This window comes from Typopeltis vanoorti, chromosome 12 (genome assembly GCF_054136105.1).
Source record: "Typopeltis vanoorti isolate ZY-2024b chromosome 12, IOZ_Tvanoo_1.0, whole genome shotgun sequence".
Taxonomy (NCBI): Eukaryota; Metazoa; Arthropoda; class Arachnida; order Uropygi; family Thelyphonidae; genus Typopeltis; species Typopeltis vanoorti.
In genome coordinates, this window is record NC_143560.1 from 33,577,202 (window position 1) to 33,649,290 (window position 72,089).

Below are 72,089 nucleotides of genomic sequence, written 5' to 3' on the forward strand. Positions count from 1 at the left end.
GACATTACAAATTCTGTGCATGTGTGGGAAGGAAGGATAGTCCTCTTTGCCGAGTCTTCAACTGTTTTTCCACCCTAATATTCGCACCTGCGATGTCAGCATGCGTCAGCGTTTTGCTCTGATCATTTCGTATGTCAACCATTGCGCTAAGTACAAATGTTTTCCACTGGCATTTCTACTTCGGACTCTACACTCAATGTTCTTGTTGTATTAAAAACCACAATTGTTTAAATCTAAACTATTTATTCTTTCTTTTTTTCTCTTTCCCCTGATCTACCTGGGTTCAAATTGCATCAAGCGTGAGAAAGGCATTTATAAGAATTTGGTAATAAAGGTGAATGAGACTTGAATGAGATTTATTTTTCCAATTTTAAATGTTCTTTTCATTACATAGTTTATCAATGTAATGAAATTATTTTAAGCACGACAATATAGCAAACTTTAATATGTATTATGCTTAGTAAACTACTTACACGTTATTATATTTTCATGTTCAAAAAACTATAAATATAAATATATTTTAAATATTATGTATAAAATATTAATGTAACTAATATATTAGCGAAATCTAATTTAAAGTTTAAATTAAATTTTTAATATTAAAATAAAATTTGAGTTAAGCTTAATACACCTTTTAATTATTAATATTATTCTATTACAATAATTTCATGACATGATTGCAAGCCCACTGTGAGGCTTGTCGTACCGCCTTATATGTTGTTTTTACAAAAGTTGGAATATTGAAAACCTGTTACAGAAATCGTTGTACTAATTAATTACCTCGTGAATTTGACAAATTCGAATCGATTGCGAAGGGAAGATGGTCACATTTGTCTCAGTGGGCTGTTTCCAATTAGACTTTCCTCAGCCTGTTTGTTATCCCTTTCAATCACATCGGAGAGGGTCATAGTCGTTTCCGGCCGTAACAAACTAACATCAAAATGGGAAGCTCTAACTACGGTTAGAAATTTGATAGGACTGTCTGCACGCCGTCTTCTCTTGCTTGCCCTTCGCACCCGACATCGAGTACGTACACATGTTTTTCTCGTCCGTTAGTGACATTTGGCCATACTGAAGACTAAACACTTGGCGGTGGGAAAAACTTCTTTCGAGCCCTTCCCTCGTCCTATTTGTCACAAAAAAAAAAAAAAAACGTTGTACTAGCTTTCGTAACACGAACATAACAATTAAATTGACTTCTCATAGACGTATGATCATAAAAGGATGTTCCTGTGAAATTATGTTTGAAATAATCCATTGCGTCATAATCTGCAGCCAGTTGGATCAGCTTGTTACGGTGCACAGATGCAGAAGAATTTAGTTGCTATAGTCTGCATGAAAGTGTAAATATAGAGGACATTTGTGTCGCGATGAAGTTGCACAGTACGTATGAACCATGGGGCGTTCAGGATCATTCTGAGACATTTGTTTTGCACACGTTGTAACTCAAGAATATTAGTATTAGCGGTATGACTCCAGGCCGGAGAAGCGTAGGTGAGTATTAGACGAACCATCAGTTTATAGAAGAGTAGTTTGATTCTGGTGCTCACCTTACTGTTCCTGTTAATTAGCAGGTAGAGCTGGGCTATGGATTTTGATGTATTTGCACAGAGAGTCTTGATATGGGAGCTGAAAGTCAGTTTTTTGTCTAATAATACGCCAAGATATTTGATCTCAGTTAGCCATGGGATTTTTGTGTTGAATAGGAGGATATCTTCTTTAGGAAGTATTGATCTTCTAGTGAATAGGACGGCTACGCTCTTCTGGGGATTCACTTGGAGTCTCCATCTGGTGAAATATTGTTCGATTAACAGTAGGTTTTCTTGCAGTTTCTTGATGGCTAGGTGCGGCTTTAAAGATCTGGCTAATATCACTGTATCATCCGCGTAAAGGGCTTTGATTGATGACAATGGGTTGTACGGGATATCACACAAGTATATGGAAAAAATAATCGGTGCTAGTAAGGATCCTTGTGAAAATCCGGCCAAGATGCGTTTTCGTGTCGAAACTACCCCACACATCCTAACTTGCATGCACCTATCGTAGAGGTAAGCCTTGATTAGATGAATGAATCCCATTGGTATAAGTTGATATAACTTTGAGGCAATCGAGGGTCTTTTCCAGGTTTATGGATTGGCATTATGCCCGCTAGTTTCTAGTAGGAAGGAAAATATTTATAGTGAAGGATGGAGTTGATTATATTTGTCAGATGTGCAATTTGTCAGATGTGCAATGCGAGGCAGTAGCTTTATCACCTTGTTGGAGATACCGTCAGGTCCGGGGGCCTTTTTGTTCTTAAACTTCTTGATTATATCATATATTTCAGCAAGTGATGTGGGTGGAATATGTGACAGAATATTTGAGTGAACATCCGACGTGTCGATGGATCTTGTATATGTGATTGAAATCGAGATGATCGTATGAAGGTTTACATTGCATTTTTAAATGTTTTACTATTGCTTCAGCTTTATCTGCATCAGTGTGGATGAGACCTGAATCTGTTTGGAGGGGAAGAAGATGTTTATTTCTGTTTTTAATCTTTCTGATAAGATTCCATATGGAGTGGTTATCAGGAGAGATGGAGGCCAATCTTTCTTCCCAAAGTTGACCTATGGGCTGTAAGGGCATCTCTCACTGCGGAGTTGAATCTTTTTTAGGATCCGTTTGTCTTGTGGCGTCCTGGTGTTGTGGTATCTTTTCCTTGCTTTGTTTTTTCCCTGATCAGATTCATAATATCTTCTGGCAAGTGGTTGGATCTGCGGGTAGTCGCGGAGATAGAAACTGCTGCACAGGCTGCATTAATCTGTTCAGTTAGATCTTTTACGGCTGTTTCAATTTCCCCGAAATATATTGGTACAGGACCAATATATTTCGGGAGTACCTTGGAGAGCCTTTCCTAAGAAATGAACGAGTAAGGGGGGGGTTTATCTAGGTTTCCCAATTTTAACAGTATTGAACTGTGATCAGATGATAGATCATTAATCGTCATTAAACTGTATTGGAGTCTGATATGTTGTAGTATGACAATGTCCAAGACATCAGCCCGACCATAAGTGTTATGGTGGGTGGGCTCGGCGGGACCTACCACAAGCAGGTTCTTGAATCCAGCATAGTTTTCTAGTACGTGTCATTTTTTGTTGGTGGAACGGCTATTCCAGACTGGATGCTTGGCGTTCAAGTTTCCAGCCACGGTGGAGACTTAAACGTTCACTGGTATCCAATATGGCGTTCAAATCTGAGGACAGTAATATTTTTTTGCGGAGGATTATATGCTGCGAAGATTTTTAATTTGCCAGCCGAACGCATGAGAATCTCAATGCCGGTGACCTCGAGGTTGGTGGTAGGAGGGATGTTTATAGAATGATGAGTGATGTAATTTTTAATGAAAATGGCAGTGCCGCCTCCTCTGTGGGGGCAGTGTGTCTGCTCTGTACAGTTGATATCCCCTAATTTTGGGGTTGTCTGAAAGTCTTAGGTGCGTTTCGTTTAGTAAGAGGACATCCGGTTGATGTCTTTGGGCGAAGTCCTGGAGTTCTAAGATCTTACTCCTCAGGCCATTCGCATTCCATGCGATGATCTCTAGAGAGTGAGAAGTATGGCGAAGTCAAGTAAAATGCAAGGTGGATTATGAGTTTTTGGAATTGGTTTTTAACGTAGTTAAACGTAGTTCACGCATATCTTTACTCAGTGAGTTCAGTAACCAGGATCTGCAAGACTTAACAGTACACAAGTGCTTGTGGTTATTAAAACTAAACACACACAGGTAAGTGATCTGTATTTATAAAAGTGCGATTCGCTAAGCCAGCCTAACCGTCATTGCTGGCTTATTGTACCAAATAATTCACAATGTGTGAAGAAGAAGAAGATGATGCTTATATTAAAACGCTTAGCCAAAGGACGTCTGATTAGCATTCTCAAAAAGATACTAAAAAAAGTTGAGAATGATTGGCCAGGCAGTCTTAATTTCTACTCCTTGCCAACTGAAATCGAAGAGTGGGAAGACACTCCCCCAGACAGAGGAGAAACTCGATTTGGTGATTTCCCCTTCTACAGACTACGATGAAACTCGGGCTCGCAAGAAACGTAAAACCTCTGACATTGAACTTCTCATGGATTTAGGTACGGAAGAGGACAGTCCCAGTCTTGATCTCACAACCATCCCCAAAGAGAGGGTACCTCCGATTGTCCTTCGGGGGAAAAAAATAGGAAGTGGACTCAATTGAGGTCCATCATGTCTAACCTGCAGATACAGCATGTCTCGGCTAAAAATACGGATGATGGCGTTAGGATTCAGCCTGCTACTGTGACAGACTTTAGAAACTAACAAAAGAACTGGATTCAAATAATATCCAATACCATACATTCTCTCTTGACTCGAAACGAAATTTGAAGGTGGTCCTAAGGGGTCTCTCAGAGGATATAACCTCTGATGAAATAGAGGCCGACCTCCGCCTCCAGGACCTACAACCCATCAAAGTCAACAGGATGACTAGAGCGGACAAAACACCCATGCCTCTAGTTTTAATAGAGATTCGTCAAGTCTATAAAAACATCTATGACCTCAAATCAGTATGTGGTCTCCGAATCATCCCTGAGCCTTGGCATCTATGACAAAGATTCGGTCATGTCCAGAGACTCTGCAAGGCAGAATTCAAATGCCTGAAGTGTGCAAAAAGCCACCCTACCAACACATGCACAAAACCAAAAACTACTCCGGCAAAATGCTTCCACTGCGGCGGCCCTCACACTGCCAATTAAATTATAGAGGTTGTACCCAAAACTCGAAAAACAAACAGTCAGACTCTCTTCCTCCCCCTAGCAGACCTATCCTAGAGACCACAACCTCACAGACAACCAAAAACGTTCAGAAATCCATCCTCTGCAACCAGAGATCTCTAAAAGATCATCTCAACAGAACCAGACAAAGACATATGTAAATGTATGCAGACGTAGTTCGTTCAAAAAAGTCAACCCAGGATAAGATTCAACCAGCGCCACTATCAAATTTGAGCAGATCCAACCCCTCACCTTCCACCGAAAGCTTCTCGAATCAAATATTATTACGCAAGCAAGAACAGTCATAAATTAAAACCAGTTAAGAAAAATCCTTGTTCTTAAAGAACAAGTTAGGAAAACTTTAACGATTCGTTATTATAAATTTATTATATGAAAATTATAAAATGGTGTAGTTTCGATATTTTAATTTTTTTGTAAAATTTTCAAAATTCTTTATTTAAATACAATGTAAAACTTTCTAATTTTATATTTTATTATATATTAAAACAAATTTTTTATTTAATTTTTTATTAATTAGAAGATTCGCAAAGAAAATAATATAATCCAAAAATAAGTAAATATTTATCAGAAAAATAAAAAAAAAAAAGGAAAGAAACTAACGGTGTAGTCTTTCTTTGATTCCATGCATTTCTGGATGTAAAAAAACAAATCTGAGATTTAATATTTAAATTCAAAATCTTTTACACAAATATTATTTGCAAATGAATAAAACATTCTTCTTTAACGTGAACTTCATAAGAATTATTCGTTCATCTCAATAGCTGTTTATAAATATATCGACGTTCTACTTAAAAAGATGATTTTTAGTTTTTAACCTTCAATGCGGATGAAGTGACCTGGCTAAAACCTGCCGTGTCGTCTACATAAAGGGCCATAATGAACGACATAAGGTTATGTGGGATATCTGCCATGTAGATAGAGAATAGAATCGGGGCCAATAAAGATCCTTGTGGAACTCCAGTCAAAATTCGACGTTCTGTTGAGATGTATCATTCATCTTGACTTTCATCTTTCTATTTGTGAGAAATAATTTGATTAATTGTATCATCTTCAATGGTGTTGTAGCTGATAAGCTTATAGAGCAGTCCATAGCGCCAAATTTTGTCAAAAGGCTTTGCGATGTCAATGAATACAGCAGCAATATGTTGTTTCCAGTTGAATCCCGTGGTGATGTGTTCAGTCAGCCTATAAATTTGTTAGATGGTGCTATGATTTCGAAGAAAGCCAAATTGTTCTTATGGAATGATTTTTAGATTATCTAACAAATCTTGAAATTTGGAGAGGATGCTTTTTTTCAGCAATTTTTCCTAGATTTGATATCAAGCTAATGGGACGATAAATTTGAGTTAGATGTGGATCTTTGCCCGGCTTGAAAACGGGGATAATGTCAGCAATTTTTCAAGAGGGAGGAAAATATTGCATTCTGTGGATTGGATTTATAATGTTGGCAAGATGTACAATTTTTTTCTTGAGGTGTTTGATGATGTCAAATTTTCGCCTGGTGACGTAGGCGTGATCGGGATAAAGTGATTGTCATTTTTTTTGGGGGGGGGTGCGTCTAAGTTGGCGATGATTGATATTTAGGTTTTAATATGCAGGGCTGCATTGCTTTTCCAAATTCCTAGCTATAGCTTCTGCTTTTTCAGCATCAGTGTGCACTAGGCCCTGATCTAATTGGAAAGGGGGGTAAGAGATTTACGCTTGTTTCTGATATTTTTTAAGAGCTTCCTGATGGAATGATCTACATGAAACATGATAACTTGTTTTTCTATTGTTGATTTTTGAGAGCTTCTCTGACTGAGCTATTCAGTTTATTGAGGAGTTTTTTTTATCTTGAGGAGCGCGTGTGTTATATCTTTTCTTTGCTTTTTTATTCTCTCTTATTAAATTCATATCTTTTGGAAGACGATTGGGCTGGAGAATAGCTGTAGTTTTGGTGACTGCTGCTAGAACTTTATTGATTTGATTTGGGAATTTTTTTTATTGCTATATCAACTTCTCCCTTTGATCTTAAAAGGAAACAGTCCATAGTGCCAAATATATTCAGAATATATTTGCACTATATTCAGGAAGTACTTTAGATAATTTTTCCCAAGCTATGAAAGAATGGAAGGTGGTAGTGGTGGTGGTGGTGGGACTGCTGTTCTTGTTTTCCTAGATGAAGTAAAATGAGATTATGATCTGAGGATAGTTTACTTAATGTTTGGAGGCTGTACTGATGTTTAATATTCTGTAGAATTGCAATATCTAGGATGTCAGCTGTGCCAGTAGGACTGTGATGCAATGGCTCGGTGAGAGCTGTTACAACCCCGTAGTTAAATGCTGTCTAACTGAAAAGCAATGCGGCCGTTCTTATTGGTAGATTTGCTATTTCAAAATGGAGGTTTGGAATTCAGATCCCCAGCGATGATGATGGATTCCCCAAGCCAAGGATGGCATCCAAATAAAAAAATAGCAAAGTTCTTGTCAGTGAGTTGTAGCCAGCATACATTTTAAGTTTATCAGCCGTGTTGGTTTGAACTTCAATGCTAGGTTAGTGATCTGTAATCTGTAATTTATGTAGAGCAGGTATCCTTTCAGTTTAGGGTTATCTGCAGGTCTTAGATGGGTTTCATTTATTAAAATAATATTTGGGTGATATCTCTGTGAGAATTCTTGGAGTTCTAAGATCTTGCTAGTTAGGCCGTTGACATTCTAAGCTACAGTCTGTACTGAATCCGGGAGAAGTCTATTTCTGATCATTAGTGAGTGCTGTTAGAATAAAATGTGTTTCTTGAAGGAATCTTTTTGTAGAATTTATTGATGGGGTGGAATTTACTAAAGTCTTGAATCGTGTTAGCGAGAGAAGCTGTAATGACTGTAGTCTGATTTGGATGTGATTGGTCCTGATCCTGGTGAGTTACCTTCATCGGGCGAGCCACGTCGGCATAAGTCTTGTCCTGACGGTGAGTATTCACTTTCGTAACAACCTCTGCCTGCAATTGGCAATTGCGGAGATTCTGCTCTCTTGTGTTGAACTTCGAGAGACTGGGGAACCGAAGTTTCTGATACCTGAATGAGAGAGAGAGAGAGAGAGATGGACTGATTATTTGTAACTATCCTCTTGTTTTTTCGATAGTACATACATCCTCTATAATTGGCTGGGTGAAGGTCACTGCAGTTGGCACATTTGGCCGGAGTGGTTTTGGACTTGGTGCAGGTGTTAGCGGGATGGTCTTCACCACATTGTAAGCATTTGTAGTCAGCTTTACAAAGCTTTTGTGCATGACCTTATTTTTGACATCTGTGGCACTGACCCGATGAAGCTTTTTTTCCCCTCAAAGGGGAAAAAAAGCTTCATCGGGTGTGATTTGAGCCCACAGATTGATGTTAGATCGTAAATATTTTTGAAGGAGTTTTGAATCTCCACAAGAACTAGTGGCATCGGGATCAATTCACTCATATTTATTGGCTTACCTGAGAATTCACTAATGTTCTTTCCTCTGATAATACTAAGAGCAACTTCTTCGAGCTATCACAGTTTAAGCAAAATTCTTCTACACCCGTAATCATAAGCATAAAATAATGCGCATTTTCTCCTTTTTCGTATGCACCACGCTCATACCACTAGAAAGAAAATTATTATTGTTTTAAAACTATAAATTTTATAAATTTATTGTATGAAAATTATGAAAGGGTGTATTTTCGATACTTTAATTTTTTTTGTAAATTTTTAAGAAGTTTTATTTAAAATCAATATATAAGCTTTCTTATTTTATATTTTATTATATATTAGAACAAATTTATTATTTAATCATTATTAATTAGAGGATTTGCAAAAATAAATGTTGAGTAATGGTAGCTAAAATTAGCAAAAGATTCTTGATTAATCTCTTGTCATTAATATCAGAGGAAACTCACATTTGAAGCATTCAAAGTTTCAGATTTCAGTCATCTGATATTACACTTATATCGTATCCCTCATGGACATTAATCTAGGAGATCCTAAGAGAGTCTGAAGTTTGGGGTGCAACTCTAGCTCGCATCTTGGGTAACGCTAAAGAGCTAGAACGACTTGGCCATCGACACTCACTGATCGAAATCAATGGGCTCTGTTTCGTGCTGTGTCAGTATGACAATGTTCCATGCCACATTGTATTGCGTGTCCGAGAGACTGGTTTTCACCAAACAACGTTGAAGTGTTGGACCAGCCAGCTCAGAGTCCAGTCCTCAACTCCATCCAACATCTTTGGGACGAATTCTGGGTGAAAGCATGCCCAGAAGGATAGTTGCTCCTGTCATTAAGACCAAAGGTGGTTCCCGTCGGTAATAGATATACAATAAAAATGGAATTTTCGACAACAAGTGTTCAAATACTTTTGCGACATAGTATATATGGAAGTCAGGGATATTTGTATTTACATTATGCTTTTCGTTCTTTTTTTTTTTTTTTTTTTGGCTCTTTCATATATCACTGGAGTTGATCTTCACTTTAGCTGATATTAATCCTAATTTCATCTTTGCTGGTTGATAGTAGCAGAATCCATCTACCTATCTATCAGTGGTCCTAAGAAGCACTTAAGCCCCACGACCTTTCCAATTATTTTGGACTTTGCAACCGTAGCTTGAGGATAAGGTGGTTAGCCCTATGCCTCCCGGTGTGTGTCCAAAGTCTGTAGATGCGTGTGTTCATGGGGTAGGTTTGCCTGTACTTGGGGACAAAAAATCGGCTTCCGGAGGGGAAAAAAACCCTACCTTCGTATGAAACTGGCTACGTTATCCACATAAGATTGGATAACGTAGCTTTGCTTGATAGAAAGAGCTATCGTCTTTTTTTCTCTCCTCATTATCCACCCCATCTATGTAACGTATGACAAACTACTTGATCAAAATTCTTTATTTGTGAATTGTATGTCTTGAAAAAACATTTCTTTTCTGGCATCACTGGTGGATTTACTATAGGCTGACTGTTCTGCGGCCTTGGGTCTCAGAGGATTTTAAGTCATATAATTTTTGTGCTTCATAATTGTTTACTTTTATTATTTTTTCTTCATAAGTTTTCGAATTTCATAAATCTTGAGCATTACGTAAAATTGTGAAATCCCCAAAATATAATTTTTAGGTCAATGTTATGATAGTTTCTCTGTCATGCGCATGTTATTTATTTATTTGTTTATTTTCCTTTCAGATATGTATACTTTATCTCTTCTCGCCATACCAACACAAAAACGTAGCACTTCTCAAAAACTAGTCAATCCATCCATTCATTATGCTGCCATCTATTGGTGCCTACCGGTACTTTGTTATGATTTAGACATGACTAGTCACTCTACGTATTGTTACGTCACTGTTCTCGTCGCTGATGCTCTATAGCAGGGGTTCTCAACCTTTCCCAATGGCGTACCACGATATTTAATTCAAGATATTAGATGTACCAGTAAGCAAATCTGTTTTCGTACCACCAGTAGTGCGCGTACCACAGGTTGAGAATCCCTGCTCTTTCACGCGCATGTGTGTGTGTGTGTGTGTGTGCACTATATTATAATTACTTTACACCTTTAGGACATTAAATCGAGAGAAGGCAACTCCATAGATAGAAGCTGACGTCTTGACTACTTAATTCTCCATCTACACATAAAGGCATAATCCATCATCTACACAAAACGCCATCTACCGCCCATCAGTAGTACTTTTGGACTGTAAATTGGATGCGAAGTGTGACCACGATGGTAGTATGCGGGAATTATAAAGCCGATTTTACGAGAAGAAAGAAAGAAAAAAAGAAAGAAAGAAAGAAGAAGAAGAAGAAGAAGAAGAAGAGAGAGAGAGAGAGAGAGAGAGAAACAGCTACCTCCATATAAGTTCGGCTAACTCCTCGAAAGGCACAATTGCCCGTTGCTTTTCTGATTGGGATAATACGGATATGCATATTTAACATTTAAAGAAACTGCCATCTAAATTAAAATTAATTTAAATTTAAATGAACCTTCCTTCTAAAATTTAACAGAAATATGAGCATACATTGTATTTATTTACAGTTGCTGTCTAATACTCTATTTGCGCATTAGATAATGTACGCAATTTTTCTCATCATTGTCCACCCCATCTATGTAACGTATTACAAACTAGTATGGCTAAAAAATGTAGTTTAAAAAAAAAATTTTTTTATTATTTTTTTAAACTTAACGAAATAAATAAGCACTTTACGTACTATGGTAGTGTGATTAAATCCTTAGTGACAGATGAAGTTCGCGAGTATTGATCCGTGGATTAAAAATTCGATGTATCAATATGCAGTAAATGAGCACCAAATAAATAATGTCGTAATCGGTTTTAAAAAAATGGAAAAAAAAATGGATGTGACCATATAAATGTCTAAAAACTGAATATTATCGTTCAGCATAAGTTAAAATTCTTTACACATAGCATAATAAATCTTTTGAACACGAGAAATTTATGAAACACTTAAAGATTGTTCCAGATCTTCCGATATTTAAAGGAGGTAACAGAAATGAAAAAATTACAGACCAATATCAATATTATCTACATTCTCGAAAGTTATTGAAATTCTAATAAATAAAAAAAAAAGAAGAAAAATGAGAGATAGATGTTGAAAGTTTTTCTACTTGGTTATACCATAAATTAAAGATACCAAGAAATTATATTGTTGGTATAATCCTTTATCCAAGTGTAAGTAAACAAAGTGCGCGTGAAGTACTTTCACGACCAGGCAAACCAAATGAAAAAAAAAAAAATTTGAATATCTATCTCTAATCCAGAGTATTTTACTAATGAGTTGTGACTCCTTTTGACTATTTGTATATGGAAATAAAATATGACCTCTGCATTACTTGGTATCACTTCTGGGTCTAGCTACCACTGATGAGACCTCAACAAAGGTCAAAAACGATCTGGGTAGTGACCCCTTCCCATAATACCTAGCATTATACATGTCTGTAAGGATATGTGCTTTGCATTATGGGATACTAAGGCAAGTGATGTGACGTCATTAAGTTCTATATACAAGTTGCCCAGGCGTGAAGTTACTTCACATGCAAACTTTGTTTGCTTACACTCAGATGAAGGATTAAACCAAGAATATAATTTCTTGGTAGCTTTAATTTATAGTATAATCAAGTGGAAAAACTTTCAACATCTAGGACTCATCCTATTTTTAATATTGTATATGTTAATGATCTGTGTAAATACAAAGTTTTTGGCAAAATTATATCGTTCGCTAAGGATACGGCATTAGTATACATCGAAAGGACCCTTGAGGATCTAGAAAATCGGATTAATCGTGATATGTTGAAACTAAATCAGTGGTTTTAGCAATAATGGATTTAAAATTAATACCGATAAAACGAGATAGAGTACTTCGCGTTAACAGATAAGCTAGATCACAATATAACCATAAAATGGCATAAAATGCAATGTACTGAGATCCACCATCGAAGCTGTAGCTTAGTCAAAAAAAAAAAAAATAAAATAAAAACTATACCATTTTGCCATTACAAATCTCTGTCTTGTATATTATTGCGACAAATAATAATGTACATTTTTTGTATATAATGTAGACTATTTACGCTGTGGCGAGAAATTGCTAGTAGTACCCAAGGCAAACAAAGAAATTTTTCATAAATTCTTTGAATATCTAACAATAACCTCATCAATAAAATCAATAACCTCAGAACATGCTTTTAGAAAAAGATGGAAAGACTACCTCATGGGACTAAATAATGTCGAACATGTTGAACTTTATTTTAAACGGTATATTATAGATCATTGTATACGTGAGCTCTCCTAGGTACATTCATTTGAATTTGTAGTCTGTATGGTTACATACATGGTTATGTATGGTTACATCTGTATGGTATGTGTAATAGTTACATTAGCCACACACTGGACTGTTCCTTTTCCTGTTTATTATCAGGTCTTTTTCTTAATATATCAGTCTCTACATTACTGGTAAGGGGTGATATTATATTTCAAGTGATTATACTATATTATTATTATTATTATTAAGAGAGACTTCTAGGGAGTCAGGGACTCATCGACTAGTATTTTGAGTAAGGTGAATTTATTGTGACAATGGACAACTAAAACGTTCTTCACTCCCCCCCCCCCCTGGACTCTGTGTATACTTCTCCAAAGGAGATACATCTGTATACTGATACGCTATACATCATATAGCGTATCAGCTCTCCAACCGATGGATTGAGAGCTCAGATGCAGCCAAGGGAATGTACATTTGAGATTGTCTTTAGATAGGAGATGAAATTCATCGTTCAGGTTGAGATCACCGCCCTACTCATTGGAGACTTGAAAAAGGATCCATGTTTGGTCTCTTATGATAGTTTCTGGACAAGATGAAATATATTTAAAAAATCCTTAGCCGCTCATGGCAGTAATGTACTTTATGGAGTCGCAAAAATATTCATAAAGTGGAATATTGCTGCACATAATTTTATGGAAGGTAAGCATACAAATTTGCATAAAAATTAATCATAATAATTGTTCGATTCAAAGCAAAATGACTCGATAAATTTCAGTAAATATATCACATGATAAGTGTTATTCAAATCCTTTCATATTGACATTCTTAGTAAGATTTTAATTTTATTTCTTTACTTTTAAAAAGGCGACTTACTCACGATGAGGGATTGGCACAGTGTCGTCTGTGTGCGCGAACTTGTAATTCATATGCTCTTCCCAAAGAGGTTATTTTCTTTCTTTTTTTTTTTTTAAGTGAGTATCCCCTTTCAAAATCATCCTCTGTTAGCTGCAATTAACTATCACAAACCTAATAAAATAAATCGTTTTTTTTTTTTTTTTTTTTTGCGTGTTTTCTCTTCTAAAATACATTTTGAAGCAAAAAATTGTAAATGGAAGTATACAAAATTTCTTTGGATAAATATTTTTTTTAGCATCCGATGATTTTACATTAATTGAATTTGTCTACGCTATTTATATCAACTTGAATTTTAGCGAGGAGAGATAACTCTTTGAATGGTCGCCAGATGGCAACACAATTCTGTATCTATCATACCTCAACTCGTGACTATTTCAAATGTTTTTTACTCAGTGATGGGTGCAGTTAATATCACGTTGGTTGTTCTCGTATGGGCGTTATTCGGGTATTTATCATTTGAAGATGAATTTGTTAATGTAAACAAACTGTTTCATGATTTTATTACGAAATACAACAAAACTTACCATCCTGGAGAGTTGGAATATTACAAGAGGCTGTCAATATTCAAAGTAAGTGTTATTTTCTACCAAGCGACAGGTGTCCGAGTGTTACATCAGAATACTTTGTATTTTACTCTTATCTCAGTTGATTGAATTAATTGAAAATGTAGACAAATTACTGTCTATTAGAACCTGAAACATTTTTTTAAAAGAAAATCAATAGAATTTTTATTAATTCCCAACTAGAACTTTGACTATGGCATTAACCAATGAAATGATATACCAGCATTTAGATTGCTATTAATTTTAATTATGGCTTCTAGAACTATCAATTTAATTAGCAAATGACCGAATAATTAGAATTAAATTAACTGTACATTAGGTATAATTAAAATTAAGGCGTTATGCAAAAACAGAGGAATATCTGCTGTATCGAGAACCTATAGCAATGAGAGGAAACTGAAAACTTTGGGTTCAGCAACGCTTTTAAACTGGCTAAATAAAATCATGAAGGCCATAGAATTTACTAAAGAGTTGTTGTGGAGACTCATTATCGTATTTATGACATGGTATATAAAATACGGTGTATTTTTCAACAAGGTTAAAGTAAAAAACACAAGTGACAGTAGCATGACCAGTTGTTGTTTTATTGTTGATGATGATGATGTAATAATGATGACAACGATCTCATTGGTGATGTCACGTGATGATGATAACCATTAGAAATTTTTATAATGTTGAGAGTTTACTATATAGAATTGTCTTCTACTAGAATATTATATAACACAATTTTTCAGCGAGAAACTCAAGACAGTAAATAACAAATTTTTTAAAGAGAAACTCAGGACAGTAAATAACAAATTTTTCAAAAATAAACTCAGGACAGTAAATGACACAATTTTTCAAAGAGAAACTCAGGACAGTAAATAACACAATTTTTCAAAAATAAACTCAGGACAGTAAATAACACAATTTTTCAAAAATAAACTCAGGATAGTAAATAACACAATTTTTCAAAGAGAAACTCAGGACAGTAAATAACACAATTTTTCAAAGAGAAACTCAGGACAGTAAATAACACAATTTTTCAAAGAGAAACTCAGGAGACAGTAAATAACATTTTTTAAAGAGAAAATGAGGACAGTAAATAACAAATTTTTCAAAGAGAAACTTAGGACAGTAAATAACATTTTTTAAAGAGAAACTGAGGACAGTAAATAACAAATTTTTCAAAGAGAAACTCAGGACAGTAAATAACATTTTTTAAAGAGAAACTGAGGACAGTAAATAACAAATTTTTCAAAGAGAAACTCAGGACAGTAAATAACAAATTATTTAAAGAGAAACTCAGGACTGTAAATAACACAATTTTTCAAAGAGAAACTCAGGACAATAAATAACAAATTTTTCAGATAAACTCAGGACAGTACATAATTTTTTAAAGAGAAACTCAGGACAGTAAATAACACAATTTTTCAGAGAGAAACTCAGGACAGTAAGTAACAAAGTTTTCAGATAAACTCAGGACAGTAAATAACAATTTTTTAAAGAGAAACTCAGGAGAGTAAATAACATAATTTTTCAAAGAGAAACTCAGAACAGTAAAACAATTTTTTAAAGAGTAACTCAGGACAGTAAATAACACAATTTTTAAAGAGAAACTCAGGACAGTAAATACATAATTTTTAAAGAGAAAGTCAAGACAGCACTCGTGATATTTGATTCGCAGAAGATTATATCTGATAAGGAAATTACATCACAGTTTCGCATCTGCGGAATAGAAAGCTTCTCTTTCTTCCTAGTTATCTCTGATGATAATGAAATTATCGTGATTTCTATTTATCATCCCAATGAAGTCATTTCTAATTCAATAATTGTTTGTAGGAATCATATTCATTGCAATGACTCATGCTGGTTTGATTACTGAGTAGTTAGGATATATTTAATTATATTTTAAACTCTTTTAGAAAATAATTAAAACGGAACCAAAACGTTGGTTGTAATTTTATTTATGCAGTCTCTCTCTCTCTCTCTTTGTCACTCTTTCTCTCAAATTCCTACGTTATGTTCTATTATAATTTTGCATCGTAAAATTTAAATATTTGTTTTTTTTTGTTATCAGTTGACGTGCGCATATCGCCTGAGGTATCTTGTCTGTTTTCGCTGTTCCGAAGTTCATATCCGTGTTGAACGATACCACTTATCTCTCTTCACTTTGGTAGTCAGCAAAAAAAAAGGAGATTATCAAAGCAAAAATGTTCTCAGAAGTATTATGAGATTAGACTCTCTCCCTTTCTCTCTCTCTCTCGTTCTCTCTCTCTCTCTCTCTCTCTCTATCTATCTGGGCTTAAGTTTACACTCTGATTGTGACTTTTAGGAGCCACTTACTTTGAAATAAAACAGTTTCGGTGTGATAAGGATACTTTTTTCTTTGCGCGGATAATTTTATTAAAATGAACTGATTATCTTGCTCTCAAAATATCCGCTAGATGGCACTGAACACCATGAATTTCAATATTCTTCACGTTGCCTTACAATTTATAATAGCACGAGGCAACTAGATCATTATTGAAAGTGTTTGTTCTTAGAGTGTGTGTGTGTCAGCGAAATTTGTTGCATAAAAACTCCGACTTTTTGGAGAAAAACCTTTTTTATCTCCATTCCAGACTAATTAATTGAAGTTGCCTTTGAAACAATCTTGCAAAAAAAAAAAAAAAAAAAAAAATCCCAAATATTTCAGTTTTTAATGAAGAAAAATCTAACAAAGTAAAGAGGTTATAATTGGTTTTATGCTTTCTTTCTTTTCTTTCGTGTACACTCATGTAAAAAAAACATTATTTAATGTTTTGTTTGTAAAATACACTCATGAACCAAAACATTATAACCTTTGACTCATCCTTTGGCCAATACAATCGCTTTTATTCGTCTTGGCATGCTGCACTGGAACATGAAAGGTATCCTGAGGTATTCTGGTCAACTAGACAGAATAACGTGCCGAAGGTCAGCGTCCGACCGAGCGGAGCACTGGTGTCGACTGATGCGTTCCACGTGATCATACAAACGTTCGATGAGATGTGTAAATCAGGATGATTAGGCTTCCAGGGGAGAACACGGAATGCTTGGATATGCTTTTCCATGCTTGCACAAGGCGAGCATTATGACACAGGATGTTGTCTTGCCAGAAGAGTCCATATCCATCGTCACCATACCTGTCTGAAACAATCCACCAGATAAAAATTAGCGGTCCAGGTGTGCTCTCTAGAAGACTCGGTGATGTCCATGAAAACAATCCCCATACTAAGATAACGCAACTACTGGGTTGTTTCCGCTAACCGTGCAATCTGGTTGGTTGGAAGTGAGTGGATGGTCATGATGGTTTGACTCATGAATGTATTTTCATTGTTGTCTTGTTTTAGGTTCATTGCTAAACAAAGCGATAGTAATATACTCTGTTCTATTGATACAGGTACATTTATTCGATTGATTCATCGTTCATCTATCACTTGCCTCTTGGACTTCAGAACCCCGCAGAGATTCTTTTTCTTCTTCACCCATAGTCTGTGTAGAGAGTTGAGGCACTACCACGAGCGCGGGTACGCACGCACGCACGCACACACACACACACACACACACACACACACACACACACACACACACACACACACACACACACACACACACACACACACACACACACACACACACACGATATTTGTGCCTGTTAGTTCAACTCTTGTTGTTATATGATGCTGTTAACTCTGTCGTTGTTTGCAAGTAGTTACGTTCTTTCGGCAAATTAAATTCATTAAAACTCTCCACACACTTCACAATCGGATGTTTATCTCAATATTCTATTTATTCTTTCTGTATTTTCCACAGGAAACTCTGAGACGGATTGAGTATCTCAACCAACTACGTAACCACCCAGACAGTGCTTGGTATGGCATCACTCAGTTTGCTGATCTCACTCCGTGGGAGTTTCGTGAAGCTGGTAATAGATAACAACAATTATTTTTTCTTGCTTTAGTAAGTATAGAAAGTGTGATTGGTATAGTAAATCAAAGTAACCTCAGAGAAGCTTTATTTAAGCAGAATCGGAATCATTAGTACCAAAATTAAATATAGGTAGCAAACGAGAAACAGAAGAAATAGCACGTGGTTTCTGAATAACCATTGTACTCAGATCTGAAGTACCAGACCATTCATTTCATTTTTAAAATATCAAAGGACTCGTGTTAGAAGAGTAGGTTGCATGCTTCAAAGTTTCTAGTTCCTAGTCCCATTATCTCAGAAATGGGCTGACAAATTTCACTTTATTGTGTCGTGCACTGTCATAAAAAATGAGCCAAAGGGCTTGTAAATATTTCCGTTTACAATGCAGTTTGCTTCAGAGAGCATCAAAAGGATTATGAATAGTCTTGCAGGTTTACCGTTAAATCTTACAGAACAGTATGCTAAAGAGACCAGGGACGAATTCTCCATGCTTGCTATGCTTGCTGCGCAAGCGCATTAATTGAGAAAGAAGTAATATTTATTTGTTAATAAATGCATGCATTTATAAGCATTCCATTTAGGCTTTTATTTTTGTAGACAGAAGACGTCTTGAGCTTGCGCGGCAATAATTGAGCTTTGCGTTGTGTATCGAAGGCCGATGCTTGCTCGTCTAGTCAAAGCTACTTTGGCTTTGCTCCGTTGCGTGAGCTTCCAGGTCCTCGCTGCAGCACTGGGATTTCACGCGCTCGCATAGCCATTTCCGCTCCCTTCACGTCGTCTTAAACACAGGCCATACGCAGTCGAAGTAGCTCTAGCCAGTGAGTTTCAGCCAGCCTTTACAAGTGTGCGTGTTGCTTGGGAAAATTAAGTTACAACCAACTTTTTTATGACGATGTTACTGACCAATTCATAAAGAAGAACCGTAGGGCAGAATTTGTATTCAAGTAGCTAAATTGAAAAAGATAAAATACTATTTGTAAAATAAATGTTGTATTTGTATGATTAAATGTACATAAATTTCTAAATATATAGTTTTCAATGGTCAATAATTCATTATTCCGCTAATCAGACTTCAATCACACCTCTCACTCCCTGAATGATAACAAGAGCAAGCGTGAATTTCAAGACCAGCATTCGCCCTTGAAAGAGTCCATCATGTTAAGGTCACAAACGTTAACGAATGAAACAACACCATTGATATCATCACAACTCAACAAAAATGTTGAACCTTCAATGTTTTGTGTTCATTTGAAATGTGTTAAATTTCTTTGTGCAATTAGACTTATTAGCTATTGCACAAAATTTATGGAAAGCATCAGTATCATTGGATGTTTGCAGTACACCTTTCAAACAACACGTGATATTCAATATGAAATTGCCACATTGTATAACACATAGGAACAGTTTTTGATTCTATGAATTCATGGGATAAACTTCGTCGCTATTTGCAATAATGACTTCATTAGAACAAGAAAAACAAGGTATCACAAAGCGTTTCTTAGTTTAATATCATTTTTACCTTCTAATGTATATGACGAGCAGAATTAGCAGAGTTCTTAAGGTTCTTATTTGGACCATTCAAGTATTACGAGTGGGCCGAACAAGAACTTCTGTTTCGTATCAACTTATCTAACTAGCTAATACAGATAACAGAGCACGTTAGGTGTATTTGTAAATACAAAAGAAATCACGGTATGTATGTGTGTGTGTGATGGGGAGGGGGAATACTATCAAAGATATCTCACAGTTGGTGTGCTTGGTTTTAGAAGGATGAAAAAAGAAAATTTTGGATGGATTCACGCCAATTTGGACAGGGATTCGCGCCAAGAGCTAAATTATTTATACGAAGAAATCAATTTGTTGAACCAAAGCAAATATAAGTGAATAGATGAAGCTTTGAAATGCTGACAGAGACATAAATAACTTTGCTCTTGAATAAAATCAAAGATTATTATTATTATTTCCACTAAAATTAAGCATTTTGGGAACAGGTTTCCTAATCGAGGTTCCACAAATCAGAATTTGTTAGTGCTTATATAAGAATTTTACAAATCATTTAGTTTGTCAACATTATCCATAACCGTTCCAACAAAAAACTTTCAGTCAAAGAGATCAAAGCACTACATCCCCCCCCCCCCCCACACACACACACCACCACCACCACCACCACCCCGTATTCTTTCCATCTTGAACACTGTTCCATTTTTTTTTTTACCGGATCATCTCCATTCTATAGCAAGGATACAATAATTTATTATCGATTTTTGCTACTCATTCCAGTTGTCCTATTTTTCTGACTTTGTCTTTTCTTAAACCTGAACCCCTATTTTCTTCCCCATCATAGCATCCACTAACTGTTCATTTGTATCTGAAAATGCTTCTATTATCTTTCTCAATTTTTTTACAGTCCAAATCGTTTACTTCTTATATCCATCCAGCTTTGATTCCTTTGTTTAGCTGTAAAATAAATGACGTCTCAGCTTCACCAGAGTCCTGTTAGCCAGAAAATATAATTAATTTTTAGACACGATTTATCTGTCCTATCAAATTCTACCACCTCCTTACACATGCCCTTTCGTTTCGAGGATTGGACGTTGTGCAACAAATTACATAGTTAACAATTTTTGTAATAAGCGATGCGATCATCGAGCCATATTTGATGAAATTTTTACCATCAACAGACGCGTGAGGGCGCTTCTTTCATAGTTAGCGAATTTTTTTCACTGCCACCAGCTAGATGGTTAGTACATTTCATAATTAATATCGCAAATGTAATACAAAATTATATTTGTTTCTCACAATGAAAATAAAAGTTTAAAACTGTAAGTGTCTTTCTAGCTAATAAGCATGAGTGCAGCTTAGTAGCAAAAATAAAAATTATGTTCTGAAATTTTCGTATTTTTTAACATTATACTCTGACTGTATATTGTTCTGTTTACCTTTTATGTGTTTTCATATGTGTACGTGTTTTTATTTTTGTTTTCTTTCAGTAAACACAAAGATCACCAATACAGATACTACTGAAGTTTCTATACACTTCACTACCAGAAGAACTCTCAGTATTGAGAATCTTTCAGATATTGCTGGAGTTCCCAATAAGACAGACTGGTAAGATATCGTGTACACTCTGACCTTTCTTATCATTTTGTTGCTCATCTTTCTCAATATACGCCACTTCAGCAAGCCAACAAAAGGTTGGCGTAACTTTCAATGCCACCCATTGGAGGGGAAAAAAAATAAATAAATAAAATCTCCTATTCATCAAAAAGAGAAATGACTATTAAATAATATAAATAACAAGCCTGTTTTGTTTTTCCTATTCCAGACAACTAGATAAGAATGGTTAAAAGTAAATGTGTTCAATCTCGAGTCCATAATGGGTTGTTTATTATTTGCATTTACGTAAAACAACTAAATTCGCATTTCTACTATTCAGATCAGTTTCAGTAATGAACGATAAATATTAAATATTAAATACGCAAAAAAATAAGGCTTCAAATTAATTACTCATTGCAATAATGGCAGACAGATGGAGTTTATTGCTGCTGATTCAGAATAAAAACTGTTTTTTTTCACGTTCCAAAAGATTTTATCTGAATCACCAACAATAAAAAAAATAAATAAATAAACACTTGCGAGAATTTTTAATTTAGAATGTTTATAGCGCTAATTTAAAATGCTAGTAACACTAAAGCAGCCACTAAAAATATAATTTGATGCTGTGAAAGGTGGCGCCATCTCTTAAACGATACTAAAAACAGACTAATAGAAATATTTAAATAATGTGAAATATTCATTATCCGAACTATTTTGTGATTGGACAAAATTTAATTAATTGATAAAATTTATTTTATATAAAGACAATATCACCACCTTCTCATTTCTAATATCGCTTTTATTAGTACCTGTATTGTTAGTCTTTATCACTGGATAATTTATAATTATTAACGATTATTTAATATTTTCTATTCATAGGAGAGACAAAAATGTAGTGACAGCAGTGAAGAACCAGGGGGAGTGTGGGGCATGTTGGTAAGTTTCTTTCTTTCTTTCCTAGTTCCTTTCTTCTTTTTCTAAAAACTAACTGACTGAAGTGATAAATGATTGAAGAATTAAAACATTATCTACACGCCATCTTGAATCTTATGGAGTTAAAAAAGTCATGTAATCTGATGAACTGGAGCTACTTCAAAATGGAATATAAAGGCTCTCGTAGCACTATTTTAATAAATATTATTCAAGATTGAGTATATTCATAATTGTGTGTTCTTTAGTTTAATACCAGATGGCAGCACGAACTTCAAAAGTAATTTTTAAACTTTATAAATTAGCTTATGGAATTAGATCATTTTACCAGCTATTCCATTAAAGACAGCTTGCTTTTTAGTCAATTTTTGCATAGTTTCATCTCTATTCAACACCCTCATATAATATCTGGTTCAAATGTTTGTTCTTCCAATAGACTTCAGAGAATTCACAATGGCATTCTATTGAATTCATTCATTTGAATTCACTGTAAATTCAAAACAGATCTGCATTACAAAACATTTCTCTTCTGTTCTGAATGCCATTTGGATTTAGAAAATACAAGCACAAGGTTTAGCTTTAAATATTTGTCGACAATGCACTTCCGATCAATTAAGGAAACCCAATTGCATATGAATGACAGAAATTTGCATAAGTGGCAATTTCAGACTAAAGGCTCGTTATTATCTCATAGTCAGTGATCATTTGGTGTAATTCCAGCTACTATTAGTATAATCAGTTAAAGAATGAACAAGGTCGCCTCTGTGATCGCTGGTCAATAGATAGATAAAAACCCCTTTTTCATTTAATTATTCAATATTACAGACATCTGACAATTAAAATAGCAGTTCCCTGTGTTAACTGCAAATCGCTCCAAGCATCGTAGACGGGTATCAAAAATGGATGGTTTTGTTTGAGAAGAGGATTCATAGTATGGAAATTAGAATTAAGTAGAAGCAAAAAGTGCTTTCTCTGCAGCCGCTGTGATTAAGCTGAAATTATCTGTGTTTATTACAAGTTATTATTTTATGTCTTTGTGAAACGTTTTTAGAAATTTTGCTTATGCAAAAAAAAAAAAAACTCCCGTTGAAATTAAAAATGGGTTGACGTCATTTGAAGGATTTGTGGAGGAGATAATATTATTGTCTCTAGTGGTGCCATCTATTGTGTAACATGAAAATCAAACATATTTGAATAAATACGATTGTGAGAATGTAACTTGATATATACAATTTTGCAAGCTTTATTAGAATAATTTCTATAATTTTGTTTAGAACTAATATTAATTTTTCCCCAGTTTATCCTGGGGTTTTTCATCCAGCAAAGCAGGCAAACCAGCCTTGAGAACTCAACACTACTGGACATAGGATACACCGGAGAGTAGGACGGACCACATTATTCTGTGAACGGTTGAGGTCCGATGATTAATAAACCCTCGACACCGGAAGGTAAAAGAGGGTATAAAGAAGATGAAATGATATGAAACTAACATTAATTAAAATTAATGTTAGTTTCATATAATAAATTTCATATCATATCATAAATAGTTAAAATATTTTCTAAATTTTAAATATACACCTTTAATTTTTTAATATTAAGATAATATAATTAACGATGACGCGATCATAAACTTCAATAAGTCCAGAGACAACTATAAGTGTAATTTGTACTTGCTCTATATGATTTGATATATTTGATATAATATATATATATATATATATATATGATTTGATATATTTGATATAATATATATATATATATATATATATATATATATGTATATTTATATGTATATTCAGGTTTATTGATTCCTGTGCTGATGCTGATATGTATATTCAGGTTTATTGATTCCTGTGCTGATGCTGATATCTACCTATGCAGGGAGGAGGAGATCTGTTCTAAGACGATCTCGGTTTTGACTAAACGCTTTGAGCGAACTATTGGAGACAAAGTGTTGAGTCCAGATAAATTGGTTAGATCACCATCCACACGAGACACGATCTGCAGCCCCACTGATGCCCAAATCAATTGCAACGACCTACAATCCAACTGTAGACTTTTATAGTGGAGCTGTGTAGACACTACAGTTGCTGTCTATTAATACCAGCAGCAGGTGGTATACAACCTTAGTTAGGACCACAATCCTGTCTTACTCCATTTGGATTCAGAATACGACGATATACCCAGGGCTTCTTCTTACTATCTGTCCTGATCTTCATTGGTCCAGCTTGAATCATAATTCATTGTGACGTCTGGTCTGCTGATGAACCATGAAGACAGATCGACAAAGGACACAGACCATTCGGAGCAAATATCTTGGAATTTTACTTGATGTCTTCATGGTTCATCAGCAGACCAGGATTTCTGACATTCGTACATTTTCATGTAATAAAGCTGTCAAGTAGTTTCAAAGGCTGACGTTTATTCAGTCCGCCAAGCAACATACTGCAATGAACAAGACATACAGAAATACAACCCCCACCAAAAGCACACTTCGCATACATAAATTCCACTTCCAATGTTATCTATTTATTTATTTACGTGATATTTCAGGGCCTTCAGCACTGTGGAAACTATCGAGACAATGTATGCACTCAAGACAGGCAACCTTGTCGAATGGAGTGTTCAACAAATGATTGACTGCGCTTCTGGAGAGAATTACGGTTGTGATGGCGGAGACACATGTGCTGCATTAGAATGGTTAGCCAAGGTAATATGTTTTATTATTTGTCATAAGTGATGCGCATTGCAGTAACATAAAAGTAGAATATAATGTCATCAATATTATCGATAGTTTTTAAAGTTTAGCCATTATATTATATATTTCCTACTGAAGACGATTTTTAATTCATTATTGCTTCGGTCAATATTTTATTTTATTATTTATCCTACATTTATTTAAATAACTTTCAAAGTCCTTATATATCCTTATAAGGACTGGCTTAAAGGGGCGAAGCAAGAATGCTTTTCATCTTCCCCGTTATCTGCAGAGGACATTGTAGGGATAAGATGGTGTTGAGCTATTAAATTAAAGCTCTGATCATGGCAGGAGGGTAACAGCAATAGCCAAGCCTCAGTTAGAACTTCATTGGCTACGGCACTGCCATCCATTACCCTCCAAAGGTATTAATCACCGCCTACCATTATATTCACACAGGAAGAAATTGACATTTATGTCTTTAAGGGTGAAGCAAAATGCTTTTCATATTCCCCGCTATCTGTTTTGGTTACAGTGAATGTAAAATTTACGAGCAGTTTGCTCGCCCTGAATGGGCATGGAGATTATGCATCGTTATAGGAGGCTAATATAGCTTTTGGTCTTCTATATATTTGAATTTTTTGAATTTGAATATGTCCGTTGGCTCGTATGCTGCAGCTTGTTGAACCAAATCATTGGGATGTGTGTATGTTTTTATGAAAAACTTGGATGCTAAGGATTGTAGAAAAGAGTGAATATTTGTGTCTCTGTGAAACGGGAAGAAATCTTATAGTTCTTATAAGAACTGGGCGATGGACTGAGTCCTTGACTCTTTATCCTGTCATCTGAATGAAGTAAATCTGTGTGGATGGAGTGTTATTGAGCTAAAAAGCTCTAGTCATGGCTGGATAACGGCAATAGCCGTGCCTCAGTTAGAACTTCATTGGCTACAGCATTGCCACTTGTTACCCTGGAAGTCCTAAAAAGGACTTTTTTCACTGAAGTAATGCTGAAGTCATATTTTCATATACAAGTTATTTAAAGGTGTCTTAGCTTATTATTAAATTACTCTGGATCAGAGAAAATTCTTGGTTAAATATAAATTAAAGATGCCAAGAAATTATATTCTTGATTTAATCCTTTATCCAAATTTAAGCAAATAAAGTTTGCATCTAAAGTATTTCAGGACTGGGGTAACTCGTATATAAAAGCTAATGACAACACATCACTTACCTTAGTATCCCATAATGCAAAGCACATATCCTTATGCGTATGTATATGAGAAGAGTCACTACAGAGACTACATTAAACCAAGTACTGTATATATAATTTTTTAGTATCTTTGATTTACATAAAAACTTCGAATAACTTCCTCTAATAATTTAGAGTAAGGTGTGATACATTTTGACAACTTAGTTCTTAAAAGAACTGGGCGATGGACTGAGTCCTTGACTCTTTATCCCGTCATCTGAATGAAGAAAATCTGTGTGGATGGAGTGTTATTGAGCTAAAAAGCTCTAGTCATGGCTGGGTAACGGCAATAGCCGAGCCTCAGTTAAAACTTCATTGGCTACAGCATTGCCATTTGTTACCCTGGAAGTCCTAAAAAGGACTTTATTTCAATTCCGCTGTTTTTTTTTTTTTCCTTAGTCCTTATAAGGACTGGCTTAAAGGGGCGAAGCAAGAATGCTTTTCATATTCCCCGTTATCTGTAGAGGACAGTGTAGGGATAAGGTGTTATTGAGCAATTAAAGCTCTGATCATGGCAGGAGGGTAACAGCAATAGCCGAGCCTCAGTTAGAACTTCATTGGCTACAGCATTGCCATCCATTACCCTCCAAGGGTATTGGATTGAATGAATCAATCACCGCATCTCACGGTCGATTGTTCCTCTTCATATCTTCATATATATATATATATATATATATATGAAAAATGAAAATATATAACTTTTATTAATTTTATTAAAAGGTGTTTCTTAATTCTCCGCTGCTTTTATGGAATGCTTGTATTTTAATACATTTTTTTTTGTTTTATTACTGTTATTATTTTTCTTTACAATTATTTAAATATATTAGTATTTTATCTCATTATAATTTATTTAAATGCGTTTTATTTCATTTTACAGGACTCAGTACGCTTAGTACCAGCAAATATTTATCCATTCAAAGATGAAGCCAGTACTTGCCAAACAAAAAGGTATACTTGTGAAAGCTTGAATATTCTTATCTACTGTTGTAATACATCTTACATTCTCGTATATTCTCTACGTCTCACAAAGATCAAAATTTTATAAACAAACAACTGAACAGATACTTTATATTATTTTTTTTATATAAAAAACACACTTTTTCACAAAGTGCTGTGTACATCATGCCTTTTCCCGATACTGAGAGCAGTCAGTTATTTTGACTGACAGGTCGCATCACCAGCTCAATAAACACTGTGTACCACACATTTTTAATTGTTATAAAACTGTTTATATTTTACACATTTAATATTGGCAAAAATGTAAGTAAAAAAAGCACTGAGAAGATATTTAATCATCATACGATTGGATGGAATGGCTTGGCTTCAACTCTATTTAGAATCTGAGGTTATTAATCAATATTATATATACACTGGTTATTGTGAGGGACCGAAAGTCTCCGAGTGGGCGGTGATCGATTGAGCACGGGCCAGGCCCTCTCACACATGTGTTCATTGGAGCATACTCGCCACGTCTCTTTGAGAGAGAGAGAGTTGTTGATAATGAGAGAGTAATGATCACGACAAGAACCTACCATGCGTTGAGCTATCTGCTTCATCAACTTCACTCTCTAACTGTCCCCCTTATGTTTCTCTGAAGTTTCTACCAAAGATATCTGACACCCCATTAAAGAGAACTAGGGGTCTTAACATGCTAAAAAAAAAAAAAAAATAGAAAAAGCATTTTAATCTTCGTCCTTTCATTACACAATTTCGAACCTGGACGAGAATTTAAAAATATTGTAATGCCTTGGATTAAAACGGGATTTAACTTTTCCTTTACGATTATTGTAGAACCCTATCACATTTATTAGCATGATCTTCAATTATTTCTTTGATTTATTGGGACTAATTAAATTTTTATCACTAGGTGGACATCTGAGATATGCTTAATTTATGTTATATCTTGGGATATTTGTTGTAGCAACTCCTGCTTGTTGCCATGGAGATACTAAATAATAAATTTGTGTGCTCATCTATACTTTCGTGTGAGAATAAAATCTCATAGGATTCTTTCTTTGGTAACCTGAATCTGAATTGAATTTTCAAATCTCTTCATACACAATCGGAATACTGATAATAGAGTTACTTCCACGTACCTCTTAAGACTCAGAAATTGAATATATTAAGAAAGAATATAATCGACTGCCCAGTCAGATATAGTAGGAAAATTCTGATGGATGTTGACGACTTTAGGATAGTCGTCTAAGGTGCCTAGATTATAAATTGATCTTTACAATCGAATCCCTCCAAACATCTTATACCAAACTGTGCAGGTCTCAAGAGTAAAATATATACAAACATCTATGCATAGGTGCTGCGTATACAGGCATATTAGTAGTAGCTTTTCGCAACAAAGAAGACTGAAGTGGATGGAGTCGCCTCTGACCTAACCTTGAGATAAAAGCTTACCTAGCGTATATAATGAATTTTAATAACTTTAAAAAAAACATATTCATTTCAGTTGTTTACTAAGGATTCTATAAAAAAAGTATGTTATTCGCTATCAGTTATTGACAATAAACGCGAAAGTTATTAACAACTTAAGCTCACGTGAAAACTTCCCGGCAAGTTCTTCATTTGGATCATGTCGGGCAAAATAATTGCCTAAATTACTGGCCAGTTTAAGACCTTCTTTAATTACATCAGCAATAAAAGTAGTATTATCTTGATCATTATCATTAACCTCTTCGCTTTTAGGAGTCTCAGAAACAATCTCCACTATTTCGTCTTCGCTAAGAAGTTTATCAATTAACAATTCTTCGATATCTGCCAAAGTAAGATCATCGAATCCTTCTCCGTCAATTTTACAGAATCAAAAACACTTTAAATTCGAGACTTTTGTCATTCAAATAGCATCTAACTTCTGGCACAAAATGTTTCTGGAACCGCTCAGTGAAAATATCGATGGTCACACCCAAGCTTTTTTGTTCGTTATCCAATGAACTGGCAATATTTGAAAATGTACGCCTTTCATTGGCCGTGGTCTTAATGATCGATTTATGAGCAGTGGTTTTAACATCCGATCTCCTAAATCGTTCGAATAAAATAGGAGGGTTATGCGATCTTTTGCTGCTTTGAATCCACAAACAGTTTTTTGCATTTTTGATACGTAAGTTCTGTTTGGCATTTTTTTCCAGAAAAGACCGGTTTCATCCATATTCCAAACTTGTTTACGAGTGTAACCTCCATCTTCAATTATTTTAGCAAGTTTTTGTGGAAATGCTTTAGCAGCTGTTTTATCAGCAGAAGCCGTTTCACCTTTAATTTTTATATTATGAAGAGCATGTCTTTTAATAAACTTAGCCAGCCAACCATTGCTTGCATGAAATTCATATTTTTCCTCGATTGAGATGAAGTATCTGGCTGCAGTTTTTTAATCTGTTCATAAAATCTCAATGCTGATTGCTTGATGGCATGTCCGCCAACTGGCATTCTTTTTTGTACATTATTTTCTGTCCACATCACTAAGGCTTTTTCGGCCTTTTCTAGAACAGCATCTCTTGTGTATGATGATAAAATTTTGTCAAAATTGACAAAATCGATTTTTCTTTATAGATTTGACAGTTGATTCACGGACTCCAAAATGCTTATCCACAGCCGTCGCACCTTCCCCAGTTTGAAGACGATCTAAAATTTGAATTTTTATATCCAAGGAAACGGCTTTCCTTTTTTTTTTTTTTTTTTGGTTATCGGCAACACCATGTGAGGGCTGGATTAAAATCTTCGGTTAATGAAATGAAAGTTTGAAAATTAATATAGCATTTATTATTTCTTGGCAAAATTATTAATTTTATAACGCGAATTTTATTTTGATTTCACTTAAAAAAAATGCAAATACAAAAAATGCGGTAACTGTGTTGTCTATTCAAACTGCTAAGAACTACTTTTTTATGCGCATTCTTTATGTAATTCGAGGAATTCCAAATACATGAAATTTGTAAGAATTTAGAATTTTCTTAATTGAAACGAGAATGCAATTCTACAAAATTTTCAGAATTTTCTTGAATTACGGATTTTTTCCTAACTTGTTGGTCGCGTAAAAGTGAGTAAAAATCGCGTAAAAATTTTTTTACGCCACTTGATATCCCAATTGACGTAAAAAAACGCATAAAAAAAGGTTTAAGTGTATATACAAACATGTATGCATAGGTGCTGCGTATACATGCATATTTGTAGTAGCTTTTCGCAAAGACAAAGAAGACTGGAGTGGATGGAATCGCCCCTGAACTTACTTTGGGATAAATAAAGCGTACCTAGCGTGTTACCATTAAAATTGTAGTAACCTACGTCAACACCTCCATCTACTTGGTTTATATAAATCTATAAATCTAAATCTAAATGATATAAACCAAGTTGATGGATGTGTTGACATTTTAATACGATACAATTTCAATACTTGGCAATTGATTTTAATAATTCTTTATAAAAAATATAAAAAGGTGTCTTTTGTTGCATTGCAATAATTTAATTCTAAGTTTCAAAAAGTTAAAAATAATATTTATTTTTAAATGATATATTAAAGTTTCTAAGGGTTGTATTCTTAGTTTTATATTATATATAACTTAAAAAACATAAATGAAAAAGTTTTCATTCATTGGTTTATTACATTACAGAACCAACCTAACTGTGCAGATAGCAAACAACTTTACGTGCTATAAGTAAGTAGTTTTTTTGTCAACAAGAAAAACAATGGCAATTTTATTGATTATATTATTATATTAATTATATTATTAGCCGCCGTAGCGCAATTGGAAGAATAGTGGAACACTGTGCCTTTCGACTGGTAAAGACCTGAGTTCGATTCTCGTCGTAACGAGGGGAATCCTTATATGGGCTTTTTCAGTTGAAGGTGAGTTAGCCGATCTCATACGGTGGTAGCAAGGTTTTTCTCCCGGAAACTCGAGTTTTTCATCCCGCGTACAGACAAATCGGTCTTCAGAACACACTCAATTTACAGACAAAAAATACTGTTGTTGGTGATCATGGGTGATAGATGGCGTTGGTGGTAGTAGTGTCGTAGTTGGAGAATTAAGTAGTATTGGAGAGGATGAGATGCATTTAGCGAAATAGAGTAGTGTGCCCTCCTACGATGAGTCCTTGGAATCCCTGGAGGTGTCACGTAATAATAATAATAATAATAATAATAATAATAATATAAAATGTTATGGTATTGTAGTGTTTTTGAACTCGTTTGCTTTCCACATAGCATAAAATTATAAACCTGAACAATCAATAATCATTAAACATTTCAAAGTAGATTTTTTCATTCCTGTTAACACTGCGTTTGTATATGTGAATTCGACTTTGCCTGTTAAGGGTTGCACAATCCAGATATTTGCCTAATTGAGATGATAAACGTCAAGAGTAAGATATATTAGTTTTGTATTATAACACAATCTTCACGATTTTTAATTATAATTCTTCGAAGATCGTATTTTGGGACGTTCTTTACATAGATTTTATATAACAAATTTTTAACGAATCTAACACTGGAATCTCTGTACTTTTTATGATGCATTTAAGTTGAGTTAATTATCAATAAATTAAATATTTAAAAGGTTTAATTATAGTAAAGCTTGCATATTTAAATATTCTTCTGAATTTCTTTAGACATTTAAAATATTTCAAAAAATTAAGAGATAAATTCAAAATTTTTAAAACATCTGTGTGCTGGAGGGAGAGAAGAGTCCTTTTTAGGACTTCCATGGTAACGAATGGCAATGCTGTAGCCAATGAAGTTTTAACTGAGGTTCGGCTGTTGCTGTTACCCCCAAGGGAGCAGAGATTCGCTAGTTTGAGTTCGCTGTCTTAAGATTTTTTCCTTAAGGGAGCAATTTGAGTCTCCGGGGTAAGTGTTCTCCGGCACGGCCCGCTGAGGAACTTTGTCGGTGAATACTTTTCTTCGGAATTTGAGCGGTTCTGCTCGGTGGTGGCGTGTGGGTGGAAGGCCATCACTGAGTGGAGCCAACGCTGAGATGGACGGTCTTTCGCCCACGATTGAGTGGCCTAGGGATCGTCCGAATTTTTAGAGACGGCTTTACCTTTAAATATAGTGATTAATACCCTTGGAGGGTAATGGATGGCAATGCTGTAGCCAATGAAGTTCTAACCGAGGCTCGGCTATTGCTGTTACTCTCCTGCCATGATCAGAGCTTTAATAGCTCAATAACACCTTATCCCTACACCCACCTCTACAGATAACGGGGAAGATGAAAAGCATTCTTGCTTCGCCCCTTTAAGCCAGTCCTTATAAGGCTAGCAGATAGTGATGTTTGGCTATTGTATGATGTTTCCTACAACAATATATCTCATGTCAGCAAACAATTTTTGTACAACCTAGTACATATGGTACATATATACACTGCTTGGAAAGAAGACAACAGGCATCCTCGAGTCACGTGTTTGTGGCATTGGAAGAATATAATGTTTCCAAATCACTGCAACTGTGTCCGGTGAAATGGCTGCGAGAAAGGAACTGATGGAATTTGGGAGAGGCTTTTTGATAGGTTCCATGTTGCAGGTCTATCTCTTCGGCAAATTATTCACAATTTGAGTTATCCCAGGGGTCAGCAATCAGGGATACCATACTCAGATGAAAGAGAAGGGAATCCACTACAAGTACTACCCACAGCAGACGACCACCACGTTGAATCTGGAGTTCCGGGCATCGACTGCACACGAATCTGCACAAAAACATTCATTGAGAACCGAGGCTCACAACTTCCACGCTAGGACCGCAATATGCAAGCTCCACATTTCCAGAACCAACAGGCAGCGTCGTCTTCAGTGATGTAAAGAGCGTGTATATTGTGTATGGTGTCCGTTAACTTCTTTCCAAGCAGTGTCCATAGCTAGTATCTTTCAACCTGTGATAATGCATTGTGGGATATTCCATTATATGTTCACGTAACGAGTGTAATGTAAGCAGCTGCAAATCAATGTACAGAGATGTTTAATAATATGTGAATTTTACCACCTCATCTACATTCATCTCTATTAATTTCAGCTTTACTGGGTATGAAGAGGAAATGATTAAGAAACTAGCATTTCATGGGCCCCTGGTGACAGCCGTTGACGCATCTACGTGGCAGGATTACCTGGGAGGAATCATTCAGTATCATTGTCCAAATGAGAGAAATCATGCTGTTCAGATAGTTGGTTATGACCTCACAGGTACGTACTGTAATATTTAATACTTTTAACAAAAATAAATAAACCTCAAAAAAGAAAAAAAAAACTAAAAAATTTGTGAACTCGCGCAGCTAACCAACACAACAAAGTAGCTCCAAATGTTTCATTTTAATGCTAAACTTTGTGATATACCAAAATATCTCATAGAAAAATATCATTTCAGGTGATATTCCTTACTATATCGTGAGAAATTCTTGGGGAACGAAGTTTGGAATAAATGGATACTTGCGTATAGCTATTAACAGGAACTTATGTGGTAAGTTTCTTTTAAATGATATTTTAAATAAATATCTTTAGAATTATTAATATATTCTGGTGTTAATTGAAATTTATGATTTAAATAAATATTCTTAAATATGATCTAAAATTAGTTTAAATTTTAATGTAGCTTTATATTTAACACTATTTAGTATACCAATCAATATATATTTCATAAATATATCAAATACATTAAATTTAATATGTATTACTAATATATTTCACAGCAATTGCGGAAGAGGTTTCAACTGTGGATGTTCTTTGAATAGTGAGCGCCATCTTGTAGCCAGGTCTGCAAAATAACTAAAACAGACAATTAGACTTGTTGTACAATAAATGGTACCGTTCTTAATATTATTTTTCAGCTTCCATCCAAAGCGCACACCAGCCCAATTAACTGTATAATAATTAAGAACAATGATAAAGTTCTCATCAATATTTGTCTTTTACGATTACTAGAAGTCAAGCAAAAAAAAAAAAGAGTCTGTGAAATCCAGCAAATAGGAGTAGCATTTTCTTTTCATGAATAATTTAAGCTAAGTTATAATTTATTACGAATGGTGTTTTTGGTATTTTTATTGGTTTAATGTAATGTTTGTAAAAAAAATATGAAAATTGTGACGAGATGATTGTAAAAATAAAACGAAGTCTGAATTCTTAAAAAAAAAAAAAAAATGAGGCTTTTAAAATTTTTCTATAAAACTTTGTTTTATATTTATAATTATGAACCTATTTTATAATTATAATTATGAACTAAAATTATAAAAACTCCTGTAAATTCAAGTGAAGTTATTACGTTTAAAAAGCTGTACAAAATAAGCAAAAGTTGAAATAAAGGTGGAATAGCAAAACGGCACTGATTTCATTGATTAAAAGGAATGCTTGCGTTATACCATCTGCAAGCAGAATATATTTCCAAGATCATCAGACGAAGAATAGCGGATATAAAGTTATGCTTCCATGTTTCCATAGCAACAACAGGTGTTGGTTTTTCACATCAGGTTGTGGGAGAGTAAATTATGTGCATCGTCAATAAACGATGTTACGAAACAGGAGAGATATTTTCGGCGCTACAGTGACGCGGTAGTATTATAATAATTATAAAGTTGAACGAATAGACGCATTATCATTAAGTGTATGGCGCTGTTTTGTAGATGCGTGTTCTACTGGCTAAAATTTATCTCTGCTAAGCAGGATGTGTCGATCGAAATCTTCCAATAGGGTTGGAATCCAGACATATAAGACTGGATTTTTCTCAGATCGGTCAAGGTATCTCATTTGACCTCAACAAATTAACATAAACAAACAGATGGCGAACCTACGAGCTGAGTCAGTATAGACGAAGCCCTTGGGTCTGAAAGACCTGGGTTCGATTCCTGTCCATAGCGTGAGGAACCTTAATCCGGTCTCTTTCGACTAAATATGAGTTAACCAGTCTCATATGGAGGTGGAGGGTTTTTAGCCCGGTAACTCTGGTTCTTCGTCCCCGAAAAGTTATTTTATGGCCACCCTGTACTTATGGCAAGAAAGGTAACGGGAAAACCTTACTTCGTATCTCCCTAGTAATCAGTTGCAACCCTCTCAAAGAAGAGAGGAAGCTACTGGATTAGGTTAAAATCCATTAATAACTGACGTTTCCTGAAAATGTGACCTTTCACTTAAAATCCGAAAACAGAGAAAGAGAGAGTATTTTTTTACGTCTATTCAAATTCGCCCAAATACTGAAGCAGTCAAACAAGCTTTATGTCAAATTGAACACTTCTACAAGGAACGTACTTGCAGTCGTTTTGCAAATGCACCAAATCACGCCATGTACAGCCTCAAACTAGCATTAAGTAATCGTAAATAAATGTACGAAGAGTTAATCAAAGATTCTTTTACTAATGCAATGCCTTCTTCCCCCCATCTCTTACGATTAACTTCTAAGACGCAACACACCGTACAGTCCTCAGAGTCTAATTTCCATTCGCTGTAAATATCGACTTGAATATCGACTATTTTTGTAATCGTGCAACTTCCAAGTATTCCTTTTGGCCATTATGAATGCACTTCGCCCCAAATTACTACCATTAATCACTCCATAATACCATCATATCACTTCTGGCACCTGCGTATCTCGAGCGTCTAAATATAGGTTAGCTTGGCCACCATTATTCACGCTTTACAACCGATCGAGTAGATTTCAATTCTTGTCATGACGCGAGATAAACTTCCTCGCATTCGTTTCGAGACGCACGTTGTTATGACGTCACTTATACCGATCTGCATTTTTTTTTTTTAACGAGGAAAAGAAAACAGGCAGAGCTACATTAAAAAGCTTGTAATGCAAAGTCGGAGTTTGTTATCCTAATCGCTTTAGATATCTGCGTGCATGTTCGTGGAGATTCATAAAATGCCACAGGCGTTGGAAGAGACGTTATTTTGCCTCTACATAATTTAGATCGACTTTTTTGATGGAAAAGTGACCTTTATATATGTATAAAAATATCCATATTTCAGATACGAAATAGAAAGAGGAAAACCATTTTTTTTTTTTTTTTTGCTCCACTTATATTAGACTCCAATTTGAGGTAGGTCCTCAGGGATGTAGAAGATGAACAAACCAGTTTTTCCCGAGAAATAAACACAATCCATGTTTTGTTTTGTTCTCCCTTTTCGTATAATCTTCTGATACCAACAACCTCGCAAAAGAAAAGCCGTTATGGGTTCGATCTCCGTTCCTAATAAAGCATCTTTTTTGTGACGTCATTTTTAGTCACACCCAAGTTAGCCACTGATGCAGACAAGTACAGTAGCGAACAAATTAATCGCAACACTCGCATTTTGAAGAAAAATTTTAATTTCTCAAGAAAATCAGTACAAAAATTAAACTCCAACTTTGTAATAAATCATATGTGCTCCTCTGTTCCTAACGAGCACTGAAGCTATTGGAATGTTGTGGCTTTTGAGGAGCTCTTTCACTTTTTTTTGAAGTGTGGCATGGAACGAGATCTTGTTGGAAGATGAGTTCTTTGTCTTTCTGAATCTTTAGGACCACTCTTTTCTCCAAGATTTTTAGTATTGGTCACTTTTCATCGTACTGTCAACAAGCACAAGTGATCCTGGACCATCATATATAAAACAACCCCCAGAAGAAGTCCGAGATAAGTCTTCTTAGCAGCTAATTTACAAACATAAGGTACTCGCTCTCCTTTGGACAAAGAAATGGCTCTCATCTGAGAATATGACCGTCTTCCACTTCTTAACAGTCCAATCTTTGTAAACGTTTGCCTACTGGAGCCTCTTTTTCTTCATAACCTTCATCAGCAGTTCTTTCATTATATTTTTGGTCTGTGAGCAGCCCTCCCTGCTTCAACAATCTTCGATGGACTGTCATCTCAGAAACATTAATCCCACTAGATGCCTAGTCTCTATTTAAATCTACAGCAGACAATCTTGGATTCATTTTGCTTTTTCTAACTACTAAGTGTAGTTTATATGTAAAGACTAAGGGGTTCTGCCAACGCTCTCTGCAGAAGAAGATTTATTTTATCTCTTTCGAGGGCACATATTGCGGAAGTATTTGTTGGTGGAACAGTTAAATATTATTTATACAACTTCCAGCCTCCAGATTCAGGCGATAAACTTGTCAATCCCAACACATTGTTTTCCAACCTTGAAAGCGATATATTTGTTGCTGTTTTTATCTTTCTGTTTAGATGGATGGAGAAAAGAAGTAAGAGGTGATATCTTAATTATTATTATCTTATTTTTCTGTAGACAGCTAGCCATAATTTAAAACGGAATTGTTATAGCCATTTTCCACCAAAATACTGACGCTTTGGTTGCTTTATATTATTAAAAAATTAAAAAAAAAAACGGTTGCCTTGGCAACTCACCACTTTGATATTGGAATTCTCAGCACGTACTGACTGACAACTAGCGCTAAAAGACGAGATCTTCAAACCGGTGTAACAAAAGAACTGTTATTTTCTTTATTTCGTTCTTTTTAACAATACCAATTACGACTGGTAGCAACGAAACAAATGGAGTTTAAAAAGTCTACTTTATTTGGCTTACAAAGTCATAGGAGAATTGATCCATTACAACAATCAGCAACTTTTGATTATCCAATAAACGTTTTACTGAAATGAACTTACAACTCGTGGTGTCTCGCGAGAGTAAGACACGATTGGTTAATTATTGTAGCCTTGACAACAATTAGTTTTGTGATTGCGTGCTGAAAACTGCATGCCACATGCAGTACATTTCACACATTATTGCTTTAGCAGCATAAATAACAATTAAACAATTGAAATGACAGATGTTGAAAGCTCTAATTTAGTTTTCATTTTTCACAAAACTGTGTTAAAGTTACCTTGACATACTCTAAGAATGGTAAACTATCACGAAGCGTATTATGAAGTTACTGACAAATAGTGGTTTGATGAGTCATAAATTTAAATTTCGTGTTTTTTTCCCCTCTCTAACATGAGAAATGAAGCGAATGGCGACTTTCTTACAACGAAATGCATTTTATAAAGGCAACCACATTTAAGAACAAGTCTGTAACTCTACATTTCCGCCTACATACATCACTTTTCGATTTTACCATTAGTACCGTCTTGACAGATGAGTTTTCGTCTTCTCACCCTTGCACGAAGTCGTGCACGTGCAAGTCCCTTCGCCGGAGTGGAAAGCAATAATCAGTCACGCTGGGAGCCATCATCAATAATCAGTGATTCAAAAGACAAGGACAATAAATTTCCAACGATGAGCTGCCAATCTCTTTATTTTTTATTATTATTATTTTTTCTCCCTTAACGTCTCTTGTGTGCTCATGCGCAAACACACGCGCTCACATACCGCGAACAAAGACGGAAATAAAGTTCCCCCTGGGAAATTAGGTACTCTATCATCCCCTGACTTTAGCTTTCAGCTACTGTAGCCCAAACGTTTTCAGGAACACAATAAGTCTGTGTTGGCTTTGACCGCCATTTCAGGTTATCTTCGACTATAGTGAGACCATTCGTCACCCCCCCGACAGTGAATTTTGTGTTCTGACAAGCCCTTTGTTGATATGTCATTCAACGTATGTTTGGAGCACTCTTTTGTTGGAGTGTGTTTTAAGAGATCCGACAGGAATCTATTTTCCTGCTGCAAAAGTCTGCCTTTCGACCTCATCATTCTTTTAACATGATGAGGTCGATACAGTTTTTCGTAACAGGTTTTATTTATTTTTTAATCCATTTTCACACCAACAGTTCAGTAACTAGGAGTTCTTGTAAGAACTGGGCGATGGACTGAGTCCTTGACTCTTTATCCCGTCATCTGTATGAAGAAAATCTGTGTGGATGGGGTGTTATTGAGCTAAAAAAAAGTCATGACTAAGTAACGGCAATAGCCGAGCCTCAGTTAAAACTTCTTTAGCTACAGCATTGCCATTTGTTACCATAGAAGTCCTACAAAGGACTTTCTCCGATCTCCCTAAACTCAACTAGGAGTTCTTACAAGGACTGGCGTAAAGGGGCAAAGCAGGAATGTTTTTTAACTTCCCAGTCATCTGCAGAGGACAGTGTAGGGATAAGGTGTTATTGGGCTATTTTAAAGCCCTGATCATGGCAGGAGGGTAACAGCAATAGCCGAGCCTCAGTTAGAACTTCATTGGCGATGTGTAAGTAAAGCCAACTCTAAAAATTCGGACGATCCCTAGGCCACTCAAGCGTGGGCGAAAGACCGTCCATCTCAGCGGTGGCTCCACTCAGTGATGGCCTTCCACCCACATACCACCGAGCAGAACCGCTCATATTTTCCGAAGGAAATCATTCACCGACAAAGCCCCTCAGCGGGCCGTGCCGTAGAACACTTTCTCCGGAGACTCAAATTGCTCCCTTAAGGGAAAAACCTTAAGAGAACGAACTCAAAACTCTCGAATCTCTGCGTCCCAGGGGATAACAGCAACAGCCGAACCTCAGTTAGAACTTCATTGGCTACAGTAGTGCTATCCATATCCATAGGGTATTCATTTTCCCACCAATTAGGAGTTCTCTCTGTGTTGGATATCAATTAAATATACAATATTAGTTAAACTAAATGGTGTCTTTAAATATAAAGAAAAAAATTGATATTTTATTAATATTTAGATGAAACTTTAAATTTATAAGCATAAAATATTTGTTACAATAATAAATTATAAGAATATTTAAAATTTCTTAACAATGGCACCTGGGGTTCCCTACACTCGTATTTCAAAAAGAATTAAATAATATTCTCCCTATGAGAATGGTTTACTCATCTTCGCTTAAAAATCCCCTTATTCCTTACGTTACAGAAGATTCGACCCCCCCATAAATCCAAAAAGTGATCGATCAATCGGATTAATTCAGTTATAATTTACTACATGCTTTTTTTTTTCGTCTGCAATCGCGAACAAGTATTGAGACTTAAGTAATCAATATGAAATGTAGATATCACTATTGCATTGTTGGGGATGACGTCATTCAACAATTGAAAGCGCAATAGACAGTTTTTTTATTGTCATTTCTAACATATAATTTTATACCATTTTAACACTGAAATGATTCAACAGATAGCCTGAAATTTCAACTTTTATTACATTGAAGCCAACTTGCTTTAACGCTCATTCTGGGATTATAAACGAATTACAAGAAATCATACATAATAGGAAGACAAAAATCACCTACAAAAATTCTCTTTTAGTATCGTTCTTTTCTCTTTAACTATTTTTATTCTTTTTTAATATGACAACCAAAAGTATGAGTGACTTTGTTTGGCAATCAGAGTATATTCAACTTTGAACACTTTTCAATTTCAGATTGCATGTTTGGTCGTTATGCCGACGATAATAAGAGTGTACTCTCTCTCTTGTAATACGTAAATTTCATGGAAATCCCATCGGGTAAAGAGGCGTACATCTAAGACAAGATTAGCGTGTTCTTCTGGGACAACTTTGCGTGTTCCGTGATCGGAACTTTGTAGTTATCTCTAATGAGCTGTTCACGTGTTTGTCGCCCACATTTGTCACACGATTCGAGTTTTGTTTGTTTGTTCACCTGCAACATTCCCCAATGGGTAAAGTGCGTGTTTTCTATAAATAAACTACACTTAAAGTGAGTCAAAGAGGGATGCAATGGCTGAATTTTAGACAATCGTAAAAAATCATCCATTTTTTGGAAAGAAAATTGTATCCAAATGTATGTAACGTAAAAATTTGTGTTTCGTCTCTTTTTGATATAAATACAATATTAGTTAAACTAAGAGGTGTCTTGAAATCTGAAGAAAAAAAATGGTATTTTACTAAAATTGAAATGAAAATTTAAATTTTTAAATATAAAATAATTGTTACAATAATAAATTATAAAAATATTTAAAATTTCTTAGCAATGGCACCTGGGGTTGCTACGCTCGTATTTCTAAACAGGCGAGCATACAGAATATTTAAAAAAATAGTGAAAATTGCAATCATACTCGTTCTACAAGAATATACTTCAATTTCGTCTCAAATTTCAGAAATGTATGACAATTAAATTACTTTTTTGTGTGTGAAAGAATACGCGTACTCGATGCACGAGCTCACATTAGCAGTATTATACAGGAAAGAAAGAAAAGGCTAATAAACAGAGCAGCTACGTCTTACATTTCTGTTCTTGCTGCAGCATCTGAATTCCGATCACGTTACTCGAACCTCATCGTTCCATTAGTCTTGATTATGTTAGCGGAAGTAAGAACAAGACGGAAAGAACTCTGTGCTGACCCTCTTCGCTCGGCTGCACTGCTCAGGTTTAGATACAAGAGACGAGGTATGCACAGCAGCCATGGAGGGTTAACCTGTCGGTATTCTGATCGTGAAGCACTTTTTTCATTTAAAATTGTTAGGTGACACGCTGACTCAAGGTTTATTACAACAAGCACAAGGGTTACCAAAAGAGAGAAACTGAAAAAGAAAATGCAGATTACCAACTTGCCTTATATAGTCCTTATAAGGACTGGCTTAAAGGGGCGAAGCAAGAATGCTTTTCATCTTCCCCGTTATCTGTAGAGGACAGTGTAGGGATAAGGTGTTATTGAACTATAAAATAAAAGCTCTGATCATGGCAGGAGGGTAACAGCAATAGCCGAGCCTCAGTTAGAACTTCATTGGCTACAGCATTGCCATCCATTACCCTCCAAGGGTATTGGATTCATCTAGCACCAACTTGCCGCTTAGATGGATAACAATTTGATATACAATATTAGTTAAACTAAATGGTGTCTTGAAATCTGAAGAAAAAAATTGATATTTTAAAAATATTGGAATGAAAATTTAAATTTTTAAGCATAAAATAATTGTTACAATAATAAATTATAAGAATATTAAAAATTTATTAGCAATTGTTTTATAAAAGAAAGATCAAGACTATATATATATATTGATAGCCCATTGGAATAGTGCTTAAATATTTCGTTTGATTCTTTCATTTTTAAAATATTTAAAAAACAGTTTATTTATTTTTTTATGGCGATGACGGACATAAATGGTTGCTCAATCTCCCCCACCTCCGGATTCTAATGCCACAGATGAGTGAAAAGGTGAGGCTGGTGAATATTAGATAGCATGAAATGGCAATTATTCCAACAGTAGCAAAAGAGATGATGAATGAAATGAGAGAAACACAAAGGAGAGATCATTTGGGTTATAAATAGACGGTTGCTGGTTACTACACTCATAGCAAACTTTCTCATGAACGGTCATCATACAACGACTGAACGTTGTGTGGTAGGAGCGAATCGGCAAAAGAGAAAGAAAGAGGGAGGAACGACTCCAGATGTGAGATTAGATTAGCGACGTCTACGCAGTTAATTAGTTATTGAAAAGTTAAGGAATGCTTCCTCAACATAAGACTTACGAAACTTATCGTTAAGGTTGTGTGTGTGTTGTGGTTATAGCCGTGTTTCTCAATGAGGGGCGTACACCCCATAGGGGGTAAATTTGAATATTTTTGGGGTCAAATAGAAAATGATGTTGCATTCGTCACCTCATAACTGATATTACTCAAAACATTCGCCATTGTCGGCGAGGGGAACATCAAAATCTTTGAGGAGGCATGACCCAAAAAACGTTGGGAAATATATAAATATATTTATTTATTTATAATCTACAACTCAGTATATATATATATATATATATATATATATATATATATATATACTGAGTTGTAGCTTTTCCGCTGAAGATACTCTATGCTTTCTGCTGCATTTCCTTATAAGGACTGGCTATATATATATATATATATATATATATATATATATATATATATATATATATATATATATATATATACTGAGTTGTAGCTTTTCGGCTGAAGATACTCTATGCTTTCTGCTGCATTTCTATATATATATATATTTATATATATATATATATATATATAGGGTAACAGCATATTTATTTCTATATCAGGAGGGTAACAGCATATTTATTTCTATATATATATATATATATATATATATATACTGAGTTGTAGCTTTTCGGCTGAAGATACTCTATGCTTTCTGCTGCATTTCTATATATATATATATATATATATATATATATATATATATATATATATATATATATATATATATATATATATAGGGTAACAGCATATTTATTTCTATATCAGGAGGGTAACAGCATATTTATTTCTATATATATATATATATATATATATACTGAGTTGTAGCTTTTCGGCTGAAGATACTCTATGCTTTCTGCTGCATTTCTTTATAAGGACTGGCTTAAAGGGGCGAAGCAATAAAATAATGTTTTTCATCTTCCCCGTTATCTGTAGAGGACAGTGTAGGGATAAGGTGTTATTAAGCTATTAAATTAAAGCTCTGATCATCATGGCAGGAGGGTAACAGCAATAGCCGAGCCTCAGTTAGAACTTCATTAGCTACAGCATTGCCATATTTATTTAAAGGTAAAGCCGTCTCTAAAAATATATTTTCGGACGATCCCTAGGCCACTCATTCGTGGGCGAAAGACCGTCCATCTCAGCGGTGGCTCCACTCAGTGATGGCCTTCCACCCACACCGAGCAGAACCGCTCAAATTTTCCGAGGAAAATAATTCACCGACAAAGCCCCTCAGCGGGCCGTGCCGGAGAAAACTCTCCCCGGAGACTCAAATTTTGCTCCCTTAAGGCAAAAACCCTAAGAAAGCAAACTCAAAAACTCTCGAATCTTATCATTCAATCACCCAAGGGGGTAACAGCAACAGCCGAACCTCAGTTAAACTTCATTGGCTACAGCATTGCAATCCATTACCCTCCAAGGGTATTGGATACTCCTGCTGCATTTCTCTGAAGGAAATATCAATTAAATATAAAATATTAGTTAAACTAAATGGTGTCTTGAAATCTAAAGAAAAAAAATTGGTAGTTTACCAATATTAAAATGAAAATTTAAATTTTTAAGCATAAAATAATTGTTACAATAATAAATTATAATGATATTTCAAATTTCTTAGCAATGGTTTTATAAAGAAAGACCAAGTCTAGAAATATATATATATACTTGGCTACGCCCCCCCTGGCGCCTTTTTGAGTGTGCGTATGTCTCCTCCCAACAGAAACCCTACCAGGAGGTAATTTATGTCTCCTCCCTACATGCTCCATTGCGTACAATACATACATTACATGTAGTTCCAAGTACTGAATAACATTTATAAATTTACGCTTACATTTTGTATTAATATTCATATTTACATTTATATTTTTACATCTATATGTACTGTACGTATTCCTACATTTACATCTATATTTATATTTATATTTTTATATATACATATATTAACACCATATAATTCACACAATATCAGTAATTATGAATTACAACGACTGGAAGTTGATTTTATGCGCAAATTTAATTAATTCTGTGTAATACTGAATTAATTCTGTGACATTGGTCACTTGTCTCCAGAAGTGAGGACGTGTTGCATTAAGGCAATGGAGTCCAATAGCTGACAGTCGTAAAGTATGTGGTCAACAGTCTGTTGAAGGTGTGAACTACATATACATGATGGAGATTTCGGGATATGGAATCTGTGTAAGTAGTGTCTTAGTTTTCCATGTCTCGTTAGTAGCGTGGTTAAACCTGGAAAAATAGCGTGTGTTTTCAGCCGGAGTCTGCTTCTGATGCTAGGAAAGAATTCTTTTGTTGTTAATCCGTTTTTTGATGTTTTCCATTCTTCTTCCCACAAGTTCTAGGCTTTCTCTTCAACAAGTGTTTTAAAGAAGATTTCGAGTACTTTTGGCAACTGTGTGTGTGTTCTTATGATGAAAGGTCATGGATCCATACCATCGATGGTATACTATACCTTTTAATATAATTATAAAATATTTCATAGACATTTATATTTATTTACATTTATTTTTAGCCATCGATTTCTATCATTTCTATCATTCCACCCATGAAAAGCTGGTAAACCAACATAAGGTGTTATTGAGCTATCTGATCATCATGGCAGGAAGGTAACAGCAATAGCCGAGCCTCAGTTAGAACTTCATTGGCTACAGCACTGCCATCCATTACCCTCCAAGGATATTATTAGTCACCGCATCTCACTGTCGATTAACGTCAAAATATCAATGTTAAGTGACTTTTAACTATTAACTTTACTGACATAAGGGGTGAAGCAAAAGCTTTTCATATTCCCGGCTATCTTGAGAGAAACTGTGAGTGGAGAAAGTTTATGAGCCAATTGCTCGCCCTGAGTGGGCTAGGAGATTAGTCCTCAGCGTTGAAGTTTAGGATGGCTTTAGGTCTTTTATGTTTGAAATAATCCATTGCGTCATAATCTGCAGCCAGTTGGATCAGCTTGTTAGGTTGCACAGATGCTTTTGAGAAGAATTTGATTTCTATAGTCTGCATGAAAATGTAAATATAGGGGATATCTGTGTCCCGATGCAGCTGGACAGTTCGGATGAACCATGGAGTGCCCAGGATCATTCTGAGATATTTATTCTGGATACGTTGTAATTTGAGAATATTAGAATTTGAGGTATGACTCCAGGCCGGTGAAGCGTAGTGAGTATTGGACGAACCATCATTTTGTATATGAGTAGTTTAATTCTGGTGCTCAGCTTACTGTTTCTGTTAATTAGCGGGTAGAGCTGGGCTATGGAGTTTGATGTATTTGCACAAAGAGTCTTGATATGGGAGCTGAAAGTCAGTTTTTTGTCTAATAATACGCCAAGATATTTGATCTCAGTTAGCCATGGGATTTTTGTGTTGAATAGGAGGATATCTTCTTGGAAGCATTGATCTTCTGGAGAATAGGAAGGCTACGCTGTTCAGGGGATTCACTTGGAGTCGCCATTTGGAGAAATTTTGTTCGATTAGCAGTAGGTTTCTTGATGGCTAGATGAGACTTTAAGGATCTGGCTAATATCGCTGTATCGTCAGCGTATAGGGCTTTAATTGAAGATAATGGGTTGTGTGGTATAAAGAGAATAGGATTGGTGCTAGTAAGGATCCTTGTGGAACTCCAGCCAAGATGCGTTTTGGTGTCGAGACTACCCCACACATCCTGACTTGCATGCGCCTATCGTAGAGGTATGCCTTTATAAGATGAATGATTCCGATTGGTACACCAGATGATATCAGTTTGTATAGCAAACCATAATGCCAAGCCTTGTCAAATGCACTTTCTTTGTCAAGGAAAACAGCCCCAGTGCAGTGATGCCAGTTAAAACCCGTGGTGATGTGTTCCACCAATCTGTGTATTTGCTGCGTGGTGCTATGTGACTGTCGGAAGCCAAACTGCTCCTCAGGGGCAGGATATTTAATCGGAGTGATTAAATATCCTGCTGAGAGGGCATCTCTCACTGCTGAGTTGAACCTGTTCAAGATCAGTTTGTCTTGCGGGGCACTGGTGTTGTGGTATCTTTTTCTTGCCTTATTTTTTTCTCTAATCAGATTCATAATATCTTCTGGCAAGTGGTTGGACTTGCGGGTAGTTGCAGGGGTAGTAACTGCTGCACAGGCTGCTTTAATCTGTTCTGTTAAATTTTTAACAGCTATTTCAATTTCCTCTTTTGATTTAATGATGGGAACAGGACCAATATATTTTGAAGTACCTTGGAGAGCCTTTCCCAAGGAATGAATGAGTGAGGGGAGGGGGATAATTTTTCAAGGTTTCCCAATTTTAACCGTATTGGGTTGTGGTCTGATGGCAGATCATTAATCGTCATTAAATTGTATTGGAGTCTGATGTGCTGGAATATGGCTATGTCCAACACATCACACATCACATCACACAAGACCATAAGTGTTGTGATGGGTGGGATCAGCAGGACCTATTACAAGAAGGTTGTTGAAACCAGCATAGTTATGTAGTATTATCTGTCCATTTTTGTTGGTGGAACGGCTATTCCAGGTTGAATGCTTGGCATTCAAATCACCTGCCACAATGATAGGCTCTCCGGTATCGAATAAGGCGTTCAAATCCGAGAACAGTAATATTTTTTGTGGAGGATGATATGCTGCAAAGATTTTTAATTTGCCCGCAGAACTCGTGAGAATCTCAATGCCGGTGATCTCGAGGTTGATGGTAGGAGGGATGTTTATGGAGTGATGACAGATGAAATTTTTAATGAAAATTGCCGTGCCTCCTCCTCTGTGGGATAGTCTATCAGCTCTGTACAATTGGTATCCATAAATGTTGGGGTTGTCTGAAGGTCTTAAGTGCGTCTCATTTAGTAAAAGGACGTCTGACTGATGTCTTTGGACGAAATTTTGAAGTTCTAAAATCTTACTCCTCAGGCCGTTCGCGTTCCACGCAATGATCTCTAGAGATTCTGGTTTTAATTTGTTACTATTCATTAGTGAGCGCTGAAATAATGACTTAGGTGTCCTTTAGAAATCTGTTAGTAGAACTTTGAGAAGGGTTGGATCTGCTAAAATCCAACAACATATTTGCCAAGGAAGAGGTAATGATAGCTGTCAGATTTGGATGTGATGTTGGCTGTTCCAGGGATGTCTGTTTAGGGCGAGTTACATCCGCATACGTGCTAGACTGTTGTTTCTGAGTTGTTCTTTTGAAGGCCTCTGACTTCAGCAGATGGGCTTCTGACCCTTTATGTTGATCTTTAGGAGGCTCTGAAGTAGTCTCTGACGTAGGTGTGCTAAGAGAGGAAGAGTATGTTCCTTCTTCTGATTTTCTATTTCTTGGATTGTGCGCGCATCCTCTGTAGTTGACAGTGTGAGGACCGCCACAGTTGGCACATTTAGCCAGGGTGGAGTTTGACTTAGAGCATGTATTTGTTGGGTGGCTGACCCCACATTTTAAGCATTTAAACTCAGCCTTACACATTTTCTGGTCATGACCAAACTTCTGACATCTCTGACATTGCCCTGTTGAAGCCCTTTTTCTTAATGGTTCTATAGTGATTTTCAGTGCACAGATGGACGTCAGATCATATATGTGCTAGTAGGTTTGACTGATCTCTACTAACACCAGAGACATTGGAGTCCTATCTCTCCTCGTCATTCTGCTGACCTTTACGAGTGGTAAATCTTGCTGGTGTAGATCTGCAGTGATTTCTTTGGAAACATCTTCAGATACACCTCTAATCACTACCTTGAGGTTTTTTCCCGATCCCAGTGAAAAAGTGTGGTATTCAATACCACACTTTTTATATATTTTTATATATATACTGTGACCTAATACAAAACAATAATTAATCTATTTCTATTAGTTGTTTTAAAAGGTGTCTAAATATTTTCACTATTAAAATAACGAATTTACAAAAATGTTTAATTTATTTACTTGATTTATTCGACTCCTTTAATTTGCATCCATATAGTTATTTCTTATTCTCTCACATAATAAACAAATTATTATTAGAAGTCACTACGCAGTGGTTATTTATCATACTAAATAAATAATTCGTTCTCCATCAGTTCGTTTCGCCGTCAAAAGATGGCGCCACACAGACATACCTCTCACCATCGATTTATCTGGTTACCATAGCTATCTGATTCAGTGTTTCTCCAACCAAGCCCACTAGTGCCGACTCCTCCCGCTCGTTCAGATCTGCTACAGCCGTGAGGATGGCCACGTAACTTCTACCAGAGAGAAGGTGACGGAGGGAGAGAAAAAAAAAAGCGCAACACAAGATCATGCGTGACAACCAGCGAGCAAAGACGCTTCCATGAGGGATTCTACCATTCGCGCTATCCGTTAACGAAACTCCCGAGGAAGCGTCCGTTTCGTCGCACGTCGTACGAACTTTCGTCAGATCTCCAGATTCCCTGCCGGTGTTCTGGCATTTTGAAGCAACGACTGCACTATCGTTGGAACTGCGCACCAACCCCCCCTTTTTTTTTTTGTTGTGAGCCATGACCGAAGAGGGGTCGCCATTTCCTCCAGTGGTGGAGTTGAACGTAGGGGGAGTGTTCTACACCACCTCCCTCAACACCCTTACCAAAGACCCGAACTCCCTTCTGGGTCAAATATTCAACGGCAAAAACGGCAAGACGATCCTCAAAGATTCCAAGGGTCGCTTTTTCATCGATAGGGATGGAGTTCTGTTCCGCTACATCCTGGACTATTTACGCAACTCCCGACTGGTGCTTCCCGAAAACTTCCACGAACGCGAACGTCTGAAGAACGAAGCGGAATTCTTCAACATGCCCGACATGGTGGCCACGGTCAACAACACCCCGGTGGCGATCATACCCAGGCTATCGTCGTCGTCAATGTCGCCCGTTTCTCCGACCGGCATGCCGTCGATGTCGAGCGGCCAGTCCGGCTTCATCACCATAGGCTACCGAGGTTCGTTCGCTTTCGGCCGAGACGGTCTCGCAGACGTCAAGTTTCGGAAGCTGACCCGGATTCTGGTCTGCGGACGGGTGACCCTTTGCCGAGAGGTCTTCGGAGATTCGTTGAACGAAAGCCGCGATCCGGATCGAGTGAACGAGAATCGCTACACCGCAAGATTCTTCCTGAAGCACAACTACTTGGAGCAAGCGTTCGACAACCTACAGGAGGCTGGGTTTCGATGCGTAGCGGCGGCTGGATCCGGCACGTCAGGCAGCGGAAACGAACCCCTGAAGCCAGGCATGGATTCTGAAGAGAATCGCTGGAACCATTACAACGAGTTTGTGTTTGCAAGATCATAAAGCCAACAAGAATCGGGGGGAGGTCAGTTGGGGTGTCCGGTGAGAAGACACGGGGGAGGTCCATAAACGGACAAGTGTTTTTGACTTTGCTGGTTGGAGGATTTTCAACCCAGAAGACCAGAGACGTTTTAGGGTAAGGATTTTTGAGACTTAAGGACCAATTTTTTTTTTCTCTCTCTTTTTTCCCTTCTTCTTGAGATTTGTTTGAAAGACTGGATGATCAATTGTAATGTTCTGAGTCTCGGACTGTTTAAAAAAAAAAAAAAGTTTCTCTGTCCTAGCTACTAAGACAAGAGAGGGTAATGTGTGGCTAATCCCCCTCTAGGTCTACATCTTCATATGAAATAAGAATTTTTTTCCAAATATCTGTTCCGCTACACTAAATAGCTCTAGTAGACTACTCTTTGAAATCACTAGCTCAGTTAGAAACATTTCTTTACATTTTTTTTTTCTTGTCTGTGCTTTGGTGATGGTGGCATAGCGCAGCTAATTCTTCTCCGATTTTGTGCTTTCACGACTATGATGTGTTTTACGAAAGAATTGACAAGGTGAGAATAGGCCCCTATTCGAAATTAAGGTGAAATTTTTGCTCATGGACGTTTGAGCCTTTTGAACTAATGTGGGGCTGTTCACTGGGCTTGAAGGTCCTCTCCCAAAATAAACACATATTTGCTTGATTAATAACATAAGTTAAAAGAAGGACAAAATATTCGATCCAAATAAAGGGCTCATATTTTGTTAAGTTGTGATATTTGACTTAAAATCCTAAAAAAAAAAAAAAAAAAACGCGAGCAAACTTTACTTCTTTTTTTTACCCCCCCCCCCCACTTAGTTTCTCTTAAGGAAATTGTTACCTTACCAAACTAATTTCTTATTTCATGCTTTGATTGACGATTTAATCCAATGCATCGAATGTTAAAATCTTTTAGCATTTATTCAAGTTGAATTTACAAAGGTATATTGTTAACCTCATTGTTAATCTATGCACACGTTATATTTTCGAGAGAAGCCAAAAATTAACAATTAAAATGACAAAATCATTCTGAATACGCTGAACAATTGAAAATAAAGTCAACCTTAAATATAGCTTTAAATCCAGAATTTTGTTTTCTTAATATTTGGATTTTTTTTTATTTTAAAGAAAAGGATTATCTTAAATCTCTTCAGTGATAAACCTAAATGAGTTCGCAAAATTTCATTCATTTTCTTCAATTTTCGAAGACAAAAGACAAAACCTTGTATCTCAGTCAAATTCAGCGAAGTAGGATAGCATCTTAGGGTTAGAAAAAAATGCCAAAAAATCAGTTTAATATTGATCAATTCTGTATATAATACAGATTTAAATTTTCGCTCGAATTCTATATAAAGAAAGCTATTTTGGTAATGCGAATTGAACGTCAGAAATATTTAATAAATTTAATAAATCCAATCCGGCTAACTTTATTCTTACTCAGTCTTGAAAGTTAAATGATGTACATAATTTACCATCGAAGCTTTATAAGCGATCTGTGTGTATGTGTGTATATTTAAATTTTCTTCTGATGATGCACGGATCATTAAAAGTGAGCTATTGATATAATACACTTTATAGATGTGTACGTAGATAGCAATTGTCCTATCTGTCATTCAATTTTTTCATATTTTGCAAGGATTGCACTGGCAAAATAGGAAGAATAAAAACAACATACATGTTCGTTGGTGAAGGTGTACGAACTTAGTTCTTGCCCCCAATCAAAATGATTCTAAGCAATGAGAAACGAAATATTAATTAAAAAAAAAAACATTGGATAGATCTGTAAACGAAAAGATATTATTGAAAGAGTTATAAACTAAATATTTCTGTATAGAGATGTTTATATTTCTTGTTGGATTAATGGTAAACATGTTTTTGGCAACACGTAATTAGTTCAATGCACCAGCACCATATAGATAACACACACACACACACACACACACACACACACACACACACACACACACACACACACTAAAGAAACACACTTTTCTCAATGACCCAGTTGTTCTCTCTCTCTCTCTCTCTCTCTCTCTCTCTCTCTCTATCTATCTATCTATCTTCATCTTCCAAGAACCAGCACACAAGACTTAATCAAAGTTTAAGCCTAACTGTTATTATGCATAGCTCTATAGAGTTTGTTGGTTTTCACTGTTAAAAACTTAACGCCCAGTGCTTTCTCATTGTTGCCTGTTATGTGCTCTATTATAGTGAGCTAATAATAAAATATAAATTCATAATATACATTATGTAAATGTATGTACCATAATGCCCGTGTTATGAATAAAGTGTTTATATCTGAAATGTCTGTTATCTGACATTTTAAGTCACTGTGATTATTTATAGCGATAAAAAAATACATAATATACTTAATATTTATTTTTTTACTCATTTTAAACATGCAAAACTTTACAGGAACGATTGGCTGATGAGAAATACCAAGGATAAAATTTTTCGTAGGGAAATTAAAAACAGATTTATGCTACTTGGAGTTATTCCCCCAAGTATGATCCTCCTGACTCTATTTGGCAATCCTGCTGTTATTCAGTAGCATCGCTAGTAGGTCTATATGGTTACGATCAACAGCACCATGTTGCATTCATTTGTACATCTATTTCGGAGTGTCTTCCACCTGGAAAAAGGAACAAGTCTTGAGTTCCGTATCCATACAATGTCGTGCTGTAGATACCAGATCATTATGAGATGATGATGCCTAATATCCTACATGTTCGATACTGTTAGTAATATCCCTACAAAAATTTTCATCTCAAGTACTTGTGTTGAGTATTAGTAAATTGGATATTTTTCGAAGGTTTTGGTTATGTATTAATTATTCAGAGAGAGATAAGCGCAAAGCCTATCGATCGTGATCTATACCATCTCACTGCATTGCTGATAATAAACAAATTACTGCACGTGCCTGCGATAGTAGTTTAAAAAACAGTTGAAGAAGTGAACATAATTAAAATGCTATTCAGAGTGGATAAAAATCAGGGGGGGGAATACTCCTATCCAAACTAAACTTCAAATGAAGGTGCAGATTTTGTGTATTTGTGCGTACTAACCGTAGTTAGAGTTTGTATGGATTTCCTGTTTTAATCTATTATTCAGATTTTTTTAAATTATCATTTTTTAAAATGTTATGACATATGATTTTACTATTTTTAATTCGTACTTCACGTTTCTTAGAGATTCTTCCTGAATAATTAATTTGCTTCAACGCATCTATTACTGCATTCTGAATCTACTTGAGTCCTGTTTGACTACAATAAAGGGGTTCTCATTACCGCATCTTTTGATTCATATGTTACAAAATGTCCGCAACAAAATCAGTTTGTGTGAGATGATTCTGTTTATCATATTCTTCGGTATATATTCCATAAAATTCGAATAAAACTGCCCCCCACCTTGGAGGATACGGTGAAGAATGAGTGCCTTATTTGGAAGAGGAATAGTAACGTGTAGATCTGGTTGGTAAAAGCCGGATTCTATTCTGTCTAGGATGCGAGGATACCATTTATAGGACTTAACCTACGGTGAGTTAGTCAGCCTCATCCTTATGTTAAAGATTATCTCTCTTGAAACTAAATACCACATGATAACCAGTGTTTTCTGGGGAACATAGCGTTTGGGTATGAGTTTTAAAACTTATGTCTCGATATACACCAATATTTATTTACTTTCTTAATTATTAGAAAGAAGGCTCTGTTATCTTTTGAGTTCTGTTATCTGAGCACTCATGTTCGCATGTTTGACTGCTAATCACGTCTATTCATTTAGTTGCATACAAAATTCCTTACACTAGCGAATGCAGTTCACTACCACTAACGAAAGTTAACGAAAATGGTAAACTAGCCACTTTTGCAACAGCTTGCCATTTAGGTTGCATAAAGTGGCTAGCTATCGCGGACTAACGCAGGCAAGCTGATGATTGGTTGTTTCGTTACGTCAATGCAAGTAACGCTATGAGGTGAATGCAATGTGTGCTTTCTTTAGCGGGCTGCCTGTTTGGAAAAACCTCATGGTAGATTGTCAGAAATTCAGGAGGCCCCTTATAAAGATTCTTCTCATAAACCGACAGAACTCGAACCTATGTTCCACCTAAATGGTTGAACGTATTCTTGCTTACACATATCATGGATTCACTGCTGATCGCGTAATATATTTGGATGAGATAATTCACCAAATGGTCTGTATAATGGTTTTAATTTGCTGGCCCTATATGCAACCCTAGATCGACAAAATCATAACAATAGTAAAAGCATATAAAGTACTCGCGATAAATGGAACCAGAGTGTAATAAGGTCCTTGATTTTTCGATTTATTTAGTTTTGAATTACTGCTGAAGCAGCTGAAGCTATGAGGTTAGTTCATTGTTAATTACACGTATCCGGTCTGTTTGTCTCTTTTACAAGAAAATTGAGACTGGAAACAACTTACCCTCAGCTCGGCCCCGATTGAGTAAAATTTATTTTTAAAATTGTCTTATTTCGACTGAACTGTTTTGAATCCATCTACGTTGTTTGTGACGAGTTTTCGCTTCAAGGAGGTCAGTTGCTAATTGAAAAGTAAAGTGAGAGGATTCAGCTACTTTTCAAGGTCTTTTGTTTTGAATAAAACTTCTAAGGTGATTAAAAGTTTTATCGTTGGAAATAGTTTTAGAAAATGAGCTTTTCGCTGAATGTATAAAGTCCCAAAAGGAGTGGAAAGAGAACAAAATTCTTCTACTTCATCAAGGAGGAGATAAGACTAAGATTTCGAATTATAGACGAGTCTGGAGTTGTGGTGAAAGTGTTAGCGAGGCTAATGAGGGCAAAGATCAGAACTGCGTTCACAACAGCGGAATTCTGGTTTGCCAGTAGAATGAGATGAATCGTATTTTAGTAATAATCTTACATATTATAACAAGTCGATAAATGCATTGGTTAAGGGTGAGGCAAACACAGTGGTATATTTATATTTTGCAAAGCCTTCGATCAATTGTCACATGACAAGTTGATAACTAAATTGGAACGGATGGGGTTGGATGGTAGATTACATGGAATTGTAAATTGGCTGTCTGATAGGTAGTGGTAACTTATGTTATGGGGAGGGTGATATCTCAGAAGAGGAAAGTCAATATTGATGTGTCATAGGGGTCTTTTTTGAGACCATTGTTGTTTAATTTTTATCTAAATGATTGGAAAGGGGCTTAATGGTAATATACAGTTGTTTCCAGATGATGCAAAGTTGAGAAGAGTTATTAAGCGTGGAATGGATGTTGTAGCCTTACAAGGAAACTTGAAGAGACTTTGTGAATCGGTAAATAAATGGGGCTATAAGTTCAATGTAGCTAAGTGTGAGGTTTTAAAATTTGGGAATCAAAGATGGGATGCAGAATGTAGGGCTGGTGGAGATAGCTTAGAGTGGATGGATGAGATAAAAGATCTTAGGGTGTTAGCTGATAGAGACCTGAAATTTCGTGGACATTTTGCTAAAATTGTGAGGGTAGAACAGTGGATTATATAGATGATCTGGAGGACACTACCATACAGAAGTAAAGATATTATGATTTCGTGGTTTAGGACTTTAGTCGAGGGTGGATATGATTGAGACATATAAGGGAAGAACAAGAGAGACCATCCCTGGGAGCCGTAAAAGTACGGTGTGAGCAAGGGGAGTGGGAGTAAGTTTTTGCGTGAAGAATAGTGGGTGATTGGATGCATCTCTTGAAAGCGTGGTGATTTCAAAGAATGCATTTAAGACGTAGTGGGATAAGGTGTGTGTACAAGAAGGGGACCTCTCGCGATGAGCTTCTAGAATCCATGGAGGTTTGATGAAGATAATAATAATAATAATAAAGGATCAGAACAACAGTAACTAAACACTGTAGTATTTGTATACAACATTCAATCATTTCATTTACTGATTCGAGTATAATACTTAAATGTATTATAATCGAAACAATACACCAAAGACTCTTTCTCTCTACAACAAAATCCCATACATTTTTAACAAAGTGTAACAATAACAAAAGAGGAATTAATAATATTAAATATTTTACGTTCATTTTCTTTTGTTCTTCATCCTACGTTGTTCCCCTGAGTCTCAAAAACTTACGACAACATTAAGCACTCTTTTAATAATTGAATTCCTACATTGATGCAGTAGAAAACTAAGTATTAAATTATTAAAATAGTGCTTGGGTTTGCCCTAAGTTTTTGAAACTCAGGGGAAAACTTGTGGGATAAAGAACATAGAAAACAAATGGTTGCCATGATAGCAAATGTCACCAAACGAAGCTCTAATGTGTCATAAGCAGAATCAGAGAAAAAAAAGAGTTTTCTGTTTTTATATTGCTTTAAACGTGTTTGGAATATTTAAGTGATTTTATCTTTTTCTTTATCAACTATGAGAAATTATGGAATAAAGAATTGCATAATTTAAATAATTTTTTTATTATGCAGATTTATTTTAATGCAGTTTAGCATTTATTTGTCGAAAGCGTTTCGATAAAACGGAACTTGAAGCCAATGTATTATATCTGTTAATTGTAGTGTGGTGTGTTCTTCAGCTGGTTTGTCTACTTCCTGGTACAGATTCAATCATTACAACCAATAATATCATACTGATGTCATAAGATGGTGTCAAATGCCCGTGTGGAGATCACACCATTGCATCATAATACGCTAAATAAAATAAAATTTTCATTGATGTTAAAGTAATACTGGTGTATTTTAAAATAGTAATCATTTTTTATGTTAAAAGGAAATAATTTTAAGTTGTGTGAATATATATACCAAGATAGGAAGACACACCCAATAATAGATTATATAGAACATATACATAAATGTCTCCTCACTGAGTTAGGTTTTTATCACGTGTTAGGTTTTTATCACTTGTATGTATATAAAACACGGTAATAATATCAACGTGGTTATCGTTTATCTACATTTTGAGTTCACATTTCCTGTTGGGAAAACCAATTCATATCACAGAAATATCTCAATAAACGAGCTTACCAACAAGAATAAGCCATTTTTATCAGTAGGTGTTTCCTCCACTATACCCATTCGTGTTCCGAAAGTAAGTTGTGCTCTAATAGGCTACTGGAAAGCTTTAGTACAACAGATGCGCGTGCAGAAAAAGAAGCACTCATAAGATTCTCATCAGCCTTTCTTTCCATATATTATTACACTCGCGGGACTCCGAGTGACAGCGTAATAGGAAACGCAGCTGCGAAGCCATTAAGAATCTTATTTGAGATGTTTGCTGACTCTCTAAAAGAAAAAAAAAATCAGGAATTTTTTTTTTTTTTTTTGCTGTTTCCAAACATGATTTTATCGCCCAATCATATACACGCAAACAAAAATGCACGCGGGAAAGTAACATCCATTGTTAGGATGATTCTACAGGAAGGAAGACTTTTTGTAACATCAGAAAAATTGTTTGGTATTGATTGGCGTGGGATTCAATCGATCAATCGGAAGACTTAGTGACTACAAGGAGATTACGTGAGTGACTTTAATACGCCCATTGAATGAATATGAAAAGCGGAAGATTCGGTTTCTCTTCTGTGTATTTTCAGATAAAAATACATTATGGGATTTATATTTTTTCAGTTGGCGATCGGCAAGTTAAACGTACATACTCATGTTGTGACAGGTACGGAAGTAATCCAAGATAATCATAAAAACTGGAGCGAAGATATTCTACCATCTCCGTACAAGACCCGGCAACTCACTTTCAGTTGAAAAGTCTATTGATTGTTGCTTGCGACATATTTTGTTTCTTCAAAAATGTTCCGTCAAAGTTTGTCACTAAAATAACCAGTTTAAACAAAACTTAAACGTATCACTAAGTCTAGCAATGAATCCTAACTACCAAATTCATCAAAAATCATCTTTACTATTCGATATAATCTTAAACCTGTTTTTAGCTATATTTGTCTAATACAATTGATAGACTTTAACAAAAATTAACATTAAAATCATTAAAATCTGCCCATAGGCAGATAAAAGAACTATAAAAGGTGTTGATAAATTCCTTTTTAAGTGCGAAATTGATCAAAAACAAAATTTAGAAACAAAAACACAAACAAAGAAATAATAAAGCATGAGATGCGTTGATTACCTCGCTATATAAAAATGTTACATCAACTTTTCCTAACTTGTTTAAAAAGTGTTATATATTTAGTTAATAGTGAGGTGGAAAAACTACCCAAGAGAGAGAGAATGATTACAATAGTAATAAGAAAATTATCTTGGAAAAAAAAACTATGCAAACTTAAAAAGAAATCATACGCACGTAACAATGTCTTGTAAAGCAAGACAATTAAAATCATAACAATATTTAGCAAGGTGCAATTTGGGTTAACAGCACTATAAATACGGGACAAAGACTGACATTATTCCTGGGGGATGTGTGATATCTACGCACGATGCAACAATTAAAATGAACGTGATGCCACCAGTCACGCATCTCGAAAACAGCAACCATAAATTTTTCTCTCATTTGCAATTATATGGGGAAAAAACTTCAAAAAATGCGCATATTTAACCGAGTTTTACAGGAAAGTATGATCGAAAAAAGCAACAGATGTGCTACACGAGAAACGTAGAAAATTTATTACATTTACAGATCATCTTCATTATAATTCACAATCAAACGGATGGAACAACAACAACAATGGATTTCAAAAGAGACACGAGCCGTGCGTGCTTGAGTGGTATCACACAGCAGATAAAAGATGAATAGAAATATACGATAAAAAAAGTTATTGCTTACAATTAACAAAGATTCCGTACTTTCTGTGAATACGCGCAGATCTCCATTAACACCTACAACTCCACAAAAGACAGGTCTTGGTTCAAAAGAATATTCTGTGGTCAGTGTCTCCGTACCGAACTAGACGAGACTTTAGACAGGTTTTTATTTTTATAGAGAAGATAGGAATGATATTCTTGCAGCCTTTTCTCATCAGAACGTCTTGTGTTTGTCCAAAGTATAAGATAAGGCAATCACGGGAACCTGGTAAACATCTGGGAAGGAAAGAGGAGAATGCTTGGCAAAGATAACATGAAGGAGAGTTTATTGATCAGCTCAAAGTTTTCTTTGTTTGCTAATATCCTAATATATGTAGGTTGTATGCATTTGCCCAAACTGATGAATTTAGAAGTTTTTACAAACTTTAAGCACCTTCACAGAAACTAAGCGATAGATAGGTAAGAGGTTTAGTTCGGTCTACGATTGGTGTAATGGGAACACCGATAGATAATCAACTGGATAAGCAGTACGTCGAGCCATCATAGTGAAGTACAAAAAAATAATGTAGATGGACGCATTTGTAACTTGGAAGCACTTGTAGATGGACTAGTGATCTTTATGTGAATCTTTTCTGCCCCCAAAACTTAGATTGTGGCCAATGATTCCCATTTTGACTTTATAAAGCATTCGAATGGTTTAGCTTTTAATTTAGAGTGCAGTCGAAATAGAAATATGCAAGTCTCAAGTGAAATCTTACAGAATGTTTCGGATGAGAGTAGGTACAATTAAAATGGAATAATTTATTTGCTGTAGCATCACATGGAGATAATGAGAGTTATTTATTATATTGTAAAACGAAAAATTATACTATTCAATCAGCACATGACTTTCTCCTTTTAATTGCATAATCCCCATCTCCATATTTACAAACCATAAGGTTCTCTCGAGGAAAAGACTAAGCAATAATGGAAATCTAACAAAAATAACTACTAATGAAATTCTTTAAAAAAAAACGTCTCCATTTTTGAATTGTATGTGTGGTTAGAACAATTATCGGTTGAGTTGGAAGTCCCACGCATATCGAAGAAAAAATTATTTAGATTTAAAACCATTATTCAGATTTCCTTATAGAAAACAAGCAACGTTTCCTCCCGGGATGCGTTGTCATGGCAACAACTGTCGTCATTGGCTAAAACATCACCATCGGCTTTTATAAACGATGGCCAGCAACCTGCTAACTTTGTTCATTCTTTATTGAATTTCCACATATTTTTAGTGCATGTTTGTATTTCTTATTATTCCTTATTACAGCGAGTACTTCAAAAGTTTGACGTCACTTTTATCACAACGTACAGTCAACAGCGTCTTCCGTACTGTCTGTCCACTCCACTCGAAGATCTAGTAGGAGGAAAAACGTAATTTCAGTTCAGTCATGCTTTTTTTAGAGATCTTTTACTTCGATTTTGTTTCTTGTCTTTATCAGTTCTCCTTCCTTATTTGCATGATAGAAGACGGCACAAAAATGTTAATACGGCCTTTTCCTCCTAGTTAATGATACGTGCACTGATAGAAACCAAATACATTCTTCGTATGATAAGCAAATGATGTAATATAAATGGCAATTAGGCAACTGGAAAAAGGAAGATCTTCGTGTATAGTTCCTTAAATAAATAAAAAATCAAATGAGAGCCTAACAAATATTTTAATATAATATTTCCCTTCGTACAATAGTTGTAAAGAGCCTGCTTACATTCAAAACCATTATTCAGATTTTCTTACCCGAATAATAAATAAGTTCCTCTCTATTATGATGAAGTTAGTAAAAAAACTTGCGCTGTAACAATAAGAGATAAATGAATTTACAACATTTGTTATGAACAATAAATAGTCATAGAGATAGATAGCGGAAACTGTCACGATTTTTAAGAAAGCTGTTTAGTTGCTCCTACAAAAAACAATTGACCAATGCCTATAGAGATCAGCTGAAACGATGCTCTAAAATATCGAGTGGGTTTAACAGTTATGCATTCATAAACCAGTTTTCAACATAAATTGAAAGTAAAGACCACGGTTGTGTTAGTATCTGTTTTGTTGAAATTTGGATGCCGATACATACGTACTGTATTCATCAAATTTACATGTGGATTCATTTGATTTATATTTCTCAAGTGGGATAACTAATATATGCGTAAATGAATAGGGAAATACCACGTATTTAGATAATATTTTACATGATACGCATATCTCCAAGTACCATCACACCAGATGTGTTAGTGGTCTGAGGATTATGTTGATACTAGGTCCGACTGTGTGGAGCACACAGTGCATATTCCAGTACTGGGTGTACTGTAGTGTCTACAGCATTTTCAAATATGCACGTTTTACACAGTTGCTAAGTTGAATTCAAGTTATTTAGATACATGGAAATTCGACACGATGCTGATGTGGTAGTTTTGAATTTTATTGTCAACACTATATAATACTTGAGAAAAACATTACGTTATTATTGAATGCTTTATGACGTCATTATACCTTTTTACCCGCAGTGGTACACTTAACATATAAGTGAGCTGTACACGATGAAAGGAATATTGAGAATTCACTTAATAGCACACAACTGTTTTCAAAGATGCGAAGCGTTTAAAATAGTAGAAAAGTATTGATGGTGATAGTTACTGGCCTGGTTGGCTGAGTGGTAAACGTAACCAAGTGGCTGCAGTTTCCAATCCGGTTGTTATCGGATGTTTATAATTGTCATTGGGTTGAATTTCTTCGTTCGATGCAAGAGACGACTTCGTTTATTGGAGGTCTGAAGTGGCTTGAGAATTTTATGTTTGGTCTCTAGAGCAGGATTTCTGGAATAAATTTAAATAATAATTTAAAAAAGCCTTAGTGGGAGATGAAATCCAGTTAGTATCTTAGGAGATGATTGAGATGATTCAGCATCCTTGAATGAATATTACACTTCACCATCTTAGTTAGAGAATGTCAGTCTACGAATAAATGGAAATACTTTGTATGTAAGCTAAAAATCTTCGAAGGGGAAGAGTCATATCAGGTTATTATTTGACATCAGTCTTAATTCTCCTGGAAGACTGAAATTGTCAGGTAAAAAATAAATTTCAAATCCAAAATAAAAAAAAAATAAAAAATTTCCAAAATAAAAATCTAGGAGAATTTTTTTCGTATGAATAGAGTTGTCTGTAAAGATGGTTTACATGATTCACTTTTAATTGAATCTTATGATCCCCACCGATAACTGACTAAAGAAGAAAACAAAATTTCTTTCAAGACAGAATTCGAACCAACTTATGTATCCCTCACTATACTCGCGTTTGTTCTAGTTGTTTTCATTTTACTCTAGAAGAAATTAAGACTATGAGATCAATTTATTATGGCTGTTAATTGCGCTTGTGTGTGTGTGTGTGTGTGTGTGTGTGTGTGTGTGTGTGTGTGTGTGTGTGTGTGTGTGTGTGTGTGTGTGTGTGTGTGTGTGTGTGTGTGTGTGTGTGTGTGTGTGTTCTTTTGACCAGTTTGCATGCTTTACGGGATAAAAAACTGTGCCACCCACTTATGACACCTATCTACCTGTCTTCAATTGAGGAGCACCAGCCTAGCATGGGTAGTGCTAGGAGCACCAGCCTAGCCATGATGAATAAGCTATTCCATTCACTTTAATACACACACACACACACACACACACACACACACACACACACACACACACACACACACACACACACACACACACACACACACACACACACACACACACACACACACACACACACGATTGACCTCCGTTTGGAACTCATCCAAACGAGGAGTTTGGAGGAGTTCTTATTCCATATGCAGTGTTCATATTTCCAAATGCGTATATAAGCTATCCTGTGATCTTGTTGCATCGTCCGTACTTTATTTGCACTGACAAAAGACGCAAACAAATCTCTAAAGAGCTCTATGTGACATGATCAATTAGTATGCATTTAATACCCCTTTTAAGCACCTTAAATAAACTTCACTGCATCACAATGATATTTCATTAGCAAAGTAGCTTCGAAACACAAATGAAAACCCCCCTACAGTCGGCTGACAGCACTCAACATTAATATCCTAAAAATATCCCACTTACCTTACGGAAATGTCCAAACGAATTGATTAGCAACGATGCCTTGGAACTCTCAGTACTTCGAGATAATTACTTTGTGAATGCCATAAAGATAATTGGTAGAATCCATGCTTTGTACTGTAGTTATCTCTTCTTCCCATTTTTCTTTTACGGTATTCAATGTCTAAGATTCATAAAACATAATATGTCGGAAGCTAGTAAAGAATTCTTTATGATAACGAAGTCTACCAAGAATACTGCAGCTGTCATCTCCATTATTGTCTGCTATCTCTCATCTCTTCTTTCTTTAAGCAGTTTGTCCTTTCTTCTGTTGATCTCTACGCTCTGTTGCGACAGTCTTTGACGGATATTCGTGAGCATCTGTTCATTATCCACCTGCTGGACGCAGTTTAGGGAATTAATAAATCAAGCTATGTGACAAGCTTGGAGAATCATGGTCTCCATGAATGGAATCAAATCCAGACTCATTTCGTTTACGTTTATTGATAGGATAATGATTTTACTTTGATCGCAATTCAGAAAGACGCTTCCTGGTAGCAGGTATATTGTGCATATTGTTACATAAACACAGCAGATATTTTTAAACATATAAACTAATGCAGTGTATGAGTTAATAATAATCTTGACGATGTCTGCCTCGAGTGAGTAGAACAACAACACAACAATACATGTACATGTTTTCATTGTTATGGTTTTATTGATTGGAATAGTACAAAAGCAACAGATCCAATACAAGAGATAAGTGTACTATATTAGCTACTAAACTGTGTAGAAAACAGGCCGCTTTCGCAACCTGTAATTGATGTACAAGAATTGTCACCGTGTCATAGACGCTGCGACAATAACACACGGAAAAGATTTTGTTACTTCTATTAATAGAAAAATAAAAAGCTAAAAGATAATGGGGCGTATTCCAAAAATGTTAACGGAAAGGGTCTATTTCCACTATAGTTAAAAACCGGCTGAGAAGGTAGTGGGGTGGGGGAGGATCATTACACTATGCATTCTTTCCATGGTGGAGAAAACACTCACTTCCTCCACCATGTTACTTCGTTGCACGCCTGGAAACTACAACAACCACCTACCAATCGATTTGGATTTCGTTATTACCTTCCCGCTAAGTATTTAGTAAAACGTAATAAATCATCGAAATAACATGTAAGAGGAGATTTAAGAAGCTGTGACATGCCTGTATTTCATCGCAGATACGGTTCATTTTTACCGATACAGTTGAGGGGAAAAAAAGATAAGCGATTAAGTAGTTCGAGAACAAGGATGAATATTTGGATAAAGAGAATAAATAATTTTAACGTAATCTGTATTGTTGCTAGCGAAAGAGATAATGAGAACGATTAGGAATTCAAAAATAATAATTATATCATTAAACTCTTCTTTGATTATATGAAATTCAAACAAAAGAATTCAAATTCCAATATTTTTCTATACTCAAATTTTAACTTATAACTTAAAAATTTATTTCAATGTTTAAAAAAAATAGTACTCTACGACTGAAGCGAATCCACATTTTCCATCAGAATTTGGATTATATGTAAATTATATTATGATTACCTATTAAAATCTAAATCATTAATAATTTAAATTTTAAATAAGTTTCAAAATCTGAATTATCTTTGAAAAAATATAAATTTTTAACTTATAAATTAGTACACCTAAATTCTAATCATATATATTTTATATTAATTATTAGGTATGTTGACTTGCGTTTTTGACAGAGAGAAGAACAGAGCTAGGAAGAGATTTCGTAACACTCGCGCTCCTCAGGATAAGACAGTGCTTAATAGATTGAATGGAGCAGTAAGAGATGCACTTAAAACGCATAGAAACGAAGTTTGGGATAAAAAGTTAGCCTCTATCTCACCTATTGATCACTCTATCTGGGGCCTACTGAGAAACATCAAAAACAAAAACAGATCCCTCCCCCCTATAATCTCAAACCAGGGCCTAATCCACACAGATGCAGATAAGGCAGAAGCCATACTTAAAAATCTTGAGGATCAGTGCAAACCATCTTATAACAACATTGATTTCAATCATCTGTATAAAATCCACAGACAGGTTAGACATGCACTAAACCTCCCGGATACCAGTGCTGATCATATTGCACCCGCATCACCTGTTGAATTATATGATATTATTAAAAAACTTAAGAACAATAAAGCTCCTGGACCAGACAGCATCTCAAACAGGGTGATCAAGCTGCTGCCTCGAAAAGCTATAGTGCATCTGACCAGTATAATAAATGCAATCTTAAGACTTCACTATTTTCCTTCCACCTGGAAACTGGCTGATGTGATTCCTATACATAAGCCAGGCAAAGACCCACACTTACCGCAGAATTATCGTCCAATCAGTCTCATCTCCAACCTGGGTAAGATTGCAGAGAAGGTCATCCTCTCACGACTCCAAACCTCAATAAATGACCTAAACATCCTCCCTAAAGAACAGTTTGGTTTTCGGCAACACCATAGTACTACCCAGCAAATCCATAGAATTGTGGAATATATCATCACCAGCTACAACTGGCGCCAGTACACAGGAGCTGTTTTCCTAGACCTATCTAAAGCATTTGATAAAATCTGGCATTTTGGACTCCTGCACAAACTTATCTCAGCCGGCATCTCACTAAAAATGGTTCATCTAATCCGTTCATATCTTCAGAATAGATCAATGCAAGTTAAAATTAACGGTTCTATATCGTCCCAGCGCCATATCTTTGCTGGAGTGCCACAGGGATCTCTACTGGCTCCATTGCTGTTTTCTGTATACATGTCAGACATCCCTCACAATCCGATGACTTCCATTTTAGCGCTGTATGCGGACGATACGGCAATACTAACCAGATCCCTCAGACCCCACTTCGTTACTAGAAAGCTTCAAGAAAACATTCTAAAGCTGGAGGGTTGGTTCTCTAGGTGGAGATTGGAAGTCAACCCCCTGAAAAGCTCAGCGGTTCTTTTCTCAAAAAGGCCAATGTCTCCTGCAGGAGATGTGTTACTATTCAATACTAAAATTCCCTGGCAGACAGAAACAAATTACCTGGGTGTAATTCTCGACAAAAAGCTATCTTTCAACCAACATATCAAGTCTGCATGTGCAAAAGCATCTAAAGCCATAGCTCAGATTTACCCGCTAATTAATAGAAATAGCAAGCTCAGCAACAGAATCAAATTGCAACTTTACCAGATGACGATTCGTCCCATAATCACCTATGCCTCTCCAGCCTGGAGCCACACCTCTAACGCTAACATTATCAAGATTCAGCGTGTGCAGAACAAGTGCTTGAGAATGATTCTGAACGCCCCGTGGTATGTTAGAAACAGCCAGCTCCATAGAGACACAAATATTCCATATATTCTCTCTTATCTACAATCCTTAGCTTCCAAGTTTTTTCTAAAGACGTCCACACACCCCAATGATTTGATTCAACAAGCTGCAGCATATGAGCCAACGGACATATTCAAATATAGAAGACCAAAAACTATATTAGCCTCCTATAACGATGCATAATCTCCATGCCCATTCAGGGCGAGCAAACTGCTCGTAAATTTTACCCTCACTGTAACCACGACAGATAGCGGGGAATATGAAAAGCATCTTGCTTCACCCTTAAAGACATAAATGTCAATTGTCAATTGTCAATTGCGTTTTTGAGGAAAACAATTTGATACAGTTTTCCATACCCTTGGAGGGTAATGGATGGCAATGCTGTAGCCATACCCTCATTCTATGATCAGAGCCTTACATTTAATAGCTCAGCACCATCTTATTCCTACACTGTCCTCTGCAGATAACGGGCAAGATGAAAAGCTTTCTTGTTTCGCCCCTTTAAGTCAGTCCATACATACATACATATATTTAAGTCAGTCCATACATACATACATATATATATATAAGGACTTGTGTTTTTGATGTTATTTGAGTGCCAGTCTCTAATCTAATATAGTACTGAACAACGCTCAAGAGATGTAGCTCCATATTTTACCTTAATAATGCGATTTCTTGCCTAAAAAATTAAATTCCTATGAAATATTAAGCCCTAATAACAGTACAAACGTTATTCATCTAATACACTGAAACGTTATATCTGCTACTCTATTTTATGTTGTCTGTAGTCTCTGCTGCCTCGCTAGAAGTTAAAACATATCGATTTCTAGCCACAACTAGAAGACTGGTAGCAGGTGACGCCTTACTGCAATGTTTGTGGACATACGTACGTGTTGAATTTTTTTTTTTTACTTCACCAAAATTCTTTAGACTCTGATGACCTGAAACACACATTCAGTGAATAGGCAACCGAAGTGTTTGTGTAGCTTCCCTGTCGATGTGCTGTGCTATACAGTGCAGCGACCATTACAGGATAGAGAGGGCTTAATTACTCTGGTCGTTATGGATACAAGTGGATAGTTGTAGAAACCTATGACGTTGTGTTTATGTGCAATCGTTAACCATTTCAAACATTAACAGATCCGTTAGAGACTCGAGGAAGTAAATGTCTAATGACAACTGCTAACACCATTACAAGCAAAATCTAATTTACGAAATTATAATGGCTTTCATTAGAGCAATTCTAACTGGTATAGAATCGATTACTATGGTTTAAATCGCTTTAATAAAGTATACATAGAACATTTTTCTGGTTTAATTATTCCAATTTAATAAATGCATTATTTTTTTAATAATATCGTCATTGTGTACTGGAATTGAACCACCTTTTATTAAAACAATTAAAATCACTGAAACAATTAAAATCAAGGTTTCTAAGAAGCAATGTTATTTACTGTGACAGGCTTTTCAGAATAACATGCCCGGAAATGGGAGAAAATTTTTCTATTATTATGTCTGAAACACATTTAGGAATAAAATTTAAAATTTAAATATATTTTCTTGTAAACTTAAGAATATTTGACACTTTTAAATACCTTAAACACCAGAGAGAATTTCTTATGAATCAGAAATATTGAGAGTTTGAAATAAAAGATGATCCGATGTGCCTTGGAAGAAATTTTTAAAAACTTTCGGGAAGAACGGTAGCTAAGAAAAAGTAATTTTCTTACAGGTGAACTCTTTGGCCAAAACTTTCAAGTCTTGTTAAGTACGGGTGGTAAGAATATTACCAATGCAGAGACACATAAAAATATTGCGAGTAGTTTTCCTGCAGAAAACCTACCTAATATATCTAAATGCATTTCGAGTATAAAAGAACACCCAGTTAAAAACATGATACCATATACTGGTGTGAATTTAAATGAGAATTGTCAACAGCGCACAGTTTTGTAGTTATAACGACTTAGAAGCAGTAATCCAACAAACTTGTTGAACTTCATTATCTACAAATTATATAATAGGATCAACAAGTCTCAAGACCTAACCTCCTTATCAATGGAAGGATGGTATTATTTAAAAAGTCAGTTTCTTTATGTAATTACATCTCCGTTCACAATTGAACCTACAACATGTATTGTTTATAGTTGTACTCTCCAATTTAGTGTAGATAGTTTCACAAATTTGTAATAGTCTACAATCGAAACCCAAACTGAAGCCACTCAACAAATTTTAGAGTCGAATCTTAATGAGAAATTTTATATGATTATTATTTTGTTTAATTCTAATTTCACAAAATAATAATAATATAAAATTTAGTGCCTAAATTTGTCGCTAAAATTATTTCATTTATGTCAAAATTGAATTGGCTCGAATAGATTTCACATATAAAATAAAATTTAAAAAAATTCATATAACCAGAGAGGAGTTAATATATCAATAAAACGACTCGAATGTGCACTGAATTTTGAGATATCAGCATCTAAAACCAAGATAATTTCTAATTCAAATTAAATTAGTTTTATTTAATATAAGTTTTGAGGAGATTACAGCATCAACAAAAATAGATTTTAATATATTCAAAATAAACAAACAAACAAACATAGGGAAACACAGCTGAAGAGTTATTTAATAAAGGGCTATATTTCAACCTTCAGAAAATACACTGCTTGGAAAAAAAGCCAACGGACACCTCCCCGTGGGCAAGATGCATTGTACCATGATGACTCACATGTTTTGTAGTCGTTATAAATTGAAAAAATATAATGGTCCCAAGTCATTGCAACTGTGTCCTGGTGAAATGACCTCAGAAGGGAACTGACGGAGCTTTAAAGAGGCGCTGTGATACGATGCCATGTTGCAGACTTATCTGTTCGGCAAATTATTGAAAAATTCAGGGATATTATACTCTGATGGAAGCGCGAAGGGAGTCCACTGCAAGTGCTACCAGCAGTTGGTGGACGACCCACCAACCCCACCGAACGCGACTGTAGGGTTCAGGGTTCTGGGCATTGACTGGAACACGAATCTGCACAAAAACATTCAGAAACGGAGATTACAACACGGATTACCATAGTAGGACCACAATATGCGAGCCCCACATTATCCGAACCAACATTCAGCGTCGTCTTCAGTGGTGCAAAGAGCGTGTACAGTGGGACGTGGAAGCTTGAAATATCGTGTTATATAGACAATACTCGCCACACCCTCTACTCAGCAGATATTCAGTGACCATTTCTTACCAGAGTGCGTAACCCCAACTATGAAAATCGGAGGTGAGGGGCGGTGTAATGGTATGGTTGTTTTTCCTGGTTTGGCCACGGACCTCTGTTTGTAGTGCCATAAACTCCTAGAGGTATCTGAACATTCCGGAACGACGCAATGCTTCCTACCTTGTGGCGTTTCTACGGGATTGACCATTGTCTCTTTGAAATGGAGTGAAGCTTCGGGTTTGGTCAGGGGACGTCCTATTCAAAGCAGTCCAGGACCTCATGGCATACCTAGAGAAAGAAAGGTGCAAAATTTTCATTGATCGCCACCGAACGCTTATGGAAAGTATGCCCAGTAGGATTGCTGCAGCAAACAGAGGTCCTACATCTTATTAAGGTGGGCGCCATGGCTGTTTATTTCTCCCGCTATGGTATCCGTGGACTTATTCCCAAGGAGTATATATTATCCAAGACACGGCAAATTAAAGACATTGTATTCATTTGCTAAATATTCAAAACAAAAAATCAAATAAATCTTCCATAAAGAATAGAAGAAAAGTTTTGTTACTAATATTACTGTTAAATAATGCCGGAAAAGTTGGTGAATTCGACCAGAGGACGGATGAAAGCTAACCGAAGAACCCATAAATCTTCTCAAAAAGAGAATATAAATGGAAATAAATGAGCACGAGGGAAACAGAACAGAATTCTCTAACCTATGCAGAAGTATTGTGTCAAAAATTACAAAGTTTAGAACAAGGAAAATTAGACTCAACAAATATGAATCTGAAAGGACTGATATTGGAGTTGAACATAAGCCGAAACAAATTAATAGTCGTTGAAGATAAAAATGGAGTACTGATTGTTGACAAATAACAGATTATACTGTAAGTGATTGTCTGTGAAAATAGTAGTGGTGGACGGTAGATAGCGTTGGTGTAGTTGCGGTTCGTTGGTGGATTTGAGTGGTGGAGACAGCTGTAGAGCAGGTACCCTCCCACGATGAGTCTTTGGACTCCCTGGAGGTGTCACGTAATAATAATAATAATTTTTTTGTTATCATTTATTTCTCTCTAAAAATTGCTAAAATATTTATACATACAATAAACATCTTGTGTGACATTGCACCTTATAATTTTACAGAGTTCAGCACTAAGTGCTGCAATTCCTACATTGGATTTCAATTAAAATTTTTAATAATATTTTTTTGCCTTTATATTATGTATTTACAACACGTGTTCTTCTAATATTAACAATGAAGATTATACAGAATTTTTTGTATAATTTTTTATTTTTTTATTTTATTTTTATTTTATTATTATTTTTTTAAGTATGAGAAAGAGAAAGAATGATTATACATACAAATTTCTGCATTTGCTTATAAGGATTACTTGTAGATGAGTGAGGCAAGTTAATCCCACCTACTTCGAAGCTTGGGTTAGCTTTTATGAAGAGAGTGGGATTTAGCCTTCACTATTTGTGTTGTTGCTACTGTTTATGTATGGGATGTAGGCATTGGATGCTAGTGATTTGTAATGTGTATATTAGTGTTAATGGTTTATTAGCTTTGTTGGTATATTTTCCAGAGTTCGCTTTTTAATGTTCTGTAGTTATCTACGTGTTTTAACTTTCTTGGTAGGTTGTTGAGTTGTGTGGGTATCTAATGCGATCTCACAAAAGAACCGTATGAGTTGTTGAAGGGTGTGGGGATGTAGAGAGTTGTCGTAAGTCGTGTTATACGATATGTGTCTCTGTTGTTTCGATAGGTGATGTTGAAGTAATTCCTTGTTAATGTCATGTAGTGTTTCAGGTCTTTAATGCTCAGAATTCTGTGTATCGCCATGTGCTTGTCGGATATTGGTTGTTGCGTGTAAGATGTCCAGATCACTGTTGACACGATTTTCCTGTGTAGTGTTTCTAATTTTGTTAGGTGGCTGTTTGATGTATTTGTATAGACCGTTATTCCGTATCTGAGTAGGGATTCGCAGATACCGTGATATAGGAGTTTTTTATGTTAGATGGAATAATGTCTTTAACTTGGAAGAGTTTTGCTGCGATGATCCGGAGTTTGGTGTGTTGGTATTCTATATGTTTTATCCATTTAAGGTGGGAATCTATGTGCAGACCGAGGTATTTTGCATGTATTACAGGTTTGATTTCGGAACATTGTAGGTATTTTTGTTGTTAATGCAGCGGTATGTGTTACAATGTATCGATAGTGATGCGGGGGCGTATGATTCTTGGGTTGTGCTTTATCAGCATCTGTGTTTTGGTGCCGTTGATTAGAATTGTATTTTGGAGGAAGTATGTTGTGATTTCGTTTAGGTCTTGTTGTGCTTTGCAGAGAGCTGTGTTAATTTCTGTGTGGATTGCTAGTAGTGCAGTGTTATCTGCGTATTGAAATATTTGACTTCTTATGGATATGTTATGAACATCGTTAATGCATATGTTGAACAGAGCGGGTGATAATATGGCACCTTGAGGTACACCGTGTTTTACTTGTATGCTCCGACTGACATGTACCTATTTTTGTTACTTTTGTTCTGTTTGAGAGGTAGTTCTTGAACCATGTATGCAGTGTTCCTCTTATACCTATTGAGTATAGTTTGTATGTCGTGTTCAAGTGTGTCAAATGCTTTGGTTAGGTCCAACAGTATGAGGGCGGCGTACTTGTTTTTGTCGAGAGCTTTGTTTATTGTGTCGGCGATGTCTTCTAATAAAGTAATGGTGCTTTTTGTTTTCTGAAAGCCGTATTGGTTGTGTGGGTTGATGTTGTACTTCTGGAAATAGTTCTGTAGTCTGGTGTGTGTTATTTTTTCTAGACGTTTTGAGATGACTGGTTGGGTAGCTATTGGTCTGTAGTTCTGAGTATCGTTTCTTTTGCCGTGTTTGTATATTGGCGTAATTACTGCATTTTTAGTTGTTGTGCAATAATGCCTGTGTCGAATATTATGTTCACGAGTTTCAAAAGTATTGGATTTATCTGTTCAAAGTGTGTTATAAGGTCTGTGAGTCTTATTTTGTCTATTCCTGGAGTGGTCTTTGGTTTTAGCTGTAAGAGTGCTTCTTTCAGTTCCTGTTTTGTTACGGGTGGAAAATACATCGTTTGTTGTTGACT

General features: G+C 35.7%; 2 protein-coding genes across 2 annotated transcripts; both read left to right on the forward strand.

The window, feature by feature from the left end:
* The first annotated feature begins 13,857 nt into the window (after positions 1-13,857).
* On the forward strand, positions 13,858-34,241 carry LOC150100674 (cathepsin O-like). Its single transcript, XM_090401114.1, has 10 exons — positions 13,858-14,037; positions 17,848-17,959; positions 20,952-21,069; positions 21,937-21,993; positions 24,541-24,697; positions 26,814-26,884; positions 30,550-30,594; positions 32,943-33,109; positions 33,291-33,383; positions 33,613-34,241. Exons 1-10 carry the CDS (start codon positions 13,864-13,866, stop codon positions 33,648-33,650), a joined length of 1,032 nt encoding a protein of 343 aa, XP_090257240.1. The 5' UTR covers positions 13,858-13,863; the 3' UTR covers positions 33,651-34,241.
* Positions 34,242-48,505: 14,264 nt separating this feature from the next.
* Ktl (BTB/POZ domain-containing protein Ktl) lies at positions 48,506-49,533 on the forward strand. Its single transcript, XM_090401858.1, has one exon. The coding sequence runs from the start codon at positions 48,751-48,753 to the stop codon at positions 49,531-49,533; it is 783 nt and encodes a 260-aa protein (XP_090257984.1). The 5' UTR covers positions 48,506-48,750.
* The last annotated feature ends 22,556 nt before the right edge of the window (positions 49,534-72,089 follow it).

Bases quoted from the DNA above. Each gene is read 5' to 3' on its own strand.
- Ktl (XM_090401858.1), top strand. From the start codon at position 48,751: ATGACCGAAGAGGGGTCGCCATTTCCTCCAGTGGTGGAGTTGAACGTA.
- LOC150100674 (XM_090401114.1), top strand. From the start codon at position 13,864: ATGGGTGCAGTTAATATCACGTTGGTTGTTCTCGTATGGGCGTTATTC. The intron at 17,960-20,951 runs GTAATAGATAAC...GTTTTCTTTCAG, and splicing joins GTGGGAGTTTCGTGAAGCTG to TAAACACAAAGATCACCAAT. The intron at 26,885-30,549 runs GTATACTTGTGA...ATTACATTACAG, and splicing joins AGTACTTGCCAAACAAAAAG to AACCAACCTAACTGTGCAGA.